Below are 72,089 nucleotides of genomic sequence, written 5' to 3'. Positions count from 1 at the left end.
ATGTATCACTTCACACTCAACAAATTGGCAAAAATAATGGAAGATGGAAAAATTCAGTGCTGGCTAGGCTGTGGAAAAACAGGCAAGTTATTCACTTATGGTAAAACTGTTGTTGGTACAACAATCTGAAATTATGCAAGAATGATTAATGAATTGTTCATAGCCTTTGGTTGAGTGATCACCCTACCCAATTTATACAAAAAGATCATTTATAGCCAGAGGAAAAAAAACTACGCAAAAATATTCATAGTAGCCTTAATTATAACAGCAAAAAATTGGAAACAAATTGTGTGCCCTATGATTATGGAATGACTGAGCAAATTATGGAATATGAGTACAATAGAATATGTTGTACTATAAGAAATGACAAACATCTAGAATTCAAAAATTATGAGAAGTTTTGTTGGAATCGATAGAGTAAAGAAAATGGAATAATATGAACAACATACACAATGACAACTATATACATGAAGACAATTCTGTCAATAAAACTATAATTAAAGCAATAGTCAGCAATAGTTTTATTAATTTATTAAAGTTAGAACACATAAACAAAATATAAGATTGTGCTTTGTTCATATTTAATTGTGATTTTTGCTAAGATGTGTGAGCTATATCAAAACAAAAATTATCAATAAAGAAATGCTTTAAAAAAGTTTTGGCTTTGGAGTCAGGAGAAACCTGAAGTCAAATCCTTACTCTGATACTTTGTAATTGTGGAACCATTTGCAAGTCGCTTACTTTCTCCAAGTCTCATCTGTAAAATGGGGATAATACCTGTAGTAATTAGCTTGCAGGGTTGTTGTGAGGTTAAAATAAGATAGTATATTTGAAGTGAATGACAATATCATAGATGATACTTTTTACCAAAAATAAATATATCAATAAAAGTCAAGCAAGAAGACATTAGCAAATATTAACCCATGTATATGGTTTCTCATCTTTATAAAAATCTTTATTAACATCCTTTTTTCTTTTTTTAATTAAATTTTATTTTCAATGCCGTCTTTATAAAATTTTTATGAAAATACAGAGTAAAAATATCCTGTATGAATGCATTTGTAAGGAACAATTTCCTATAGCAGATCACATCCTATGATCACACAACTGTAAAGAATAAAAGAACATACTATGTTGAGTTTAAATATTTGACTAAGTAGAACAAAATTGAGCTTTGAAGACTCTCCTCAGATAAGATGTCTCACACAGGCAGTTTGCTCCTTTGAAAAAGCCTATCCCTCTAATACCAATGGGAGCTAGGTGGTGCAGTAGATAGAGTGCTGGACCTAAAGACAAGAAGACTCCTCTTCCTGAGTTCAAATCTGGCCTCAGACACTTACTAGCTGTGTGGCCCTGGACAAGTCACTTAGACCTGTTTGCCCCAGTTCCTCATCTGTAAAAATGAGCTGAGGAGGAAATGGCAAACCACTCCAGTATCTTTGCCAAGAAAACCCCCAAATAGGGTCACAGAGTTGGACACGACTGAGAAACAGCTGAACAGCAAATAATACCAATATTTTCTAGTAATGTCTTAGAGAACTGAACTTCTGGAACACAGTAATTTCTGAATTAAAATTGCAGGTGAAAGGGAAAGGACCCAGAAGCTATAGAAGAAACCCTATTAACAATGCCACACTTTGTGTGTAAGAACTAACATAAAAGACATTATTGAGGATATATGGCTTGCAATCTAGCTTTTATTTCTACTGTGCTACTAAAATTGCTGTGTCTAAGGTTACCAAAGACCCTTTTAGCACTAAGGAGAACTGGATTTGGAGTCAGATAACCCAGATTTTACTGCCACTTATTGCTTATGTGATTTTGGATACATCATTTAACCTCTCTGGGTTTCAGTTTCCTCATCTATGAAATGAGATTACACTTGACGAGTTTTAAGGTCCCTTCCGGCTATAAACCTAGGATCATGCTGTTCTACCTATGTTTAAGAGCCAGTTCAAATGTCATCATCTCCTTCACACAGCCTCAAATAGCATTTTGTACTTCTCTAATGCCTTTCTTTGTGTATTATTTGTACTGTACATAATCTGAGAGGCAGGGTGGTAGTGAAGTTAGAAAGCTAATTACAAAACCTTGAAGACCTGGGGCTGAGTCCCTCCTCTATCACATCCTGTCCTTGTAACATTGGACAAGTCACTTAATCTCTCAATGCCCAAGGCATTTTCTAAGACTAAGTTGCAGAGAAGGTGCTAACCTAAAGGAAGTATTAAAGGAAGTGCCCTCACTGTTCTCTATACAAATGAGGTAAGGTCCAGTCCTTATCATTTCCCACTAGAGCAAGAGTTCTTAATTTTTATTGCATCATGGACCCCTCTGGCAATCTTGTGAAACCTATGGACCCCTTCTCAGACTAATGTTTTAAATGCATAAGAAAAAATACATAGGATTACAAAGGAAATAGTAGGTTAATAAAAAAAAAAGATGTAATTCTTCCCATCTAAATTCAATAGAGCTATTAGGCTGTAAGGTCCATGAAAGTGGGCACCATTTTTTTTAATGAAGTTTTTTATCTTTCCCAGGGCCTGACACAGTAGTCTGCACATAGTTAGTGATAACTTGTATTACTCTTTATCCCCCATTCACAACTTGGCCTTTCCTATCTCCTTGATTTTCCTCATACTACTCCCATTTCTGGAAAAAACTTCCCCTGTGTCTCCATGGTGGAGTCCCTTCCTTCCTTCAAGGCTCTTCTCAGAAGTCACTTCTTCCAAGGAGCCTTCCTTGATTATCCACCCCCTCCTCTATGCCCAAGTGAAAGAGACCTCTATGTCTCCTCACATTTCTCATAGTACTTTACTGAATTCTCCGTATTATATGCCACATTCTCCATTGTATCATCATTATATGGATGTCTTTATAACCCCTATTGATTTGAAAACTGGAGGGCAAGATCTATGAACCCTCTGCATCCAGCACTGTGGCATAATGGGCACCTGATGTATGCTTATTGACTAGAATGTAAATGGAATTAATTGAAGTGAATTTATATAAATAGACAGTAGGTGCATTAAGTAGGAGGTGAGAAACCATGGTACAGTGGAAAGAGCATTGTAACTCGAGTCAAGGGGCCTACATTTTAATTTCTTCTCTAATCATCAACTTTTTTTTTTACCTTGCACTTAATAGTATTTTATTTTTTCCAATTACATGTAAAGATACAACATTCATTTTTGTAAGATTTTGAGTTCCAAATTTTTCTCCTTCCCTTGCCTCCCCCTTCCCTAAGACGGAAAGCAATCTGATATAGGTTATACATGTACAACCATGTTAAACATATTTCCACATTAGTCATGAAAGAAGAATCAGAACAAAAAGGAAAAACCACGAGAAAGAAAAAACAAAAACAAAAAAAAGTGAAAGTAATATGCTTCAAACTGCATTCAGACTTCATAGTTCTTTCTCTGGATGTGGATAGCATCTTCCATCATGAGCCTTTTGGAATTATCTTGGTCTGATCACCAACTCTGAAGCCAACTGATGGCTTGTACCTGAGATTCCTGGAGCCCAGGATCAGAGCCTTCTATAGACACTACTCTGTTGAAGCACCTGCATGTAGGACCTCAGGAGAGAAATCTAATTGCTGGCAGCATGGACACTGATGTCTGCTGTGGAGGCTTTAGCATGAATGGAAAAGACCCTGGACAAACACTCTTGCCAGTTGGCTGTTGGGAACTTCTAGGGTTTGGGCCTTCCTGACACTGAGAGGTCAAGGCTTGATCTGAGAAGGATGGAACAGTGTGAAGAATACACAGTCAAAAAATATGAAACAATGCATTCATATTCATGGTTTTTATTAATTTCTAATAGTCTGATTATGGTCCTATGATCTTAAAGAGCTATATTCGAATACACTTGTGTATGAATTCTAAGACAAGCCCAATGGGAATAGTAGTGGAACAGGGGAGTTTATCCCAAAGTACCAGGAGGCTGAGCTATGATCTGATTGGATAATTCACACATAACCTAAGATGAAAATCTAGGACAGCAGCTACTAAAGGGTGGAGCCAAGGCATAATTAACAGCAGATACCAGAGTGCTGCGAGTAAGAAAGACCCCAAGAGCTGGCTGATGCTCCAGAGTACCCTTTGCTATAAGGTGGTGGACATGATTTACAATTTTTAAAAACCAATATAATACAAGGACTTGAGAGAGGACCAATCAGTTTGGCAACAGTGTCCCCTCTCTGTTACAAAGTGTATTATTTTTTTTTTTAAATCCTATCTCTCCTATCAGATCTTGAGTTATTGGTGGCTAGAGCACCAGACTTGCAATTATGGAGAGCTGAGTTTAAATCCTGCCTCAGATGCTTAATAGTCTATGTGTGACCCTGAGCAAGTCACTTAATTTCTCTTAGAATCAGTTTCTACATCAGTAAACACCTAAGACACATGTTTGTTGCAAGAGTTAAACAAGGTAATACATGCAAAGGGTTTTGCAAGCAATATTTGCATTACATGAATGCTAACTCTTATTATTATTAATTTATCATCCCATGGTACCTAGAACAAACACAAAAGGTACTTAACCAATATTTACGTAATACTTTACTTAGTTACTTAAAGTAATACTTTACTTAAATTGTCTTTGTCCCCAGGTGAAATTCAGGGAGTTTCTTCAACGACAAATTTACAAATCAAGTTCCCAAACAAGGACATTCATTCCCTTATTTTATCATTTTTATTTTTTATATATTTGCTCTTCTTCCCACCTTTTCCCCCATCTCTCCACCCAAAGTAAAAAATAGTCATAATAAAAAATAAAACCTTTGTAATAAGAACAGCAAAGTTGCACAGTGGATAGAGTGCCAGACCTAAAGTTAGCTTGAATTCAAATCCTGCTTCAAACATTGACTAGCCATGTGGGTAAACCATTTAATCACTGTCTTCCTCAGTTTCCTCATCTGTAAAGTAAGGATGCTAATAGCATCTACCGTGTAGGGAGGTTTTGAGCACAAAATGAGACAATGCTTCTAAAAGTGCTTTGCAAACCTCAAGGCACCATATAAATGCTAGCTATTATTACTGTGAAAGTTTCATAGTCAAAGAGCCAGGTCAGCAGGAAGCCTGAACGAAGAGGAAGGCCGACAGCCGTCTTGGACAACTTTGGCTTCCACTCCTAAGTTCAGTTTGAGAGGAAAAGTCAATAAAAGTTGTTTTGCTCATGTGCAATGCCACCAGAAATGTTTGCAAAAACAAAAAGAACAACACTTTAATAGTTTTATAAATGTATATTTAAAAAAAAAACCATTCAATAAAACAAAACAAGAAAAAAGAAAAAGTCACTGGTCCATCCTTCCCCACCCCAGGAAGTAGAGGCAGCAAAACAAAATCAGCAGTCTTTCCATCTCCTTCAGCAGAAATGGTTACTATGTTATGTGCCCGGTAAACCCTGAGACATGGTTTTGTTTTTCCTTAATGGTGGTAACTTCTTCTTTCTCTACGGCTAAGCTTGTCCTATTTTCTCAGTATTGGAAAGAGGGAAAAAGAGGAGAATATGTTGATACTGCTGTCAATATTGCTACACGTCCATTAATTTTGTTTGTAATTGTGATTTTTAAAAATGTAGTCTATGGGATTTTCCACCCTCAGTCCCCCAGTTGGGGTGGAAAGTATGGACAAATGAGGATTGAGAATAGGGGCCAGAGGTCTGGTCTCCGAAGTAAGGAAGAGTTTAAAACTAATACTTGAAACTAAGGCTTTGGGATATATACATTAGTTCATCTCCATGAAAGAGTGGAGAAAAGCTAGGGATGGGCCCATCAATAAATACAGATTCTGAATGAAATAGAAGTGTAATCTTGGAAGAAAGGTCATGTAGGGAACATTATTTGTTTGGGGAGGAGGTATCAGAGATGTCTCAGGAGGATTTTCTTTTCTGCATTTGTTTATGAAGTTTCTATGACATAGTCAATTTTTGTGACACTCTTGATCTCATTCAATATTCTCCAGAAGTCTATCACTGCGGTGGGAAATCTGCTGCCTCCAAGCCACATGTGGCCCTCTAGGAGCTCAAGTGAGGCCCTTTGACTGAATCTAAACTTCACAGAACAAATCTTAAATTTAAAGAAAAATTAAATTCATCTTATTGACATTCATGATTATGATTGCCAGCTGTGTATTTCCCTCCATTCTATTTTCTTACACTTTTCCTCCTCTTTTTTCCCCAAACCCTCTTTAAGAGTTTGCTTTGCTTCTGACTAATGCCTCCCTTAATCTACACTCCCTCTTGTTCCTCCTTTCTCCCTTAACTCTTTTCCTTCCTGTTTCTCTGTTGGGCAAGATGTATTTTTGTATCCAATTGTCTGTGTATGTGTGTGTCCTTCACTCCTTTGACCAGTTCAGATGAGAATGAGTTTCAAACATCACCCACTCTTCACACCATTGTCTCCTCCTTGTGCACTACATTTATGAGATAATTTTCCCCATTTTTCCTTTCCCTTCCCCCCAATATATTTCTCTTCCCCACCCTTTCCATCTTTTTTTAAACATCATCAAAACATAACAGAATCACTCCTAGGCCCTCTATCTAGATTTCCCCAGTGCTCCTGCTAACAATAGAGTTCTAAGGGCCTACATGTATCATCTCCCCATATGAAAATGTAAACAGTTTTATTGTTTATTATTATTATTGTTTGTATGTTAAATAATCCTATTCACTTCTGGTCTTTTCATCAGAAATGCTTGTAATAACTGTTTCATTAAAGATCCATTTTTTCCCCTGTAGGATTATAATCAGCTTTTCTGGGTAGGTTATTTTTTGTAAGCCTAGAGCCTTTGCCTTTTGGAATATTATATTCCAAGCTCTCTGCTTCTTGAAGGTACTCACTGCTAAATACTGTATGATCCTGACTGTGACTCCTCAGTACTTGAATTCTTTCTTTGTGGTTATTTGCAGTATTTTCTCCTTGATCTGGGAGTTCTAGATTTTGGCTATACTATTCCTAGTAGTCTTCATTTGGGTATTTCTTTTAGGAGGTGACTGGTAGAGTCTTTTCATTTCTACGCTCTCTGGTTCTCAGACATCTGCGGCATTTCCTATGATTTCTTGAAATATGCTGCTTGGTTATGACTTTTAGATAGGCCAGTGATTTTAAAATTTTCTCTCCTAAACCTATTCTCCTCTCTATTACCCTTGGGGCAGATCTCCACTTTTGACTGCCTTGGATTTATGACACAAAATTGGATAGTGAATGACACCATTCCCACCCTGTACACCAGTTCAGGGACCCTGGGACCTCTTCCTGCCCCAGTGCAAAGCCTTTGTCCTCTTTTGGTGACTGAGCATTGGAACACTCCTTGTAGCAGACCTCAGTGTTCCCAGACCTCTCTCTCTATCTCCTTATGCTCACCTGGGCAGGAAAAATTAGTTGGTGTAATTTTTTTTCTTGGATTTCCCAGATCAGAATTCAGTCTGGTACATTTTCTAGATCTTTGTGGAGATGGTACAATAGGAGAACTGGGCTATTCTTCATTCTTTTCTACCATCTTTACTTCACCTCAATAATAAACCTTTTTTTTTAAAAAAAAGCAAGAAGTATGAAATGGGAATTTGTGGTTTCATATATGATTCTGTTTTTGTGTTCTACTATAATAATTTTTGGTGTTTAAGCTCAAATTTTTAAAAATTATTTTTAAATTTCATTAAAAATTAAAAAAAACTTATTTGAGGCACTGCTAATGTCACTCAGGAAAAAAAATACTAAGAAGGCAGTGTGCTGCTTTCAAAAAAAATAGCGGGAGGGTTTGGGGAGAAAAAGTAACATTTTTTCATCTAGTCAGCTGGGAAATAGGAATCCAGGAAGTAGAAGGTGGTAGCAGTTAGAATCCAACTGATGAGACCAGTAAACTGGGTCAGACAATATCTCAAAGCAGATGGTACCCAAGAGATTCCTTCTCAGAGTCTTCCCTCCAAGTACTGCCCTTCCCAGAGTAATACTTCTTTCCAAGCATACCTATCTTCCAGGATGATTGTAAGGATGAAATGAGATAACGTTTGTGAAGCACTTTGTAATCCATAAAGTACTATATATGAGGCAACGTGGTGTAGTGTTTAGAGCAGAGCATCTTAAACTTTTTCCACTCACGACCCCTTCAGCATTCTTAAACTGTGGGTTGCGACCTCATATGGGGTCCAGAAATATATGGGTTCAGGTCCTGCTTTGGACACATACTGTGTGGCTGTGGGGAATTTCCTTAACCTCTCAGTGCCCCAGGCAACTCTTTAAGAATATGATTTAAGTGGATAGAGCACCGGCCCTGAAGTCAGGAGGACCCGAGTTCAAATCTGGCCTCAGACTAAACACTTGACATGTACTAGCTGTGTGACCTTGGAAAGTCACTTAACCCCTATTGCCTCACTTAAAAAAAAAAAGAATATGATTTAAACATGACTAACATTGAAATATGTTTTGCATAGCAGCACATGTATAACCTGTGTCAAATTATTTGCCTTCCCAATGAGGGGAGAGAGGAGGGAAGGAAGGAGAGAATTTGGATCTCAAAGTTTTAAGATATGAATGTTTAGGGCAGCTAGGTGGCACAGTGGATAGAACACCAGCCCTGGAGTCAGGAGGACCTGAGTTCAAATTTGGCCTCAGACGCATAACACTTACTAGCTGTGTGACCCTGGGCAAGTCACTTGACCCCATTGCCTAGACCAAAAAAATAAAAGAACGTTTAAAATTGCTTTTATGTGTAATTGGGGAAGAAATGAAATAATGAATTTAAAAAAAAATACATTAAAAAGTCAAGTCAAGCATTTATTAAGAGTACCAAAATAATCTTTTCCCTTACAGGGCCCACAGTCTACTGAGAGGGGACAATATACAAACAAATATGTACAGATGAGGGTACAGGATAAGCTGGAGATAATCAATTGAGGGAAGGCACTAGCATTAAGGAAGACTAGAAAAGGCTTCTTGCAGAAGGGAGGAATTTAGCTGAGATTTTTAGGTTACTAAGCAGTTTCACCATGCATTAGCATAGGGAGTTAGCTACACTAACCAAATTCACAGGACCACAAAAAAATGTCCTTCAAATTGGTGACTATTATTAATAATTAAGCTCAGCAAATATAGGTGATTACTTCACACTGAATTCTTTTCTTTTGATTATATGCAGTGAAAAATATTGCTCTAACACATAACAAGCCAAAAGGCACTAATAGTAATCTGAACATCTTCTTATAGATAGACCAGTGATTTTTAATATGCTAATATTTCAACAACAAAAAAGAAAGAAAGAAAGAAAAAGAAAGAAAGAAAGAAAAAAAGAAAGAAAGAAAGAGGGGGAAGCCTGAAAGAAAATCAAGATGCAAAAATACTGTTACTTTTTTTTTTTTAACATGGGGAAGTATGAAAGAAGTCTATTCTGGTAGAGTGAACATTACCATTGAAAATTCATTTAAGTCCTCCAACCCGACCCCCAGTTGTAAGTTTTCGATTATGTTTATGATAGATTAGGAGAAGCTGGCTCCAGTACATATGCTATACTGAGAGAAAAAAAACACATCTGTTCAAAATCATTTGTGGTTGGCTCAACTCTGTAGGTATAACATTTAGAAATTACAGACTACTATAAATTACCTTCTCAAAAAATTTCCGGGTACCATCACAGGCAGCAGAATCATGTGTCTTGCATTTTCCATGGCTCCACAGTAAAAATTGGCACCTTGGTCAAGAAGCCCTGAGGTTTGGGGTTACAGTTCTTTCATTTCTTTGGGAATAATTCTGCTCCCTGGGTAATTCAGCTCACTCAGAAATATTCTCAAAGAATGGGCATCTAGTGAGTACAGAGGAGAGAGATCCAGAAGCAGAGCTATTGATAAACATAGGGGAAGAAGGTCCCTTCCTACTAGAGCAACTCAATTTTGTGTGGGACTAACCCTGCTCCTCACCGTGACAGGCAGATTTCAGTAACCTCCTCTAAGGGGTAGACAAAATCCTGAGGTAGGCAAAGTTTGCCTTCAGGCTCAATCCTTTGCTGTTCTGAATATTTCTTCTTCCTCCTCCTTTCAATTCACTTTCTTCTTACCAAGTAGCCAATATTACCAAGCTTCCCCTTCCCCTCCACCAGGGAGAAAAAACTCTAAAAAATTAATTAATATACATTTTAGTGGCAACGTGTTTATCTTCCCAGGGACATCTGCTAATTTAAAAGTGCATATACTCAGCCAAGGCTGTTGCTCAGACCAAAGGAGTGTCTTTTTTAATGATGAATTTGAGAGAGGGATTCTTTTTTAGCTGACTGGGAGGGGTAGAAGTGAAGACATCTAGGACCTTTCTAGTGCCCATCAATTCAAATTCCCAAGATTAAGACCTGGCCTCACTTAGACGAAAGGCTATAGCCTTTCCTTTTCAGAGCAAAACCCTTTTCCTTTTCAGAGCAAAGCAGGCTTTTCCACCTGGGTGGCACATGCTAGACTTCGAGTCGGGAAGACCTTAATTTAAATCCTGCCTCAGAAATTTATTAGTTGTGTGACCCTGGACAAGTTACTTAACCTCCATCCACCTCATTTTCCTCATCTGTAAAATGGGAATACTAATACCTACCTCCCTGGGTTGTTACAAAGATAAAATTAAATAATATTTTAAAAACCACTCTGCAAATCTTAAAGTTTTATGTAAATGCTAGTTATCACCATCATCATTATTATTCTTTAAAATCATGGACTGCTTTTCATTTTGATTTCACACTCCCAGAACCTACTATCATGCTTTGAACATAGAAAGTGCCAACTAAATGCTTCTTTTTGTTTTTGTGTCCAAAGACCCTGAATATAGGAGACTATTAAAGAAACCATCTTGAGCTATAGAATAGGAAAATCTTAGAAAAGCCTGGAAGTAGGAGCAGCTAGGTGGTGCAGAGTAAGGCCCCAGAGTAAGGAGGACCTGAGTTCAAATTCACTCTCAGACTAGACACTTGACACTTACTAGCTGTGTGACTCTGGGCAAGTCACTTAACCCCAATTGCCTCACCAAAAAAAAAGAAAGAAAAGCCTGGAAGTGTGAAAGGAAACAGCTTCTTATTTTCGTTGCATCTTACTGCCTTCCACAAGCCACTTACCATCATCGTGCAGGCCTCTGTTTTGAAGGAAGGAGAGGATCTGAACCTCAAAGTTTTTAGAAATGAATGTTTAAAACTGTTTTTACATGTAATTGGGGAAGAAAAAAATATGTTAAAAAGTCAAGTCAAGCATTTATTAAGAGTACTAAAATACTTATTAGTTGTGTGACCCTGCACAAGTCACTTAACCCCAATTGCCTTGCCAAAAAAAAACAACAAAAACACCAAAATAGTCTTTTCCCTTATAGAGCTCACAGTCTACTGGGAGGTGACAATATACAAACAAATATGTACAAATGAGGGTACAGGATAAGCTGGAAACGATCAACTGAGGGAAGGAACTAGCATTAAGGAAAATTGGAAAAGGCTTCTTGCAGAAGGACTTCACCCTATGACAAGGATGGAGTTGATGTCAAGATGTTAGTCAGAAAAGAAGTATTTATTAAGTGGCTGTTGTAGAACCACACTGAACACCATACTGAAACAGTCTGTTCTCTCAAGGAGCTCACATTATAACAAGGAGACAACATGCAAACAGCTATATACACAGGATTAACTGGAGATAAACAGAGCAAATGTACTAGTAAGTATTGAGGCAGACCAGGAAAGGTTTCTTGCGGAAGGTGGGATTTTAGCTGAGACTTGAAGGAAGCCAAAAAAAACAAAACAAAACAAAACAAAAAAAAAACCCAGAAGTAGAGAAAAGGAGGGAGAGAATTCCAGGCATAGGGGATGGCCATTGAAAATGCCCAGGAGATAGAGTGTCGTGTGTGGGAGAAAGAGCAAGGCCAGTGTCACTGGACTGTAGAGTACATGGAGGAGAATAAGGTGTAAGACTGGAAAGGTAGGAAGGAGACAAGTTATGAAGAGCTTTAAAAGTGAGAGATTATTTTAATGTTTGATCCATACTTGGAATGCACTCCCTCTTCCCCTGTGCTTCTTAGAAACACTATCTCTTGTCAATGTTGGGCTCAAGTGCAGTTCCTATGAGGCCTTTCCTGATCCCTGCAACTACAAGAGCCCTCCCACTGCCCACCCTCACATACATGATGTATTTGGTATCTACTTTTATGTATATGTGTTGTTTCCTTTCCCCTTCCCACCCGGTTGAAGGTAAATTCAGGTGGTCAGGAACCATTTCACTGTTGCCTTTATATCACCAGTGCCTATCATAGTGTCTTGCAACAGCTGGCACTTAATGAATATTTGCTGCTTGTCTGCTTGTTTGTAACAAAGGGAGTAGATTCTTCCAGGATCCTCCAGCACTTCTATGCCTCCAGATATTTCTAGACTGAAGTATCACCTAGCACCACATAAGCACCCTGCATTATTTAAATGCAATCAAAACTTCTACTGGCTAGGCTTCTGTCAAAATTTTGATTGGAGGCTAATTCAGGAAGAATTAGGGAAAGGGTACAGGACCCTATACTTCTGAAGCAATGCAATTCAGTGAAGTTGGGGAGGGACAAGGGGCACATTTCTTACAGAAGCTATATCATTCAGCTGAATATGTCAGTACCAATGATCGCTTGACAGTTCCAGTAGATCTTTAGATGCTGGAGTCAGGTTCTACAGGAGATTGAAGCAAAAGGAGTATGAATGCCAGAAAAGGAGCAATCAGGTAGGGTTTATAAGCTACAACACACTCATCTTCTCTGTGATGATAGATATCCCTACCACTCTCATATGTGTGCCTTCATGTAGCACTATTACAACAAATGCAACATTGAAAATCCACAAGGAAATTAGAAGTGTAAAAACATAGCTGCTGCCAGAGTTTTTTGCTTGAGCTCAAGAACAAGCAAAGGAAAATATAGCCGTAACTATAAATATCTTCAGAAATTGTTCTACCTTTTATATAGAGATCTGCTGGTATATTGACTTCTGGATTTCACCTGACATGCATTGAGCTTATCAGATGTGTGGTCTAGTTGGTGTTTTTTGTTTGTTTGTTCGTTTGTTTGTTTGTTTTTTCAATTTAAACTAAAGATTTTCTTGCTCTTGGGGGTTTATTCAGTCCTATGTCTTGTCTGAAGTTCGCATTGCTTTCAAATGGTCAGTTCTGGTAGAGGTTTATGTACTGATGGGATTTTTTGAGATCTTCAGACTTCAAGAATCTGATTGAGAAGAATTGGGTTAAAAGGAGAAGAAGCAGAGAAGAGATGCTCTAAAAGTCACCTGCCACCCATTCCTGCCACCTCCACTTCAGCATCCCATTTCATTTCCCTCCAGCTCCCTTTAAACGAGTCCTTTTCCTCCCCTCCCAAACTTTTATCTTCCAACCAGATGTATATTTCAGCAATTATTGGTGATCAATTCAAAAGATGCCAATGTTTCTTAATAATTACCATAATGATAGCTAGCATTTATACAGCATCTAATATGTGCCCTGGCATACTTTACTAAGCACTGTGTAAATATTATCTTATTTGACCCACACAACCCTGAGAGTTAGGTAAAATCCCCATTTACAGATGAAGAAACTAAGGAAAAAAGGTTAAGTTACTTGCCCAAGGTCATACAGTTAGTAAGTGTCTGAGACCAAATTTTAATTCAGGTCTTTCTGATTCCAGTCCCAGAGCCCTATCCACTGTGCCACCTAGTTGGGGACCTAATCAGCTCACTGGCCCTAGGGAAACACCTGTCCAATTCCTTCATTCAGACTATATTTTTATCCATTTGGCCCATTTCCAGGACATAATCCCATCCTTCCAGGATAAGGTGGCCCCAGTGATAAATTTCCCTTCAGATCTAGCTAAAACTGGACAATAGACATCTGCTGTTCATTAAAAAGGATTGTTTTCTAAGCCCAATTCTTGATCTTACTTCAGGCCTTTTTAATTTTTTTTTAAATTTTTAAACAATAGAACATTGTCTCCTTAGGGCTGTTGATCCCAGTACTTTATCTTGATTGTGGTGGTGAAGTGTGCACTTATAGCCCCTTTGATTGAGTCTACTTAAGTCTACTCCCATCTTTGGATGGGAGGGATGAGATTTGGGTGGATTACCAAAGTGCTGAAGGTTTCCTCGTAAAAGAGGTGGCACTTGAGAACAAGAAGCAATTGGCTCTCCCCATTTTCTTTTCCCCATACATAGAAGAGTTTTGACTTCATAATATACATCAGATAGAAAACAACATGGAAAAATATCACACCCATTTTGAATTTTTTTATAAGAAGATGCATAATCAATACTTGGGAGATCTTATTAAAAAAAAAAAAACGGCTCCTCCCTACTGGCCTTATGCTCACTGACAACTTACCAGCCAGTATCATTGTTGGAAAAAAGGAGTGATCTTTTCTTCTTAGATTTTTATATGACCTATAACTCTTCCTGGGACCCCACTGTTATGAAATTCCTGCCTATGACCGCAATTCCAAATGACACTTCCTTAATGATTCTCAAGAACCGGGAAGTCAAAACATTCTCTTTTATGGGCATTTATTCTTTTTGAATGATGTTATAATGGTCAGACTCTTCCATCAAAGGGAGATTTGTTAAAACTGATAAAAGTGCTGTATAGTAAAAACCTTTATTAATCACTTGGTTAAGCTGTCTTCTGTTGGGAGAATTTTTGCATGGGAGTTCTAGCTTCTCTTGGCAGAAGCTGAGGGTCACAACCTGTTGCGTAGCAAAAACAAGGAAGTCTCACAAGACCTCTCCTTTGCTGACACGCAGCTCCCACAGTTGGCTCGGCTCTCCTCTCATTGGGAGAAAAGTCCTACTCACACCCCTGACACGAGGGCTACAGGTGTCCAGCAGACCTGGTGATTGGCTATCACGTGGAGATCATGCTTTGATCAGGTGTTACGAGGGATATAAAAGAAAGCTACTGGCACTTAATGAACAGAGCTTCTGCCATCTTGCTGTCTCCCGCCTCATCAATGCGCCTCTGGGTTAAGAGTACTGAGCTGGTCTCATGCTCACCACTGCAGCGGCCGCGTCAGTCTTCATTAAGGAACCCTATACAAAATGACAGTCTTCTATTTTGCTAAAGGATTTTTTTTTAAAGCATCAAATGGACTCTTTTCCCATTGAAATCCTTCTATTTAAGCATGTTCCTTTTTATTATGTGTCATGAGACAAAGCTCAATGGAAGAACTAAAGGGCTGTGCCATAAGGCACCTGGGGTCTGGTTCAGCATTACAGAAAATTAGGCCCAGTTGTGAGGGAGGAGAATTTGCATGACACTTTAAAAACTCTCCATAGATGCATACTGGGATGCATATTGAATGGATGCCTAGTGGTCAGAACGAGTTGCTACATTTCCCAAGACAGCCTAGCTCTCTCTCATGTTGAACAGGCAGAGGCCTAGTTCACCAAATATTCTAGTTAATCAAGTTTATTGATACTTGACATTTTTGTTCAAGTTAAGCCTGGAAAAAATTCCACGTGGGTTACTGAAGCTCTGAAGGAAGAGGTAGATATAGGCGTTGGGAGCTACTACAGTCTAAATTTTGACTGAATGGCATTCTCTAGTCAGGACATACTGAATGGCTATATATATGTCAAGATAGTGACATCCTAAAATCAAAGTTCAATGGTAAGAAAATGTTTAGAAATACTAATAATTTAGAACTATCTTCATAATACCAGTCTTAACATATACTGTTGGAAAAGTAAATGAGGAAACAATAGATTTAGAAGTATCCAAACAAAAACCTATAAAATAATAATATAACAGGGTCTAGCACGCCAAGGATTTCTCAAAAAGGTGGACAGGAATTGATAGATTTCTCAGATGTCACGAAAAATGAGTTCAAAACTTGCAGAAATACTTCTGGAATAAACAGATACTACTTCACAAAGTAATAAACAAAGCTGACAATGGGTATAAGCCACTGGATTTATTAGTTGAATAAGTTGTTTGTTTTATTTTAAATTGTGTTAATCTCTCCTTTCACTTCCCAGATTTCTATTTTGGAGTTCAGTTGGAGACAAGGGGAGGTAAGTGGTTGGTTTTCTAATTGTTTTTTAGTTGTATGCCCAATTGATTGACCTGTATTTTTTCTCTTTTATGCTAAAAGTGTTTAGATATATAAATTTTTCCTTAAGTATTATTTTGTCTGTATCCCACAAATTTTGGTGTGTTGTCTCATTGTTGTCATAATTTTTAATGAAATTGCTTATTTTTTTCTGTGATTTGTTCTTTGACCCATCCATTCTTTGGGATTCAGTTATTTAGTTTCCAAATGATTTTTAATCTATGCTTCAAAGTCTCCTTATTGAATATAATTTTCATTGCATTATGGTCAGAAAAGGATGCATTCAATAGTTCTGCCTTTCCACATTTGTTTGTGAGATTTTTATGCCCTAACACATAGTTAATTTTTGTGAAGATGCCATGCACAGCTGAGAAATATACTCCTATTACTATTCAATATTCTCCAAAATATTCAATTTGTCATATTTAACTTTTCTAATCTATCATATCTTTTCTAAAAATTTTATTCATCTCTGTAACTTCTTTCTGTTTTACTTATTATAGTATTACAGTTTTACTATCTATTTCTCCCCATAATTTATTTAATTTTTCCTTTAGGAATTTAGATACTATACTCTTTGGTGTGTATATATTCAGTATTAATACTAATTCACCATCTATGGTACCTTTTAGTGAAATGTAGTTTCCCTATTTATCTATTTTAATTAGGTCTATTTTTGCTTTTGCTTTGTCTGAGATCATGATTACCACTTTTTTACTTCAGCTGAAGCATAACAGATTCTACTCCAGTCCCTTATTTTAACTTTATGTGTGTCTTTCTATTTCAAGCAGGTTTCTTGTAAACAACAGACTGTTGGATTCTGGTTTCTAATCCATTCTGATATCTCTTCTATTTTATGAGTGAGCTTATCCCATTCTCATTCACGGTTATGAATGCTAACTGTGTTTTCCCCTGCATTCTATTCTATTATACTTATTATTTTCCGGTCCTCTCTTTGTCTGTTTTGCTTCTGACCACTGCCTCATTTAACCTACACTTCCTTTTATTCTCCTCCTCTCCTTTCTCTTAACCACTCTGCTTCCTACTTCCTTGTTGAGTAAGATGAATTTCTGTACTCAATTGTGTGTGTATGTGTATTTTTCCCTCTTTGAATCAGTTCAGATGAGAGTGAGGTTCAAGCAAATTCCACCCTTCCCTCCCCACCACTTCCCCTGACTTATATAAACTTTCTTGCATGTTCCTCTTCTTCCTCTTCCTTCCTTCATCTCCCTATGCATTTCTCTTCCCCTCTCTTTCATTTTTCTTTTGAAATCATCCAAATATAATAAAATCACACCTAGGTTCTCTGTTTAATTAGATTCCATCTAATGGTGATGATATTCTGAGGGGTTACATGTATCATGTCCCCATATAGTAAATTTAACTTTCTTTGATTACTTATGATTTCTCATTCATATCTTTTTATGCTTCTCTTGAGTCCAATGTTTGAATGTCAAATTTTCTATTTAGCTATTTCATCAGAAATAATGGAAAGTCTTCTATTTCATCAAATATCTATTTTTACTCCTCTAGGATTATACTTGGTTTTGCTGGGTAGGTTATTTTTGTTTGCAATCCTAGATCTTTGACTTCGGGAATATCATACTCCAAGCCTTCCATTTCTATAGTGCTGACTGCAAAATCTTGTGTGATTCTGACTGTAGTTCCATAGTACTTTCTCTTTGACCTAGAAGTTCTGGATCTTGCCTACAATATTCCTGGACATTTTCATTTTGGAGTTTCTTTCAGGAAATGAACAGTGAATTTTTTCAATTTCTACTTTGCCCTCTGGTTTCTTTTTTATTTTTAACAGAAAAATGTTTATTATTTTAAAAAAATAAATTTATTATTTATTTTTAACATTCTCTTTAAAATTTTGAGTTATAAATTCTCTTCCTTCCTCCTATCCCTCCTCCATCCACTGAGAAGGCAAGCAAAATGATATTAATTATAGATATGAAATCATGAAAAACATTTTAATGTCAGTCATATCACCAAAAAGAAAGCAAAAAAAAAAAAAAGAAAGAAAGCATGAAAGTTATTTTTCAATTTGCACTCAGAATTCATCAACTCTCAGGAGGTAGATAGTATTTTTCCATCACAAGTGTTTTGGAATTATCTTGGATCATTTTATTAATCAGAGTTATCAAATCTTTCACAGTTGAGCATCATTGAGACATTGCTGTTACTGTGCACAATGATCTGGTTTTCTCACTTCCCTTTCCATCAATTGATATTGGTCTTCCACGTTGTTGTTTCTCTTGAAACACCTCCCCATCATTTCTTACACACAATAGGACTCCATCACGATCACATGACACAACTTGTCCAGCCATTACCTATTTTCCTTCAACCCCTTCAGCATTTGTCATTTCTGATAGGTGTAAAGTGGTACCCTAAAGTTGTTTTAACTTGAATTTCTCTAATAAATAGTAATATAGAGCATTTTTCCATATGACTATAAATAGCTTTGATTTCTTCTTCTGAAAGCAGACTATTCATATCTTCTAACTATTTTTCAATCATAGAATGGCTCTTATTTTTATACATTTGACTCAGTTCCCTGTATATTTGAGAAGTGAGGCCATTATCAAAGAAACTTGCTATAAAATTTTCTCTTTATTTTTTTTTTAGGCAATTGAGGTTAAGTGACTTGCCCAGGGTCACACAGCTAATAAGTGTCAAGTGTTTGGTCTGAGGCCAGATTTGAACTCAGGTCCTCCTGACTTCAGGGCTGGTGCTCTATCCACTGCACCACCTAGCTGCCCCACTGTAAAAATTTTTGATACTACTTCATTGTTTATGGTTGTTTACAAACATTGTTTATGTTGCTGTTGTTCATCATATCTGATTCTTCATGGCTCTGTGGACCACACTGTCCATGGGGTTTTCTTGGCAAAGATACTGAAATATTTTGCCATTTCCTCTTCAGTGGATTAAGGCAAAGAGAGGTTAAGTGACTTGTCCAATGTCACATAGCTACTAAGTGCCTGAGGCCAACTTTGAACTCAGGTCTTCCTGACTCCAGGTCCAGAGCTCTATCAATTGAGCCACCTAGACGCCCCTCATCTATGGTACTTTTTAGCAAAATATAGTTTCCCTGATTATTTAATTAAGTCTATTTTTATTTTTGCTTTGTCTAAGATTGTGATTACTGCCCCTGCCTTTTTTACTTCAGCTGAAACATAATAGATTCTGCTCCAGTCCTTTATTTTAACTCTGTGTGTATTTTTCTGTTTTAAGTGTGTCTTTCCTAAACAATACATTATTGAATTATGGTGTCTCGTCCATTTCTCTACCCACTTTCGTTTTGTGGGTGAGCTCATTCCATTCACATTCACAGTTCTGATTACTGTGCATTTCCCTCCATCCTATTTTCTTATGTTTAACCTTCTCTCTCTATTCCGTCCCTTACCAGAAGCCTGCTTTGCTTCTGAGCTCTGCTTCTCTTAATCCACCCTCCCTTTGATCATCTCCACCATACCCTTTATCCCCTCACCCTTCCATTTTTCTATTGAGTCAGACAAATCCCTACACCCAACAGAGTGTGTCCACACATAGATGTCCTCCTCTCTTTGAACCAATTCTGATGACAGTGGAGTTCAAGCAGTGTTCACCCCCTCATTTCCCATGCCACTATAAAAGCTCTTCCTTATGCACCTGTTTTATGTGCAAAAAAACTCACTGTTCTACTTGCCCCTTCTCCCAGTGCATCCCTTTTTCTCATTCTTTCTTTTTCTTTTTTAGATAGTCCCAACATAATGAACTCACACTCATGCCCTGTCTATGTAGACTCTTCCCAGCTGCACTAATAATGATAAAGCTCTTTGAAGTTACATGTATCATCTTCCCATATAGGAACATAAGCAATTTAAACGCATGAAGTCTCTTCTGATTTCTCTTTCATGTTTGCCTTTTTATGCTTTTCTTGAGTCTTGTGTTTGAATGTCAAATTTTCTATTCAGCTCTGATTTTTTCATCAGGAATGCTTAAAAGCCCTCTATTTCACTAAATATTCATTTTTTTCTCCTGAAGGATTGCACTCAGTTTTGACACATAGGTTATTCTTTGGCATAATCCTAGCTCCTTTGCCTTCTGAAATATCATATGTCAAGCCCTCTAGTCCTTCAATGTGGAAGCTGCTAAATCTTGTGTGACCCTGACTGGAGCTCCACAGTATTTGAATTGTTTCTTCTGATTGCTCACAATATTTTCTCCTTGACCTGGAAGCTCTGAAATTTGGCTATAATATTCCTGGGAGTTTTCATTTGGGGATTTATTTCAGAAGGTGATCAATGGATTCTTTTCATTTCTATTTTACTCTCTGGATCTAAGATATTGGGGCAGTTTTCCTTGAGAATTTCTTGAAATATGATTTCTAGGCTTTTTTTTTAATCATGGCTTTCAGGTAGTGCAATAATTCTTAAATTATCTCTCCTCAATCTAATTTCCAAGTCAATTATGTTTTTCTAATGAGATATTTTACATTTTCTTCAATTTTTTCATTCTTGTGACTTTATTTTATTGTTTCTTGAGGACTCATGGAGTTATTAGCTTCCATTTGTCCAATTCTAATTTTTAGGACTCATTTTCTTCAGTGACCTTTTGTACCTCTTTTTCCATTTGGCCAATTCTGCTTTTTAAGGAGTTCTTTTACCATTAGGCCAAGTCTGTTTTTTAAGGTTTTATTTTCTTCAATAGTTTTTGTGCCTATTTTACCAAGCTGTTAATTCTCTTTTCATAATTTTCTTATATCAATCTCATTTCTTTTCTTATTTTTTCCTCTGCCACTGTTTTCTCTTTCTTTAACTTTTCCAGAAATTCTTGTTGGCCTTGTGTCTAATTAGCATTTTTTGAGGCCTTGCTTAAAGCTGTGTTCACATTGTTGTCTTTTTCTGAATTTGTGTCTTGGTCTTTCCTGCCACCTGGTAGGTTTTTGCAGTCAAGTTCTGTTTTTGCTATTTGCTCATTTTTCCAGACTGTTTTAAATTTGGAACTTTATTAAAAAGTTGGGCTCTGCTCACCAAGGGTTGGAGAGACACTCTTCCAAGCTTTAGGCTTTTTCGTGCTGCTTTTTTCAGAGCTAGTTCTGGGGGTCTGCACATTTTTGGTGCTTCCAAGGTGGCATTATGTGAGAGTGGTGTTGTCACTGCTTTCCTGGTCTGTACTCTGGTCTTTACCCAGAAAGGGCTCCTGCTCCCCTGAAGCCACAAGTGCTAACACTCCTCTTGGCCCTGGAACTGTGACCAGGTCCCCTACTCTCCCACAGATGTAAGCATTCGCTCTCCCCTCCACAGTGGAGCTGCAACCAGGGCCCCTCTTCCCCTTGTGACAGACCACAAATGCTCCACTCTACCCCGGAACTACAACCCCAAACTCCTTATGGGCAGTAGAGTCGACAATCTGAGACAGCTGCATTCAGAGCCAGCAAAAGGTCACTTGTAATCTCTTTCTGACCATTTTCCTGACCCCTTTATCTATGCTGAGAGTTCCCAAAGCTGCTGCTGTTGCTGCTACCTACCACCTCCAAAGCCTGCCACTGGCACTACCTCTGTGTGCATGCACTCCAGATAGACCTCCACCCTGGTGTCAAAGACCCCTCCTGCCTACCTTCTAAGCTGTCTCAGGTTAGAAAAATATCTCACCCTGACCTTTTGTTTGCTCTGCTGCTCCAAAATTTGATTTGAGTTTAAGTTGTTTGGAAAGAAATGTTGGGAGAGTTCAACTGGGTTGCTGCCTGTCCTCTACCAACTTGACCTCTAATCCCTGCCCTCTGATTTCTAAGACATTTGAGCCATTTCCCATGATTTCTTGAAATAAAATGTCTAGCTTCTTTTTTTATTCATGGCTTTCAGGTAGTCCAGTGATTCTTAAATTATCTCTCCTCAATGTATTTTCCATGTCAGTTATTTTTCCTGTCAAATATCTCACATTTTCTTCTATGTTTTCAGTCTTTTGGTTTCATTTTATTATTTCTTGATGTGTCACAGGATTATTAGCTTCCATTTGGCTAATTCTAATTTTCAGGGAATTTTTTTGGGGGGGCAAGGTTTTATGTCTCTTTTACTAAGCTGTTAATTCTCTTTTGTTAACTTTCCTTTCTTCCTCTACCACTCTTTTTTAGTACTTTTAAAAAACTTTTTTCTCTTTTCTATCTTTTTCTTTCACTCTTCCAGGACTTATTGTTGGGTTTTATCCAATTTGTGTTTTTCTTTGAGACTTTGCTTATTATTGATGGTTTCAAGTCACTGTCTTCTGTGTTTGTGTTTTGATCTTCCCTATCACCATAGCAGATCTTTATGGTTGAGTTCTTTTCTTGTTTGCTCATTCTTCCAGTCTATGTCTTGATTTTGGACTTTACGTTAGTATTGGGCTCTACTTACTCCTGGGGAGGATTCTGGCTTGAACTTCTGCTGCTTTCATGATCATTCTAGGAGCCTACAAGTTTTCAGTGCTGCCAAAGTGGTGTGATCTGGGAAAAGATCTGTTCACAGCCCCCTTGGCCTGAGCTCTACAAGTTCCTGATCCAGGTTTCAGTCTGTTGATGGGTGTGTAAGTGAGTTTCAGTACACTGTTGCTGGGCTCAGTCACTGTTAGCCTGCTGAGAGGTTCTGCAGGTTCAGTAACTGAGCTGCTGGCTCCCTTTTGGTCTTGTTCTTGGGCCCTCATTTTCTGCTGAAGTTTTATGTGATGGACTAAAGATTAGAACTGATTAACCACTCTGCTCCTTTGCTCAGAACCACACAGATAAGTTTCTGGAATTTGATGGGCTCAGTACTCAGGTAGGGCCCTGCACTTGGAGATGGCTATTCCTCTCTGTCCTGGATTTGTGACCTGTAACTGGGTTATCAGAAATAGAACTGCCAGATGATATTCATTTCTACTCCCAGTACTGGTTCAAGGGTCTCCTGGGATCTCTTTCCTGGCACTTCCTGACCTGGTGCTCTCTTGCCTCCCTTTCTTTCCCTGGACACTAGAATGCTCCTGGTCCTGCCACTGACACCACTACCACCAACCTGCACTCCTGGTCTACCCATGGTATAGACTTCTTTGTCTATCTTCCTACGCTACCATGAACTGGAAAAATGACTCACTGTGATTTTTTTCTTGACTTTCCCAAGCAGTATTTGGCCTGGAACTTCTTCCAGGTTGTTGTGGAGGATGTGTGTTAAAAGAGCTAGGCAAAAACTATAATTTTCACTCTGCCATATTGACTCTACCCCTCCATACCACTGAATTTATTGAATGTAACTAATATTGATTTATCTCCAAATGGAGTCTATGAAATGGATCAGATATAAAAGTACAACAAAAAGGTCTTCCTTTCATGTCATCTTCATGAATTCAAACAATGATATATTGACAAAGAAATTCTGAACAAATGGCTGAGGCATGCAGTTTCATTTACAAAAGCAAAAGTGCATATGATAGTGATTCAGGGCCTCATCACTACAACCTGAAATTACAGCAAGGTCATCCATAAGTAACTTGCACATAGTGATCAATGTACATTATGCAAGAAAATGGTAGAAAACTGAACAACATATTACTTCAAGATGCAAAAATTTACCCCTACTTAATACCTAAAAAGATATGATCAGGAGACCAGAATTATACATCAGAAGGTCTCCATGCTTCATAAAATGCCTAGACTACAAATATAAACCCAAAAATATCTTTGAAAATTCAACAAATAAATTGTACTGAAACCAGAGCATTATCAGTTAATCAATGTGCAACTGAAAAACAACTGGACAAACAATAAATATGCATTTATTAGGTAAGCATCCACCATCTGCCAAACACTGTGGTAGTCTCTGTGGATGCAAAGCTAAAAGCAAAATGGTCTGTGCTCCTTGACAAGTTTAGATTCTAATGGAGGAGGTAACATTACATATACAGCTATTACAAAATAGGTACACGGTTACCTTGGGAGAGGAAGCACTAGCAATTGGGAGTGGGAGGAGACAGGAAAGGCTTCAAGCAGAAGATGGCACTGGAACTTGGCCTTGAAGAAAATAGAAGAGATTCTAAGACAAATTGTTGCCCATAACCACCCAGATATAATACTTACCCATAAAAATTTAAGAACAAATGCTGATAATAGATATTGCCATATAAAATATCCACAAACTTCAGACTAAGTGAAATGAAAAGATTTTAAAATATAGAGACCTAGCAGAAGAAATTAAAACCATGTGAGAACAGAATGAAGTTTATTGCATGTCATTGTCTTATCTACTAGTGGAGCTATCCTGAAGATGATTTCAGTGAGCATACAAAAGATGATCTTGTATTCCAATATTTTTATTCAACTGCAAAAAGTAATCATTTTATCCACCTGGTCAATAGTCCACCAAACATTAAATATAACAAATACAGAATAGAGACTTTTCCTAAGATTTTTTTCTATCTGAAATCCACTGAATATAAGAACCAAAATAATAATAGAAATAACAAATGGCATTTACATAGTAATTTAAAGTTTGTAAGGTGCATTACATACATCATCTCATTTTTGCATCCTCATCCTCAACATCATAGCTAGAATTTATAGAGTACTTTAAGGTTTGCACAGTGCTTTACAAATATTATCTCATTTTATCTTCAAAACAACCTTGGGAGTTAGTTGCCATTATTATCCCTATTTTGCAGATGAGAAAACTGAGGAAAAGAGGTTAAGTGACTTGCCCAGGATCACACAGCTAATAAGTATCTGAGGACAGGTTTAAATTTAGGTCTTCCTGACTCTAGGTCCAACATTCCATCCACTGAACCACTTAGCTGTGAGGTATTACAGGTAATGCATTTTACAGATGAGAAAACTGAGGCTCTAAGAGGTTAAGTGACTAGTCCATGTTTACACATTGAGTAAAAAGGAGAGCAGGGATTTAAATCCATAACCTCTTGATACCTTACTCAGCAACTACCCAAGTTACTTCTTGGGAAACTAGGTTTTTATTAGAAGACTATCTGAAAGACCAGTTTCTAACACTATCTAGTTAGTAAAGTATTGAGCACTCTTTGAGTCTTCACTTTGCATCAGTTCATACAAGTATTCCCAGATTTCTCTGAAACCACTTTTTTCATCTTTTCTTTTTTTAATCTCTTTTATTTTAGACTTAAATACTAAAACTTAAATATACAATAAGAAAAGAAAAAGAAACACATTATAAATTTAAATATTAAAACAAATACAAAGTAAGGAAAGATTTTAAAAACATTCCACATACATGGCAAAATATAAGAGAGGATTCAAAATATATAGCAATAAATTTCCATTTCAAAGGGGCAGCTAGGTGGCACAGTGGATAGAGCACAGGCCCTTAAGTCAGAAGGACCTGAGATCAAATCCAGCCTCAGACCAAACACTTGACACTTACTAGCCGTGTGACCCTGGGCAAGTCACTTAACCCCAATTGCCTAAAAATAAATGAATGAATAAATAAATACAAATTTCCATTTCAAGAAAGCCTATCTCAGGGGTGGGGAACCTGTAGCATCAAGGCCACATGTGGCCCTCTAGGTCCTCAGGTGTGGCCCTTTAACTGAATCCAAACTTCACAGAACAAATCCTAATTTAATCCTAATCCTAAAATCCTAATTCTAGGGGATTTGTTCTGTGAAGTTTGGTTTCAGTCAAAGGGCCACACCTGAGGACCTAGAGGGCCACAGGTGGCCTTGATGCTACAGGTTCCCCACCCCTGGCCTATGTAATAAATACTACACACTGTATTGAGAGCTGTCCATCTTTTCTTTGCTCCCTTGTAAGTTTTCTTTTGTTCTCTGCTGTGCACTGTTTACTTTGTTCTTTTTTCTCCCTTCCTCCCCCTCCTCAGAAGGCTACAATATTAAGAATGGATATATTTATATATAAGTATAGATATATACATACACATATACATATATACACATACATATATAAACACACTTTCCCTAAGAAATTCTACTCCCGATCTTAGTTTTTATGTTTGTGCATATCTCTTATTTCCTACCCTGCCTGACTCCTCTACTTCTATCTTGCCCTCCGATTACTTAACCTACCCCTCCAAGATCCCTCCCTTTATCTCCCCATTCCCATAAATCTAAACAGTCTTCTATACCCCCTCTGACCTATTCCCTCACCCTCCCCTTTAGAGATCCCTCCTTTATGTTCTCACCTCTCCTGTCCCCTTAGCGTTCTATTTCTTCCTGAATTTATAAGATTTTTATACTCTTCTTGATATATATAGTTCCCTCTTGAACCCATTCCCGATGAAAGTAGGTTTCCAGAACCTCCCCCCCATCCAATTCCTCTGTGTCGCTTCTTCTCACAACTCATTTGTATAAGATAATTACTCTTTTAAGCTGTTCCTAAATGGTTTTACTTTTTAAATACATAACATACTCAGGTCTACCCCAATCTTTCTTACAAACTATCCAATTACTAATAACAATCTTAAACATACATTTTACATACATAAAAGGTAAACATTCTGTCCTTATTGAGTCCTTTGTAATTAGTCTTTGGCATGTACCTTATATTTCTCTTGGGTCTTGCACGTCAAATCTTCTATTAAGTTCAGGGTGTTTTTTGTTTTTGTTTTTTTAACAAAGTCCTGAAAATCTGACAATTCATTAAATGTCCATTTTTTTTTTCATTCAGGATTATGCTTAACTTTGCTGGGTATGATATTTTTGGTCGGAAGCCCAGTTCTTTTGCTCTTTGATATATAGTGTTCGAAGACCTGCAGTCTTTCAGTGTTGCCACTGCTAGGTCTTGTGTGATTCCAACTGTGGCACCACCACATTTAAATTGTTTTTTTCTTGTTGCTCGTAATGTTTTATCCTTGAGCTGGGGATTTCAGAATTTGACTATATATACTGCTTCTGCACTCACCAGGCATGTGCTGGTTCCTTCTGAGTCTGGCATTCCTTGTCAGCAGAGGTTCCCTCAATCTTCCCTAGCTCAGATGCCCAATTCCCCTCATTGTGCCAGGGGTAAAAGTTCCTATGGCTGGGGCTGAGGCAACCTCTCAACCCAGCTAAACCCAGGGCTTGCCGTTTGTTGTTTAAATGGACCCTAGCTTGGAGGTGTTTACTCTTCACAGGGACCATGCCTTGTCTTGGGGATTTTTCTTCAGATCTTCTCTGATTGTCCCAGAAGGACCCCTGTTCTGCCCCTACTCTTATTTATTTTTACCCACTCTATGTTTGCCCTAAGGTGCTATTTTCTCTTTTGTGGGGGAAAATTTTGAGAACTTAGAATCTCTTGACCTACTCTGCCATCTTCCCAGAACCCTCTCTCTTTTTCTTCTTTTCTTCTAATGTGCACCAGATTCTCTTATAGGGTGTGCCAAATATTCCTAATATGATGTCTTCATATGCAAATTTTATTATAACAGTTATGGATCATATCAGTATCATCATCAACAACACCACTAATAGGTGTTCTCTATTGCTATGACATTTCCATTATATCCTCAAACCTATTAATGGTGTAGGAGGAAAGAAGAAGATTTATTCCCTGGTCTAGTATCCTTGAGCCTTCTTGTGCTCCAGACATGTTAATTAAGTTCAGCCAGTTAGTTATACAATCTAGAGGAAAGGAAGAAAGGACATGAGTTCTTCTTTTTATATTAAATTGCAAGGTTTATTGTTGTTGTATGAACTGATGCAAAATGAAGTGAAGGAAAATGATTTACATAAGAATAACAATACTGCAAAGAAAAACAACCTTGAGAGACAAAAGAATTCTGATCAATGCGATGACTAACCATGGTTTCCAGAGAACCAGTGAGGAAATGGGCTTCTTACTGCCTGACTGAGAGGTGAGAGACTCAAGGGACAAAATGAGACATACACTTTTTGACACAGCAAATGTGTGTGTGTGTGTGTGTGTGTGTGTGTGTGTGTGTGTAGGGGGAGGGGGTGATGTTTGACAATGCACTTTTTTTTACAATGATATGCTTGTTTTCTTTCGATGGGTGTGGAGAAGTTGGGAGGGAATTAGCAATTGGGTTCAAAAATAGGGTGAGAAAGATGGTCGTTGAAAATTTTTTGTTTTCATTTTTTGAGGGTTTTATAAAGCACAGAAGTCCCAGTTAGTCTGTCTGATCTGAATTCATCTGCTTAGGCTGATGTTGTAGCACATTGGTAGAGAAGTGGAGCTTATTGGTAAGCTTCTTTTTCTGTAACCCTTGGCCTCCAAGGGCCAAATATTGGAGGACTTAAGTGCATCTGATACAAGGAGAGGAGAAAGGAAACAGAAGGAAGTTTGTAAACTTGTAAGGCATTTTTGGACTATGTTATCATAATGAACTTTCAGCCTATTACAAACAGCATTTTCATCTGTAACCTCTATGCTCTGGACTCCAAATTAAGCAGATCTGTTAGTCTAGAATTCACTAGTAAAGTTAGAAGACAGGCATTTGTGCTATTCGATCACATCTGCTCCTAATTCTTCTTGATTCACTGTGCATATATGTATATGTAGATAGACCAATTTTTTTTTGTACTGGTCAGAATACAATGTGAAAATGCAACAAATAACAAAAGGCAAAGTCAATTTGAATAGGGATTAAGAGAAGAATAATAGGGTCACTCAAATAGACTTCATCTTTTTAAATATATTTTATGTATTTCATTAAATATTTCCCAATCATATTTTTAAATTTTTAATTCTTTTTTTTCAAATTTTGAGTTCCAAATTCTCTTTTCCCCCCCATCCTTCCCCTACCCCTTGAGAAGTCAAGCAATATGATACTGATTACACATGTGAAGTCATGCAAAACATATTTCCATTATAGCCATGTTGCAAAAGAAAACATACACCAAGAAAATAAAAAGAAAGAAAAAAGTATGCTTCAATATGCACTCAGAATTTATCAGTTCTCTCTCTGAAGGTGAGTAGCATTTTTCATCCTGGGTCCTTTGGAATTGTCTTAGGTTATTGTCTTGATCAGAGTAACTAAGTCTCTCACAGTTGATCATTATTACAATACTGCTGTTACTGAGTGCAATGTTCTTTTGGTTCTGCTCATTTAACTTTGCATCAGTTCATATAACACTTCCCAGGTTTTTCTAAAACCAACCTATTCTAAATTTCTTACAGCACAAGAGTATTTCATTATAATCATATGTTACAACTTGTTCAGTCATTCACCAAATGACGGGCATTCTCAATTTCCAATTCTTTGCCAACACAAAAAGAACTGCTATAAATATCTTTGTGCAAATAGGTCCTTTTCATTTACTTTTATCTCTTTGAGAAACAAGAGTAGTAGTGATATTGTTGGGTCAAAGTGTATACATAGGTTTATAAACCTTTGGGAATAGTTCCAAATTGTTCTCTAGAATGGTTGGAACAGTTCACAACTCCACCAACAATTTGTTAGTGGGAGAGGGAGGAGATCCCACATTCCCTCTGAGTTTGTCATTTTCCTTTTCTGTCATGTTAACTAATCTGATAGGTGTGTGGTGGTATCTAAGAGTTGTTTTATTTACATTTCTCTGATCAATAGTGATTTAGAGCATTTTTGTGTGACTATCAATAGCTTTGATTTCTTCTGAAAACTGCTTGTTCATATCCTTTGACCATTTGTCAATTGGGGAATGGTTTGTATTTTTATAAATTTGGCTCAATTCCTTATATATTTGAGAAATAAACCTTTATCAGAGAAGCTTACTATAAAATTCTTTCCCAGTTTCCTGCTTTCCTTCTAATTTTGGCTGCATTAGTTTTGTTTATGCAAAACCTTTTTAATTTCATATAATCAAAATTATCCATTTTACTTCCCATGATCTTCTCTATCTCTTTTTTTTTTTGGTCATAAACTCTTCCCTTATCCATAGATCTGGCAGATAAATTTATCCATGTTCCCCTAATTTACTTATGATATCCTTTATATCTAAATCATTTATCCATTTTACTTCGTTGGCCTATACCTAGTTTCTGTCAAATAGCTTTCTAGTTTTCCTAGCAATTGTTGGCAAATGGTGAGTTCTTACCCTCAAAGCTTGGATCTTTGGGTTTCTCAAACACTAGATTACTTGGGTTATTTACTACTATGAATTGAATATGTAATCAAATAGATTTAATCTTAAGGTATTCTGTGAGCTTTTGTTGACTGCCTGACTGGAAATGATAGTTCCCTTGGCTATGCACTAGAAAAGTTTAAGCTCTCTCAACTAGAGAGATACTTACTAGATGCTATATTCCCCAGCAAATGGCAGCAGAAAGCAGCAGATGAATGAAGAGAATGAAGATCTTCAGATGATACTAGAAAGTGATCACAAGATAAGTGGAATTGAAAAGTGAAACCCACATCCAGCAGGGATGATTTAGTGCATTGTTGAAAGGGGAGGCACAATACCAGGAGAGGATAAAATCAATCAATCAACATTTATTAAGTGTCTATTATGTGCCAGGCACTGTGCTAAGTGCAGGGGATACAAAAGAGGCAAAAGATAGTCTCTGCCCTAAAGGAGATTGCAATCTAATGGGGATACAACATGCAAACAAATATATGCAAAACAAGCTATACACATGATAAGTAGGAAAATAATTATCAGAGGAAAGGCACTAGTATTAAGAGGGTTTGGAGGAGGCAACCTGTAGAAGTGGGATTTTTGTTGGTCCTTAAAGGAAGCCAGAAAGGTCAGTAGTTGGAGTGGAAGCACAGAGCATTCAAGGCAGCAAGACAATCAGAGGGAATGCCTAGAGCCAAAAGATGAAGTGTTTTGTTTCTGGAACAGCCAGGAGCTTAGTGTCACTGGATGGAAGACTGAAGAGTACATAATCCAATTCACTTGTAAGTCAAGATATCACCCTCCTGATGTCATCGGTCCGCTTCAAGAAAGTACCACAAACAATAATCTGTGAGGGAGTAAAGTGTAAGAAGACTGGAAAGGTAGGAGGGGGCTGGGTTATAAAGGGCTTTGAATGTCAAACAGCATTGATATTTCTTTCTGGAGGCAACAGGACATAATGACAACACCAGAAAACATTGGTGGCAAAATATAGGTTTGAATTATCCTGGTTACACATGCATGTGCCTGATTTTATTCTACAAATTGTTACTAAGTCTAAAGATATAATGTTTCATAGAAGAAAACATGCAAGGATAGAGAATGCAACTCTCATATATAAATTTATAACACCTTATAACCCAGTTCATCACTATAAGGAGGCTATTGGTGACAATAAGAACATATTATGAAAGTCTTAACAAGGGACTGGGATGGAGGTAAAACCAAACAGAAGAAAGTGGTGTGACTGCTTCATTTACACTAAAATGAAAGCTAGTTTAAAGATGATGTCACTCATGTCAAGACAGAGAGAAAATACAGGGGTCTGTTCTCTTTATCTCCATAAAAGGCCCAATAATTTGAAGACAGAAGTAGGACTGGTGAGTATATCCAGAAATAATTATGATGTAAAAAACAAAAAGCATCAATAAAACAAAGAAAAAAATAAGGAAATTCGAAACTCGGAATATGAAAACCAGCTAAGATAGAAAACTATTTAGATGGGGATGTGTATTAATGGAGAAATGTTTGAACAATTGTGGGATGTGAATGTAATGGAATATTCCTGCACCAGACAAAACAAATAGGAGGAAATCAGAGAAAAATGGGAAGATTTAAAGGAATGAATTCAGAGTGAAGAAAACAAAAGCAGGACAATACAGAGCATCCCAAACATCTTGTTATAGTTAAGTTAAAACTGCACTAAGACTTTTGGGACACCCTATACATGCAATGACCATGATAATATAAATGAAAACAACTCTAAAAAGCAATCAAACTTAGATTTATTGCAGCAACCAACACTGATTCCAAGATAAACAGATGATAAAACACATTTCCTTCCTTCCTATAGAGAGGTGGAAAACTCATGGGTATGAAATAGTACATAATCTATCAGATAGTTTTGTTTTACTGTTTTCTCTGTTATAAGTAAGGTTCAGCAGGGAAGGAGTTTATTACAAAATGACTGTGATGTAAAAAACAAAAGGCATCAATCAAAAAAACATTTTTGAAGAAAGGGTAAGTCAGTGTTGGAGTGGGAAATGAATATTAATACCATTTTTGTTTTGGTCCTAGAGAGACCAGACCTATGGAAGATGCTTTGCAAAGTTCTAAAATCCAATGGTTGCAAATGTGTTTGGCCACTGTGCTAATTACAAATGGTGAGTGGAGGAGAGCGACCATGGAATATGCCAATACATATGGAAATACTCCAACATATTTTCACAGTAACGTTATAAATACATTATAATCAAAGCTCAATGCAGAATTGCAAAACCCCACCATAATGCTGCTAGGCCAACAGCCACGTATAACATTGTTCTTATAAAACTTACTGTGCCATTCTGTCATTTCACCTAACCTACTGTTTTTGCGGAAACAATTCATGACATTAGGTAATGTATATGTATGTACATATATATAATTTCTATATTATGTGGAACTGTATAAATTGGCAGAGTAGTGAGATTTTAATCTCTTCATTCAAAAGTTTATTTCTCTAAAGAATTAAAATAAACAGTGAAACAATTAGGCTGTAGTGGAAGCCTACCCCACACAGGCTTTGTCTCAGACATGCACATGCCATTCTGGGCAGAGCTGCTGTTTGAAACCCTTTGTGAAATAATTGCCATTTGTGGAACAGATCCCCAGGCTAGGAGGTCCAAACACATGCTTTCCACGTGAAAGACAGTAGTCACTCCTTTTCACTAACCAATTTCTACATGCTGGTCCCCCTTTCCCCTCTTTGATACAAATATGGGTCATTAAATGGTGAAATGAAGATTCTTTTGCTACAAGAGTGACTAGCCATCAACAAGACCCTTTTGAATGACCATTTGTGTGTGTTACTATTTGGGTCAGGAGCCTGAAAATCCTGAGGCACTTGGGAGGCTAGTTTCACAAAGAAGCAGGAATGAAATCTATCCTCTGAGAAGGAAGGTAACAATTATTTTCCCCACAAATAGTATTACAAAAAGTCATTTTGACCAGGCCATTCACTTGTCTAGAGAGAACTTCATGTTCAACATTTGCAAACACTTCAAAAAATGAAACCAAAGAAATCTCAACTTTAAAGGCCTTTATTAAATTAGTTCTCTAGAGTTAGCAAGTAGATTTTGGGTTAATGTTGGCATCTCTCTTACCCTGAACATCACCCACTATAGGCACATAAACGCAAATCTATTTGCTCAAACTACAGCAGATTATTTATCCTTTTATTCCAATGTCTACTTTCCCTATTTCCTTTAGGTAACCACTTACCTGAAAACCAAGCCCTTTTTGTTGCCACTCTTGCCCTAAATAAAAGGATTATAATGGGCTACAACTGTAGATGCATAATATGAAACGTGTGTAACAGCTAAGTTTTACCTAACACTTTAAGGTTCACAAAGTAAACTTTACTATGTTACATCAATTGATGCTTACAACAACTCCATGAGACATATACTATTCCCATTTTATGTCTGAAAAAACTGAGGCTGAGAAAAGTTAAGTGATTTGGCTGAGTTGGCATAGCACAGCAGGATTTTAACTCAGACCATCATGATTCTAGTCAAGTCCAATAGTGTATCCATTATAACACTTGATAACTTCACATAACTGATTTATTTCAGTCAATCAATCAACAAGTATTTATTAAGCACTTACTATGTGCCAGTTACTATGCTAAGCATTGGGAATCTAAACACATCTGATAAGGAAGACAATATATAAAAAGAAGCTGCAAGGGGCTGGGGGTGGAGGAGAACAGCGCAGGAACATGATAGAGACATCAGAAGGGGTACAGTCTGGTGAGAAATAAAGAGAGAGCTAGTTGTGGGGAGGGGTACTCCTTAAGTGAAGGTTCTGGGAGAAGCTAACCAATCAGAGGGAAAGGCCTCAGGGGTGCTGGGTACTTCCAGTATGAATTTCAGGGCTGAAGTGATCCTCCAGGATGAAGAGATTTCTTGGACACGGTGGAGAAATTGAGAAGAGTGCAACCCAGTTGGAAATGGAGGATAAATCAGCAATTGGAAAGAGGTATGAAATCATTTAAACCAATGTCCATATAGTAAATCTAACCCCAAGAGCCATATTTATGTACCCTCATTCTGATGTTTTCTCCTTCAAAAAATAAAAAGTAATTACATGGTTTGGTCACAGAAATAATAGGTGACTAACTCATACCAGAGAGGTGAATGGATGACTAGTTTGGATGGATGAATATAAGGTGAAAGATCCTATAAGACCCAACCTACAGAAACGATGCCAACTGCGGAAGAAAGCTGAGGGAGTAGCCATGTCTACTGAACAGCAGTGTGCTATAGTGGAAAGAGCTCTAGACCTGAACTCAACAGACTAGGGTTCAAATCCTATCTCTGACAAGTCATGGGATCATAGATTTTAGAGTTGAAAAGGCCTTTAGAAGTCACCTAGTCCAACTCCTTAATTTTATAGATGAGGAAACCAAAGCACAGAGGGAGTAAGTGACTAACCTCAGGGTCACCAAGGTAGTAAATGTGTGACCTTGATTTGAGTCTATGTCTTCCTGACTCCAAATCTGGTAATACACACACACACACACACACACACATTATATATATATATATATATATATATATACACACACACACACACACACACACACACACACACGTATGTGTGTATATTTATATGCGTATATGTATATAGTATATCACGCTGCTTCTCTGACAAATTTTGCTATTAATAACTTTCAGAACGTGAGTTCCATCTAATACAAAGCCACGTGTGGCACAACATCCATCATGCCAAACTAGGATTCACTCATCACTTCTAGTGCCTTCCTTCTGTTCGTTCTCTCTAGTATATCAAGTATGTAGCCTGTTTGTAAATAGTTGTTTGAATGTTATTTCCCCCATTAGATTGTGAGTTCCTCCAGACAAGGAACTAATTTTTTCTTGTATCCTCAGCACTTAGTACAGAGTCTAGAACATAGTAGGCCTTTAAATGTTGATTGAGAAATGATGAGCAGGCAGACTTCAGAAAAACCTGGAAGGATTTATATGAACTGATGCTAAGTGAAGCAAGCAGAACCAGGAGAACATTGTACACAATAACAGCCACATTGTGAGATGACTGACTTTAATAGACTTAGCTCTTCTCAGCAATACAAGGATCTAAGACACCTCCAAAAGACTCATGATGGAAAATGTTATTCATATCCAGAGAAAGAACTATGGAGTCTGAATGCAGATCAAAGCATACTATTAGCTCTCCCTTTTTTTGTTTTGTTTTGTTTCTTCTTTCTTGGGGTTCCTCTCATTCATTCAATTCTTTTTTACAACATGACTAATGTGAAATATGTTTAATAAGAATGTATATGTAGAGCCTATATTAGATTGCATGCCATCTTGGGGAGGGGGTAGGGGAAGGAGGTGGAGAAAATTTAAAACTCAAAAGCTTATGGAAGTGAATGTTGAAAACTAAAAATAAATTAATTAATTTAAAATTTTTTGAAAAATAAATAAATAAATGTTGATTACCTTCCTAGCTGGGTGTATAGACCAATTAATCTGTGACCAATTTGATTAAGTGATTTATTCCTCATGAGAGAGCTTTGCACAGTCTCTTTCTGGGAGCATAAGGCAAGAGCAGGGAGTAGTGATACATGCCTGCCATATCTCAGAATAGGTTTGAGGTAGGAGCTAGGAAATGGCTAGGAAATGCAAACAAGCAACAAAGAAAAGGCTGCCATGCTATAAATGGCCAAATGCAGATAGTCTATGGAGTTCCAAACAACTGTTGTTCACCACAATATACAATTATGAGTTGAATCCATTCACTCACTAAAACCTAAGACTGAAATGTGTGGAGTAAGAAAAAGTATTAATACAACACAAGACAAATTATAGCTCTGTGTGAATTTGGGTCTTGATTTTTGGAGAAGAGAATATTTGTGATACTTTTCCAGCTTCAAGGATTCCCTTTCTTTCTGTCTCTTATGGGCCTGAAGAAGTAACATATTCATCCTGGCAACATCCTGGTAGCTCATAGCAGCAAACCAAAAAGTCCCTACAATCAAAATCTGTTAATTTGGAGAAGAGATGGTTGAATGAATAAATGAAAAATCATTTATTAAAAACCTACTATGTACCAAGAACTATGCTAAGCACTAGATATGTAGATATGAAAAGAGAGGCCTTGCCCTCAAGGAGCTCACATTTTAATAGAGAAAGACAACACAAACAGAGGAGTGATGGCCAGGGAAGGGATCTTTGGTCTGGGGAGTTACAAATATGGTGATTTGCTCTACAGGTCAGTCAATTGACACAACCTTTCCAGAAATAATGATATAATTAATTTGATTAGATTAGATTACTACTCCCAGAGCAAAAGAAAGAAAGTGGGGTGGGGGAGGAGGGGAGAGGAAGCCAAGAGGAAGGGAGCTCCAAAGATGAGTGGATTAATTTACCCAAGAATTTAGAAATTCCAGGGTATGGAGGTCAAGATCTGGTGTTGACAATGATAATCTGGTAGGCAAAAGCAGGGCAGTGGAGCAGGCATATTATAAGATGATCGGGGTAGACAGCAGGATGACCAAAAGGGACATTAAGGTGAAATGCAGTCTGGTGCTTATAAGGCCAGAGCTAGATATAGTGGGCTAAAGTATCCAGTTTGCACTCACTGAACCACCAATCAACTAGGCTAGGCCCTAGTGTAGGAGCACTAAATATGAGTGTATTAATTCATCTGGCTGGTCAGAATAGTATTCTTCTTAGATAAAAATTTTCAGGAAAGTAGATAGCAGACAAATGTGAGTGTTACACTCTTATACTTCAACTTTTTACTCTATGATTTCAAAAAAAATTGTCTAACTATACTATCTTTGATAAAGCCATTGTAATAATGATAAAATTTATAATATTATGACTTTCACCAAGGGTGGTGAAATAATAATTATTATTACTATGAGTTCAAAAAAATTCAAACACAACTAATTTCAGCACCATTAGTGAAATAAAATTTTTCCCTTCATCTTTACAATTAAGAAAATTGATACACACACAGAAATTGAATGACAACCTCCTTGAGCCTGTTTCCTCATCTCTAAAATGAGGGAATCTCCCTATTTAATCTCTAAAGTCCGTTCCAATACTAAGATTCTATAAATCCATGACTAGCCCCATGTTCCATTCATAAGAGGACAGGATGCAGGATTCTCATGTCCTGAATCAAAGTTCATTCTTCTAAATTGTCTCTCTGTTCCAATCTCTGAATAGCAAGAAAGTAAGTCTTAACTTAGGGAGACTATGAGATCCTTTAGAGACACCTAGGCAGCAGTTTACAGAGAATTGGTTCGAGAGTCAGTAAATCAGGTTGACATTCTATGGTAGTACAGTGGTCATCCACAGACAACAATTTCATAGAGTAAGAAAACATCTCTGGAGGGAGTACCCAAATCAGTGAAATCTCAGGTCTATTAAAATGTTAAAATATTGAAGTACAAAGTACATAATAATATTGATCCAACCATCTCATATCTATCTCCTGAATGATCAACAATAAACATTTTCAAGATAATAGGCCAGAATTTGGTATATAAAACATGGACATGGAACAGAACAAACCTGTCTGACATACTAAGAATAAAGCTATCTAATATGGCTTCATTAATGCCATGCTCTACCAAGTGAGAACCACTCATAGCTCAAATTAAGATAGCACTAAGACCTTTTCTGATCCTCCCAGTTAATAATAATAATAATAATAATAAATAGCATTTATATAGTGCTTTAAGGTTTGCAAAATACTTTATGAACATTATCTTATTTTATCCTCACAACAAACCTGTGATATAGGTGATATTATTATCCCCATTTTATAACAGAGGTTAAGTGACAGAGGCATATAGCTAGTAAACATTTGAGGTTGGATTTGAACTCAGGTCTTCCTAACTCCAATTCCACTGCTTTGTCCATTGTGCCACCAAACTGACCCTTTTTCAAATAGTTTCCCCCAAAAAAATCATCTCATACCTATTATATATAGATAGGGTGTTGTTGTTCAGTCATGTCTGACTATGGACCATATCTTATGGACCATAGCATATCAGTGCTGTCCATGGGGTTTTCTTAGCAAAGATACTGCAGTAGTTTGCCATTTCATTCTCCAGTGGATTAAGGCAAACAGAAGTTAAGTGATTTGCCCAGGGTCATATAGCTAATGAATATCTGAGGCCCAATTTGAACTCAGGTCTTCCTAGTTCCAGGTCCAGCACTCTATCCAATAAGCCACCTAGCTGCCTCTATACCTATAGATAGGTTATAGATCTTCAAATATGTACACATCTCCCCCGCTAGACTGTAAGTTTCTTGAGGGCATGGATTGTTTATACTTTCGTCTTTGTATTTCCAGCACCCAAGGCTCCTGGCACATCATAGACACTTAATAAATGCTTGTTGATTGATTAATTCATTGATTAAAGAAAACACCAAACAGAATCCACGGCCCTTGAGTTGAATCATGACATTATTTAGAGTCAAATTCTGATTTGATGCAGTCAATAATCAACTCTCCTGAAGACAACCGAGCGCATAGTCTAAATGTTAAAATCATCTTACTATTTTTTGTCACTTTGGGTTAACATTAATGATATTCTTAAAACCTGAAACCATACTTCACATTTGAGACATACATGTCCTATCAAGGATGATAATGTTGCTCTAAAAGACGAAAGTTTTCCCTGTATCTCCTGACCCATCATAATGAATTGCCCATATGTACAGGCTCTGGTATGATAACCTCCTGAAGATAAAAAAGGGGGTGAGGGGAAGGAGTAAAATTCCCATGATACCAGACTACCTGAGAGACTTTGTTCAAGACAGATTCCAGGCTATTAATTATCTTTCCAGTCTCTTTGAAAAATACAAAAAAGTGGTTTCCCTTTAGATCACTGCACAAATACTCAGTTACCCTCTGGGAAGTCCGGCCCTGGCTCATAATCTATGTCTTATGCTACAAAGAAGTTGGCATTCTTACTAGAATGTAACAATTAAGAAAGCTGCTAGGGGTTGACTCAGGAGGGGGTAGTCGAGTGTTTTCTAGGAATTTAAAAGCTGTTGGATATTTCAAAGTAATAAGAAAGACTAATTTCCCTTTCTCTGGATTTACATCTTGAAAACCAGCCAAATCAGCATTCTTTCAGAATTGAAGTTGTCATTAAAAAATGTAATCAGAAGCCCTGATAGCAAAGGTTATCAATGGCACACACTTGAATCACAATCTGCACAGCAGCTGGAAGCAAACTGTCAACTTTTGGTTCTGAGATCCTATAGTTAAGGAAAAGATAACTTCCAAGTATTCCTGAAATCTCTTGTTTTCCTTTGAAACTAAGGCTTTGCTTATTGGTTGAGCCTGGTCAATCTAGGAGAATTATAATACTGGCCAAGAATGTCCTTGAGACTTGTTTGAGTTATTATTATTAAATCTATGCGTAAAGTCCTTCTTAGTCCCCCTAATCATTACTGTTCACTCCTACTATCATGTATATATTTATCTGTTTACATGTTCTATCTCTCCAGCAGAACATAAGCTACCTGAGGGCAGGGAATTTTTTTTTCTTTTCTTTGTTACCTATCACCTAAACTCAGTGCCTTGTAGATAGTAGGTACTTAACAATTGCTTGTTAGAGAAGACTGAATCAGTGACTGCAAGAATTCTAACTCCTCAGAAAGAAGTAAATCTGTATGTTACTCAAGAATTCCTTCTAGGGAACCCCCCAGACACACCTTGGATCATGGCTACCAGTTCTCCCATGGCTTCCCTGAACCAAAGCAGTGCTCTTGGGATGGAGTTCATCTGTATCCACCATGGATAGGTTTGTGGGTATTCTTCAGGCACATTCCAACACTTGAGTAATATAATACACAAACTCCTCCTGTGGCCCCTTAATGGCTAATAATAATAAAATCTAGTGTTTATGTAAGGCATTAAAGTTTGCAAAGCAAATTATATATATTATCTGATGCTTACAACAACCTGTGAGGTAGGTGCTATTATTATGCCCATTTTATAGATGAAGAAAATGAGGTTGAGAGGTTCAGTGACATGCTTAGGTCTCACAGCTAGTATTTGAATAGGATTCAAACTCAGATTTTTCCTGACTCCAACTCCAACACTCTATCCACTGCACTACCTGTTTCATACAGCTCAATATAAGCCTACGATATGATGCAGTTGCTATAAAGATAAATATGGTCTTAGACCGCATTAATAGAACTTTAATGTTCAGAACAAGAGAGGTGATGGTCCTGTTTGTACCCTACTGGTAAGATCACATCCATACTACTGTATTCAGTTTAAGAAAAACATTGATGAGCTAAAGTTCATCTAGGAGCAGCAAGTAGCATAGCAAGGGGATAAAAAAAATCTTGCTATATAAGAGGATGAGGAAATGTTTAACTTGGAGAAGAGAAGCCTTGGAGAAATCTTGGTTGCTGTCTCTAAATATTAAAGGGCTGTCATGGAATAAAGATTAGATTTATTTCATGTGGTTCCAGAAGGCAGAATTAGGGTAAAAATAACATGGGGAGGGGCAGATATCAATTCACTATAATGACAAATTTCCTAGCAATTAGAACTGGCCTAAAATAGAATAGATTATACTCTGAGATCATAAAATACCTTCAACTGGAGGAAGCAATGTTTTTTGAGTAAGAATTGAAAAAGTGACCTCTGAGGTCTCTTCCAACTTTAGAATTCTATGATTTACATCCCCAAATTGAAGGTCTGAACCTTGGGAGACCATTAGTGGACCAATAACTCCCTTCTTGGTCCAAGGGGATGGCCAGACTGGAGATGCAATTCTAGGGACCTCTGGGCCCCAGAAAGTTCCATAGGAGCCTAGTTTTATCCAGATCCCTAATGACCCTGCTGAAACTAACTTACTGTTTCCCTTTCTCAAGCAACCAATCCCACAGTGTTCAAGAGAAAATCATCTATCTTAATTCACAGCACATGAGTCCCCATCTCCACCTAATAACCCTAACCAAGTCAGAATAGAACCTATGACATCAAAGAAAAGGAAAGAACATTAACTTAAAACAGAAAGCAAGCTAAATAACAGGGTTTAAAACCAAGTGTCCAGCATTCACACTACCCATTTCCCAAAAATACAATCTCCTTCACAAGTTTGAGGCTGTAATTCTGCTCATCTCTACTCCCCATACTGATCCTCAACATAGTATTATAGGTGTAATGGGTATAATATATGCTGTGGACTACTCTCCCAACCTTTTTTTGCACTAGGAGCCTAGGGCCCCAAATCAAGGCTGCTGCATCACCTCTAAGAGCTTCAAGAGCAGCCCTGAGAAGTTTCATGGTATTTCTTGAATGCTGTAGCTCACAAGCCCTGACTTGTGTGTTTCCTCTATAATTATTGGTTGATTTTGAGTAAAGATTACTATACTTAATTAGCTTTTAAAAGGGGGTAGTTACTAAGGTGATATGGTAAGAATAGTTGATATAAAATATCCCTCCAAAAGTCTGTGACACTCTCCCATGGGAACATATTGAGTTTTGGGGAAAATGGGCTCAAGCTTAGAAAGCCCAAGTGGCAAAAGGGAACCTTACTACTTCTAAATGCACAAAGTCCTTTTCTCCCCTTAATGGGCTCATCACAAAATTACCCTTAGGTTTATTGTGGCTTTCTGATAGATTCTTTGTAGGTCTTAAACATGTCTCTCCTCATTTTGTCTAGTTTATCCTAGGTTTATGCTACAGATGCTGCTTGTTGTTCCAAGAATGCTGCTAAGACTCTAATGGGTGGTACAAATGGGCACCAATGGGCAGTACAAAAATCTTCAACCCTCTAAGTTCACAAAGTTCTTGTCCAGTAAAAAGGGGAGAGGGTTCCAAGGCCACAGTTCTTCTCCTCTTCTTCCCTTAATTACTTATCAGGGGTTTGCCTGGAAGTTTTCTACCTAAGCTACCAGAAGCTCAAACCTTTCAGGGCATGACCAAGTCACAAACAGATTTCCTGAAACACCTAATTGAAATATCTCAGATGGATTGATTCGATGCATTGAATCCAATGCTGTTCTTGTTCATACCTAGTTCACATCTCAGACTGATTAATTCATTGAGATGTATTCTCATCCAACCACGTATCCCAAGTAGTTTTTGTCAGTTACTTTAAGGGAAGTAAGTTGATTTTGTTGATTGATTCAACAGATCCCTATTACAGAGGGAACTGGAAGGGGTGTTTGAGGTCTTCCTATTGGACAAACAGTGACTTCTTGATGCCAGAAAGGTACCACAAATGCTGGAGCCTCAATTCCTGGAAGGTACTTTTCAGCACACAAGTGGTAAAGCCTCTATACCTGGAAGGTATTTCTTATTAAAAGACTTATTCCTTCCTCTTGGGACCTGGGGGGATAGAAATGCCTTTTGCTATCCCTTCTACCAGCTGGTACTGGCAATAGCTAAACATAGCTGAGGGAAAATGTTTCCTACCACTAGTAAGCAGCAGCATAAACTAAATGTATCTAAGGAGAAATGTTTCACACTGCTAGCCCTGGCATGAATTAGACACAGCTTGCATTTCCTTCTGCTCTCTCTCTCTGTACCTCTGTTGACCTGGCCTCCAGGCTGTCTCACCCCACTGAGATTCCCTTCTTCCTTTCAAACTGGGCACACTGAAAGCTGCTGAGTTAACCTGCAGGCTTTTGGTAAATGTGGTTCAGATGCTCATGTACCCTTTTATGGTAGTAATACCAGAAGCACTGGCATCTTCAAATACAAATATGAAGTCGAGGTTGAAGGGGAATTAGACCACAATATAGAAACCAATAGAACATATAGAACAGTATAGAGGCATTAATCCTATGATCTTAGACAAATTTTTGATTCTTTATTTCCATTTATGTAAAATGGAGAGGGGAAGGATTTCAATTTGATGATTTTAATGAGTCTTTCAGTTTAGCATTCTATGATTATAGACATTATTGCTTATATTCTAAAATTCAGTTCTTTGGAAACACTAATAGGTAAATAATTTTATATCAAGAACTAGGTGTATGGGTAAATAAGAATTTTGAATAATTTTCTACAAAATAGCAATAGATGTTATTTTTGGCTACTCTCTCTCTAAGACTGTGAGTTGCAGAAAAGGTAGCAGTCTGCATTAAAAGAGTTAATTCTTCCCTAGGAACTCTACACTATTGAAAATTACAGGCCCATAACAAAAAAAATTAAACTAAACAACAAGTGTAAATTTTAAGAGATATGGTTTATGTTTTGTTTATTCAATAATCTTTTTTGATTCAACAGTTCTAAATCAACTTCTATAACCCAAAAGCTAAGCCCTAGTATATCACATTATTTATGGGCTGTTGGAGGACGAGAGTGATCAACCTTTCACCATACAAACTGTCAAGCAATCACTTGAAAACAAGTCCATGGGGTCAGAAAGAGCTCTTCATCATCACGCTAATGCAGAACGACATACAAAGCATGACCCAGATATCAAACAGAGGCTAGTACTTTTAGCAGATGCCCCTTGTCGTTGAACTAAAAGACGCTGCTATCTGAAAGGCATGTTTAACAAAGAAAATGATGAAGGGTTTTTGGGTGCTGGAATAAGCAACAGTATGTTGGGGAAAAGTCAAGATATGACCAGAGGGGAAAAATAACCCTGGAACTCTTGGGAGCAGAAAATGAGTTTAAAAAAAAAAAGTGGTCTGAATGACTTCTGCAAAAAGACCAGTTATTTTAAATACACACACACACACACACACACACACACACACATCACTCTCCTTAGTTAGCTCGACTGTCTACCCCCACATAACTTGTAACTAATTCAAGAATTAATATCATTTAGATCCACACTAACCAACATAGTATTACATTGCTAAATATATCTTTTCAGTGAGGTTCAGAATGATCATAATGTTGAAGAGAAGGGACAGGTCTATTCATCTCCATATACCCCCTTAATGCTTTATTTAAAGTAGACATTTAATAAATATTTGTTAAAATAATGTTTGCTGAGTTCCCTACGGCATGGCTTTTAGAGCATCAGTTCCATTAATAGCTATAACAAAAGGTACACGGGGGAATACTATATCCAGTCTTTAGAATACTAAGATCAGAAAGCCAATGAAGTCTCAGAAATTTTTCCAAACAATTTAATTTTTTAAAATCCTTAAGAGGGGAAGCTAGCTTAAGCATAGGACTGGCACCCATATCAGCATAAGACTGACTTCCTAAATGATACCTTCTTCTTGAAGGAATGATATTTCAGTTTGGAAATTTCTAATATCTAATCTCTGCAAAAGTATTAAAACATGTAATTAGAAGAATAAAAGAAAGAACCTAAGGAAGAAAGACAGGCCCAAGAGAGTATTTATCCTACAAAACAAGCTAAAAATTGGATTCAAGCTTGAGGGAGGGGAATGAAAGGGAAAAAAAGGATGATAAGGAGATAGCTTTAAAAAAAAAAAAAACAACCAACTCTTCTGCCATTGAATTGCTTTGGATTTATTAGCAAATTCCACTCAACCCACACAGGAATTTGTGTGCTGTCCAACCTGAAGACAGGGAAATGGATCAATCAACAAATATTTATTGAGGAATTACTTTATAGTAGGAGCTATGAGGGCACTAAATGGCGTCTCAAATGTGCTTTCCAACTCTAGAATTCTGTAATCTTGTGTGATCAAAGCTGATGATTTAAAGGCTTATCCAGTGCTGACTTCCAAAAAAGGAAGCTTTCACTGCTTTCCATTCACAAGGAAGGTAGAAAGAAGTGGAAATTGGGTCAAGTAATACTGTGGATGGAAAGTTTAACCTCGGTCAACAGTGGCTGTCCCTGTTTTCATCCCTTAAAAGCAAAACATTTCTTTTTTCACTGAAATATTAAAAATTAAGCATGTCATTAAAATCTTAAAGGAAGCATGAATATTCATACTACCCACGTGTATGATTACTGTTTGTTTTTAAGAATTATCATAGGTAGAGTAACTGCTTCAGAGAAATCAACATTTAAGGCAACAAGGGCTTCTCACTGGCACCATAAGACCATGTTAAGTGGCATGCTAAGGAAAAGTGGTGTGACAAGGCAGCACTTTCCCCCTACTCTTGCACAAAAATTTTCTTGAGTATTTCACGGACAAGCTTTGGTCAGTTTAAGACTCAGTTTAGGGTCAGTGCTGGAAACCCACTGAAATGAAAATCTATTTTTGTCTTAGTTTTTTCATTTTTTTTTTTTAGGAGTAGTTTGCCATGCAAATACTGTCCTCTAGTGGTATGAAAAAAAATACTGTCATGCAATTATTTGACTTATTTTGCAGAAGGCTACAAATCTATAGTATTTAAGCAAACAAATTTGTTGATACTAACGTGAATGGGAGAAAGCAAAATCAATTAAATCCCCACATTTTATGGTAGGATATTTAATAGTTTTCTCATCCATAAAATTCATTTTCCTTGATAATCATCATACCTTTTAATTTCCTTTGTCTTCATTAAATTTAAACTTTCTGCTTCATCCTCATCCTTTTCAACTGCTATCCCTAATCCCTCCAACTAAGCACATGCTTGATCTTTTTTTCTTGATCCTTTTTTTCAAAATCACTTTAATTTATTTTATAATACCACTATGCATGTGGGAAGTCCTCCCTGTGGTTACTAGAAAAAGCTATCTTTTCCATTATGAAACCACAGACTTTTAAAGCTCAAAGAGACATTAGAGAAAATTGTGACCAATCCTCTCCTTTTGCAGATGGAAAAATTGAGACCCACAGTAACCAAGTTCTCATTGCTAGTTACTGGCATGGCCAAGACTAGAGCCAAAGTTCAATTCCAGGCCAATGATCTTTCTACTTCATCTGATGGCCTCCAACATCTTCTTAAAATACATAATATTTCTTCTCAGAACTCTTCTCTGAGCCAATACAGAACCATCAAAAAATGCTGAAAGAGGAACAGCTAGGTGTCATAGTGGATAGAGCACCAGCCATGGATTCAGGAGGACCTGAGTTCAAATCCAGCTTCAAACACATAACACTTACTAACTGTGTGACTCTGGGCAAGTCACTTAACCCCATTGCCTAGCGAAAAAAGAAAAAAAATGCTGAAAGAATACAAACAAAAATTGAAATTATTTTCTCTGGATCCTTGATCCTCCAGCTGCTAATACATTTTCCTCCAAGGTTACCTTATATTTGTTTTTGTTGGCACATGGATAAACCTCATCAGCTTAGTTGACTGGTGCAAGTTCTCCACATGAAGGAGGCTAAGGAATTTGCTTCTAAAGTCTTGATAAGATGGAATGGAAGTGTCCCTAAGGGATGTAGAGCATACGTGGGTATTCTGGAACTGATTCCCATCAGCTAACCATGTGGTGGAGAAGAGGTTCTTTGGCTGTCTTCAGAAATAGTCAAAATGGTTTATCAACACCTCTTTTGCCCCACTCGTTCTTGGGAGACTCAGTAACTCTTTTCCTCATGGTGTCCAGTGACAGAACATGTGGTAACAGAGATCTTCTCTCCTCTGAAACCATATGGTCCTGAGAAATATGCCTCAGTTTTCGGCCTTTTTGTTTGTTCTTTATGTTCCAGGTGAAAGAAATGTCATCTCTTACCTTAGGAACTTCTGTGGTGGGGAAAGTGACCCACAGAAATCCAGGAGTCACAATTCAGGCTATATTTTGCTGCCAGCAAATCATCAATACCCTAAGGATGAAGAAGGCATCTCAGAACTTCAACCCAGTAGAAGGATTCACCCAGCAGTCATGATGCATCTAAACCAGAGATTGGTGGAACCAATACTATGTAGAATCTGAGCTAAGTTGAGGCTAATCAAGAATTAACCTCCAAAAACTGACAAGATATAAGGAAGATTAAGTCCTCTAGGTGTTGGGGAAAATGTTTACACTAGTTTTTTTTTAACTATACCTTCAAAGTAAATTCTCTTTATAAAGAGTAATCAATGGTTAAGTGGTAAAAAAAAAAAAAAAAGGAACTGGGATTCTAGTTAAAAGCCCTCAAAAATTGGGGGGGCAAGAAGGAAATTATAGTCAGTGGGAGTTTGAGCCAATGGCAATAGAGAAGACATATCTTAAACCCTCAGGGTAAATCCCTGAAATTCTGAGGGCAGATGTAACAGTTAAGCTCTGGGAAAAAAGGCCAGAGCATCTCAGTGCATTTTATAGTAAGTAGCTGCTTCAACAAGCTTAAAACTTCACTAGGACTTTTGGGGTACTCTGTATGTATCTATGTCTTACCCTCATTCATTGAATATAAAGTCCCTGAGGGCAGGAAATATTTTTCTGTGTATCCTCATGCTTACCATAAATTCCAACACATATTAAGCTCTTAATAAATGTTTTTGATTGAATGAACTAATGGATGAAAAATCATTTATTAAGTGTTGTGTGCCAATCACTGTGCTAAGCAGGAGGCTAAAAATATAAAAAGTGATATGACTCAAGGGGTTTACATTATAATAAGAGAACACAATACATCTAGGGGAGTGGTAACTAAATAAAAGTGTTTTGGTCTGGGATATTACAAGGATGGTCAGTGGAGTCAAAGGCCAATTGTCTGATATACTCTTTCCAATAGTGGTAGTACTGATTTATTTACTGTTCTGAGAGCAAAAAGATGACAAAAGGATGACAGAAACACTTCAGTATGTCAGGAAGATGGCATGAGTACAGCATGGAGAATCTGAGGCCTGCTAGACTTGGTGAATATTTATCAATCAAGAGAGCATGGAGAAGATGGCAGAGCACAGACAGCAACTCTGCTGAATTCTCCCAACATTCCCCTCCAAATAACTTGAAAATAATTCCTCAACTCAAGTTTTGGAGCAACAGAGCTAAGAAAAGCTCAGAATGAGACATTTTTTCTAGCCTAAGACAACTTAGGAGGTCAGTAGAATTGGTCTGTGACACCAGGTTAGCTCTCAGCCCACAGTCAATAAAGAGGTAAGACAACTGGTCAGAAAGAGAGTATAGGTGACCATTTGCTGGTACTGCCTGGCAACTCCATTGTTCATAAGCAGTTCTAGATTGCAGTTCCAGGGAAGAGAGGAGCACTTCTTGTTGGTCACAAGAAGCAGGGGACCTAGTCACAGTTCCAGAGCCAAGAGTAGCACTAGCACTTGTGGCTATAAGGGACCATGGGCCCCCACTGGGTAAAGACCAGAGTGAAGACCAGGAAAACAGTGATCACACCTCTCCCCAATCACATCGCATTAGAAGCACCATAACCTTGCAGATCCCAGAACTAACTCTGAAAAAAGCAACTGAAGCTTAGGACATTGCCTCCCCACCTCCAGCTAAACAGAGCCCAACTTTAACTTAAAGTTCAAAGTCAAGAAATAGGCTGGAGATATGAGCAAACGACAAAAAAAGGACTGGACCATAAAAAGATACTATGGTGTCAGGGAAGATGAAGATATAAACTCAGAAGAAGACGACAATGTGAAAACAACTACAAACAAAGTCTCAGAGAAGAATGCTAATTGGACCCAAGCCCAACAAAAATTCTAGAAAGAATTAAAGAAAAAAATACGAGTAGTAGAGAAAAAAATTGGGAAAAGAAATGAGAGTGATGCAAAAAAATTATGAAAAGAGAATTAACAGCTTGGTAAAAGAGTCACAAAAAATACTGAAGAAAATAATACCTTAAAAACTAGAATTGACCTAATGGTAAAAGAGGCACAAAAATTCACTGAAGATAAGAACTCCTTAAAAAGCAGAATTGGTCAAATGGAAAAGGAGGTGCAAAAGCTCACTGAAGAAAAAATAATTCCTTAAAAATTAGGATTGGACAAGTGGAAGATAATGACTTTATGAAACATCAAGAAAAAATAAAGAAATTAAAAGAATTAAAAATAGAAGAAAATATGAAATATTTCAACAGAAAATGACTGCCTGGAAAATAGATAGAGGACAGATAATTTGAGAATTATAAGACTAGCTATGAAAGCTATGATCAAAAAAAGAGCTTAGACATCATATTTCAAAAAATTATGAAAGAAAATTGCCTTGCTATCTTAGATCCATAAGGTAAAATAGAAAATGAAAGAATCCATTGATCACCTCCTGAAAGAGATCCCAAAATGAAAACTCCCAGGAATATCATAGCCAAATTCCAGAGCTCCCAAGTCAAGGAGTAAATATTGCAAGCAACCAGAAAGAAAAAATTCAAATATTGTGGAACCACAGTCAGGATCACACAAGATTTAGCAGCTTCCACATTAAAGGAGCAGAGGGCTTGGAATACAACATCCAGAAGGCAAAGGAGCTAGGACTACAACCAAGAGTAACCTACCCAGCAAAACTACACACAATCCTTAAGGGGAATGATATTTAATGAAATAGAGGACTGCCAAGTACTCCTAATGAAAAGATCAGAGCTGAATAGAAAATCTGACATTCAAACATAAGACTCGAGAAGCTTAAATAGGTAAACATGAAAGAGTAATCATAAGAGGTTCAATAAAGTTAAACTGTTTATATTCCTATGTGGGAAGATGATACATGTAACTCCTAAGAAAATCATCATTATTACGGCAGGTAGAAAGAGTCTACATAGTCAGAGAGAATAAATCTAAGTCAATTATGTTGGGGTGATCTCCAAAAAAATTACTGGATGAGAAAGAGGGACGCATTGGGAGAAGGGGGAAGGGAGAGGTAGGATGTGGAAATTTTTCTCACATAAAAGAGGCTTATAAGGAAGAACTTTTATACTGTAGGGGTGAATGGGGCAAGGGTGATGTTTGAGCCTCACTCTAATTAGAATTGGTTCAAAGATCAGTTGGGTATAGAAATCCATCTGACTCAATAGAAAAATAAGAGAAAGGGATAAGAGAAATAAAGTGAAATAATAAAAGGTAGGGCAGATTAAGGGAGGCAGTGGTCAGAAACAAAATAGACTTTTGAGGAGGTATATGATAGAGAGAAAGAGAAGGATAAAGAGAAGAAAATAGAATGGGGGGAAATACATAGTAAGTAATCATAACTGTGAATGTGAATGGAATGAGCTTATTTATAAAACAGAAGTGGATAGCAGAATAGATTAGAAACTTATGCTGTTTACAAGAGACACTTGAAAAAGAAAGCCACACATAGAGCTAAAATAAAGGGCTGAAGGAGAATCTATTATGCTTCCAAGAAAGTAAAAAAGCAGGGGTAGCAATCATTGAGCTCAGACAAAGCAAAAACAAAAATATACCTAATCAAAAGGGATAATCAGGCAAACTACATTTTGCTAAGAAGTATCATAGACAATGGAGTAACACAAAAAATTTTACAGCAAGTTTCTCTGATAAAGGTCTCATTTCTCAAATATATAGAGAACTGAGTCAAATTTATTAAAAAAAAAAGAGCCATTCCCAAATTGATAAATGGTCAAAGGATATGAATAGGCAGTTTTCAGACAAAGAAATCAAAGCTATTTGTAGTCGTATAAAAAAATGCTCTAAATCACTATTGATTATAGAAATGCAAGTTAAAACAACTCTGAGGCACCATCTCATACCTATCAGAATGCCCAATATGACAAAAAAGGAAAATGATAAATGCTGGAGAAGATATGGGAAAACTAATGCATTGTTGGTAGAGTTGTGAACTGATTCAACCATTCTGGAGAGCAATTTATAACTATGCCCAAAGGTCTATAAAACTGTGTATACCCTTTGACCCAGCAATACCACTTCTAGGTCTGTATCCCAAAGAGATCATAAAAATGGGGAAAAGACCCACAAAAATATTTATAGTAACCCTTTCTGTGGTGGCAAAATATTGGAAACTGAGGAGATGCCCATCAGTTGGGGAATGAGCTAAACAAGCTGTGATATATGAACGTAATGGAATACTATTGTGCAATAAGAAATAGCGATCAGGCAGATTTCAGAAAAACGTGGGAAGACGTGTACAAACTGATGCGAAGTGAAATGAGAAGAACCAGGAAAACATTGTATCAGAAACATTGTATGATGATCTCTATGAATGATTCACCTCTTCTCAGCAACACAATGATCCAAGGCAAGCCCTTTGTACAAAAATATTTATTGCAGCTCTTTTTGTGGTGGCAAAAAATTGGAAATTGAGGGGATTCTCATACATTGGGGTATGGCATATGATTTTGATGGAGTACTACTGTGCTATAAGAAAAAATATAGGGAGATGGTTTCAGAAAAAAAAACAAACAAACATCAAGACCTAAATGAACTGATGCAAAGTGAAGAGAGAATAACTGGGAGATCACTGCACACAGTAACAGCAATGTTATAATGATGATCAACTGTGAAAAACTTGGCTACTCTTATCAAAACAATGATCTGAGATAATTCCAAATGATTCATGATGAAAAACTGCTATCCCACACCATTAATGAACTCTAAGAATAAATTGAAATATAATTTTCTCACTTTCTTTTTTTTCTATATGACTGATATGAAAACATATTTTGCATGATTTCACATGTATAATTAATTGATATCATTTTACTTGGTTTCTCAGTAAGTGGGAGAGGGGTTGGAGTAAGGGAGAGAATTTAGAACTCAAAATTTAAAAGGAAAGAATGTTAAATAATTTTTTAAAAAGAGAACAAGAACCAGGGCTATAGCTAGAGGCCTGGGTTGAAGGAGATAGCACAGCAACAATACAATTGGCTCAATTGTTCTAGCAAACAATTTTGAGTCAAAGGCTTGGCTGGAAAGTTCTCTCCTCTCTATTATCAGACACTCAAATATAAATTCTACATATCTACACTCAGATTTCCCAGTCCCAAAATGCTTTGATAAAACAATGTGCCAGTTTGACCCATAAGATATAAGCAAATTTCTTCAGCCTACCTGAAGATATTTCCTATGCAACATCATTCCAGTTAATCAAGGACTTAAAAAAAAAAAACAGTAGAAAGCTGATGATTAATTAATTCAACAGAGAAGTATTATCACCTGACTAAAGTGTATGGGCTTAATATATTGATAATTACCTAAATAGGGTGGAGGGTTTGAGTGATTTATTTAATAGATTCCCCCCACACCGTTAACAATAAAGAAAAACACAAATCAGCCCTCATTCCTGTGCTGCTTCTGCAACCAGTGGCAAAATGGAGGAAAGAGTAGCAAAGATGCTAAGAATTAGAAAAATTTTGGTCCATCTACAAAAATGTGTTACTCTAAATAGGAGATTCTTGACCAATGACCAATGAGTTGAAATACACTGAAAAAAACTGAATCATATCAATTTTTACAGTCTTGCTATATGGGAAACCAGAAGACAAAAGAAAGTTGTGGCTTAAAGAAAGGATTCTTCTTGGAGAGACACTCAAACGAGTTAGCTAAATTAGTTTTATTGTGTATCCAAAGACAATAAGAAACATCATTTCACGGGACATTTGGTCATTATCTATTATAGTATTCATGGTAAGTATTTGCAAGAAGACCACCTTGAAAATAATTGCAGTTTATGAACCACCTGTCACAGAGGATGAAAAGGTAAAGAAATGGTGCTGATAGTGATATGGACCAAACAATATCACAAAAAATGAAGTTAATTGTATGTCAACAGATAGGAAATGACTATTAATGTAGTCATCAATCCTGAATCAACTATGTACAGTTACACCACTCATTTGTTAAGGCAAAGACGAAAATTAGTACAAAACCAGAAGAAGAATAAAAATGAAGGGGTAAATGCCATGTAATTAAAAGAATTCTAACTTGACATTTAAACAAATTATTGACGCTAAAAATGAGAAATGGTTGGGATAAAGGACATAAATACTGATTATGACAATCTCCTATGGAAGTATAAGCAACATAAATTAATTGCCATAACAAGGAGAACAAAAGAGCCTTACCAAATAAATAAATAAATAAAAAACAACAAAAAGGCAGAGAACCTTCACTCCACTGAATCAACTCTTAGTTTTCTTGATGCATATGCTTGTTGAGTATTCTTCCTCTACTTTGACTACTTTGACTAGGACTGGAATATTGGAGTATTTATAACTATTGATTCAGCAAAAGTTCAGTTAACTGTGGTATAATTATTAAGCCACAGTATCAAAAAAGAAATTAATCACAGAGATACTCAACTTCATTGTCATATTTATACTTCATTTGTACAATTGAAAACATAAAGGAAAAGATTATGAATAATCCAAGGATCCATTTCTTTGGATCACATAAAAGTGATCATTTTATGTATGACATAGACTTCTCCATGTGACTATTTTTATTGGGCTCTTAAGTCCAGGAAGACAATGAAACAATGTGTTAATTAGCCAGTCATTGACTTTAATTAGTTACAATATTTGAATTACCCAACAGATGGCACCTTACTTAAACAACTAGCCAAGGCCACCTAGGCCCTCTCCGGAACATGATCACAGCAGAAGTCTTTTTTCCCTTTTTAGTATACTGTAGCATCACCCCTTGGCCACTAGAGAGTAGTAAAGGCTGAAAATAATGTAGTTGCTCTCGGGAAGCTTTGGTTAAAGTCTCACTGGCCTGGTTCCAAATTTGTTAGAGAATGAAATCTAAGTGTTCAAAATACTAAGATGTATAATTTACTGTCTTTATCTGACTGAACCTGTGAAATATTTCATTTTCTTGAGTCCCTTTTTGATGCATTCATAGATTAAGGCCATTAAGCTGCCTGTTATTATACAGATTATCAAAAACTAGAAAGAAAATTAAACAAGGAACTCCTATGTGAAGGCCGTCATTACCAACTACCTCCCTATCCTAAGATTCCCTCCATCTCTCTTCCAAATCTCTAGGAACAGACAGGAGGAATACTAGCTGCATACACTGGCAGCCAATGGAAAGAAATGGAGTTAAAGGAGGCATTTACTTCTTACTTTATCTCATGGTCAAAAAGAGAAATGAGTTTATCCAAGATACTTAACCAAAACCAAGCAACTCTGGATCTTTTTCCTCCTCACAGCCCCTGGTCACCATCTCTGTTCCAAGACTGGAAGCTCTCCCAGTTTATCTTCCTCATCCCACTCCCCTTCCTCTGATCCTTATGGTACCTATAGGAACACTGGAGTCATGGTAGCTGCTGGACCTAGACTGCTTCTAGCCAGCACTGACCCTGTATCTACACTTCTTGTCCATGCATGTCCCTAATCACACAATCACCACTGCCTCTCTGCTACAAGTCCAAATGATAAGGTAAGATGAAGAAAGCTAGTAAGTGGAAAAGGGATCCACAAAAAACAGATTGTTGTTGTTTAGTAGTTTTTCAATCATGTCCAACTCTTGGTAACCCCATTTGGAGTTTTCTTGGCAAAGATACTGCAGTGGTTTGCCATTTTCTTCTCCAGTTCATTTTACCGATGAGGAACTGAGGCAAATAGGGTTATTTGACTTGTCCAGGATCACACAGATAGTAAGTGTCTGAGGACAGGTTTGAACTCATGTCTTCAGGCCTGGCACTCTATACTTTGTCACATAGCTGCCCCAAAATACAGATATCATCCTTTTATTCTAATGTGACTCTGCCCCTTTCACAAGGTGAAGACTCATCCCAAACCTAGAGTGGGAATGGTTAATCAACTTATAGTTATAGAGTATCACTGGGAGAATACCGGTGTTGAAAAGACAGGTTTTGTGTGTCTGAGCAGCTTGGAATTTCACAAAAGTAATCTGTGTGTAATTTCACAAATGCATTATGTCTTAATCTCCTTTCAATTCTGGGCTTAGTTTATTGTCCATCTGTAGTACTGCTGAGGTTTAGGGGAGTTGGGACCCCAAAATCACAATACCCGGGTCATGCCCGAAAGAATTCAACCCAAGCCTTCTTTCAGCCAAAGACAAGGTTCATTAGAACATCCATCATGTTGAGCAGACTCTTAAGGAGTCTGAACATTAGTGAGCTATTGGCTAGATTTTAAGAATCTGAGCATCTTAATGGAGACAAGATAGATCCTATATACAGAAAGCCTACGGGAGGGATCTAGGAGTGGCCAAGTAGTCTATGAGGTAATAGAACTCCAGAGACCTGGACCATGTGGCCAAGGGAGAATGGAGCCTAGATAGGATTAAGTGTGGGAAGTGGCTAGGGCCATAGGGAGGTAGGGCTAGGCTAGGTTAAGGGTAACAGAGAATTGAGAGATTGGGTACAGGCGAATGCCAATTTGGCCACGTGGGAAAGTCCAGGGTTTTTCCTTTTTGGGGTCTAGATCCCATCCTTATCAGTACCTATCCAAGACAGATTTACTTCTAGCAATGGTGTGGTGGTATGTTGTGAGCCTAGGCAAGTTAGTCATTCCTTCTCACTAGCCTCCACCCTTAGGTAGGTCAGGTTACTCCTTTCTAGCCACTTCCTTATCTCCTCCCCTCTAGGGAAGTATTCTTCCTTTCAAACTAGCTTCTGGAAAACAATGGGAGGGGAAGTGGCCAATATCCTGCTGGCATCTCAAAGCCAGCTAGCTCAGCACAGCTTACCTCAGCCAAAACTTGACTCATTTGGAAAATGGATCAATAATTGTTCTTTTGTTCACCCCAAGTTCTCAAGCATAAACTGCCCAGGAAAACATATAATGCAGTTGTAAAAATCTATTTCTCTCCTTCGTTGGTGCCTTCCTCTTTTGTCACTCTCGGCTACATTTGAGTATGAAGCACATGGCTGCGTAATGCAATAATTAACTATATTTATCTTTGAACCAGCCTTAAAGAGAAAGTAAAAAGGAAGGTAAATAAATTTAAAGAAGCTGAAATGTTTTGTTTTTGTTTTTTGTTTTTTTGTTAGGAGGTACACACTCTATCAAGACAAGTGGAGGGAATGAGGAGGAGAGTGAGGAATCGCCATTTTGGAGTTCTGTCCTGCTAGATGAGTTAAGCAAAACTAGATCCATTCAGACACACTTCCTGACTCCAAAGTTCAGTGCTGGCAATCTCATTACTGTAGTTCTCCTGCTTCAAGGGATTGCTTTCCCAAGCTTCTTCTCTGCTGTTTGTGGGAGATGTTCCAGGGCACTCCCTCTTCAGCCCACATGCACTGGTACGAGCTCAATTTCCCCTCTTGAAGGCTTCCACCCTCTCCCTCCCTTAGAATCAAAGGGGCTAGCTTGTCAACCAATGTCCAACTGATCAGTCATGGGATCAGTGCAACTCACTGCAAAATGCTAAGAGAGCTTTGTACTCTTGAAGGATGGTTGACCCATCCAATTGTATTTAATTCTTTCTTTAAGTCCATACATATTTCATTAGTATAGGGAACTCTCCCTATACCATCTTCATTTATGCTTAGATGAAATTCCTTCTACTGAAGCAGATTGGCAAACCTTTGGTTAACAGTCTTAGTGTAGTCTGGATACTGAGAAGTTAAGTAACTTGCTGAACTCAAGTTGTCCTAATTTTAAGGCCAGCTGCATATCCACTATCTAATAAATTCTTCATTCATTTGTTTGTTGGTTGTTTTTTTCATGTCTAGATTTCACCTTCAGAAGATGGCAGAGTAAAAGCAGTGACTTGCTTAAGTTCTCCCCCAAACCCTTCCAAATACCTGTAAAATATGGCTCTAAACAAATTCTAAAGTAGATTTTTACTTCAATCTCTCAAGTGGTCACAGAGCTCATTAAGTAGGCTCTGCAATGGTGGAGCTTAATACAGTTAACACAATATCTCCCATCAACTGGAGCACCTGGGAAACTTCTCTTTATACCAGGATCACTTGCATTTGGACTCTGAGCATTCTCAATGACCATGTTAAACACATTTGACAGACACATGACCTTGTTTTATGTCAGACTTATCTCTGCTGCATTGAACAAGAAACCTGGTATGATCCTGATATATGCTAGGGAGACACCCTGTTGAAGGAGAATCTTTCAAGCTATAATTTGCTCTACCAAATCAAATGTTTTTTTAAAAAATTAATAATTGGGGCAGCTAGGTGGCTTAGTGCATAGAGCACTGGCCCTGGAGTCAGAGGAACCCAGTTCAAACCTGGCCTCAGACACTTACTAGCTGTGTGAGCCTGGGCAAGTCAGTTAACCCCAACTGCCTCCAAAATAAATTTTTTTTTAAAAAGTTAATAAGAGACAAAGTCAGATCTTATATTTTCTATCCTACTCATTCAAACGTACGACTGTGAAGATGCTATCTGTTATATAAAATTGTCTGTAAACATCTGTTAAAAATATTAATAGCAGCGTTCTTTGTAATAGCAAAAACAAACAAAAGAGCCCCAAGGGTGAAACCCGTGTGTCTAATGGAAAAGGAAATGACTAGACAGATCTTGATATGTGAACATAAGAGAATATTATTTTACCAAAATGATAAAGGATACAAATGTATATACATATACATGATTAGTACATATTTGATTACAGTATACACCCAGGGAATTTTTTAAAGCTATTTATTAAATGCCAAATGATAAAGGATAGTTTTTTTATTCATCAAGTAAACTAAAGAAATAAAAACTTAAAACTAAACTCTAAAAATACTAACTTTCAAAATTAGATGCAAAATATCATATTTTTTAAATTAGAATATGCCTGGGTACATGTAGCACATACTACACATATGCCTATGTACAAATGGGAAGACATGAAGTACTTGAAAAGGAAGATATATTTCAAGAGGAAAACAAAGAGGAAAAAGGACATAAAAGGGGAATGAACACCAATGTTTGGGGTGTTAGAGGGTAGAAGAGTATATAGAGAAGGAAAGACCACAGATCGTCCTTCCTTTTGGAAGAAGACCAATGACATCACAGGGTGAGGTCTCAACTCACAAGTGAATTGGATTTAAGTTAGACCAAGATGCACAAAGCTGTCAGCCTCACTCTCTCTTTCACAGTCAGCTAAGTCAAGCGGCAAGACAAAAGTCAAGAGGACTTGCGATGGCCCAGAATGCATCTTAAATATTTAACCAAGCTCTAAGCATTCCACAGCACCTGCTCCAGTCACCATCACGGCCATTGGAACAAATTGTTCTCATCTGCCCCTTCTGCTGAGGGAAGTCTTCACATGAGTGGAGTAGACATCCCTCTAACTGACCAACAGGTTTGAGGCCTGTCAGTTACCCTCAACCTGGTTAAAACCATTGTGATGGAATGCTACTGTGCTATAAGAAATGACAAGCAGGTTGATTTAAGGAAAATATAGAAAGACTTGCATGAAATAATTAGTGAGATGAGTAGAGAATGTTGTATACAGTAGCAGCAAAATGTTATACCAACAATAAGTGAATGACTAAGTTATTCTGAGTAATATGAATATTCAAATCAACTACAAAGTACCTATGAAGGAAGATGCTATCCAACTCCAGAGAAAGAACTAATATATGGAAGTATATATTTTACGGTTTCCACATATATAAATATATATATATCTGTGTCAAATGTTGGCCTTCTCTAGTGCGGGTTTGGGAGGGAGAAAGGAAATCGCTCACAACTCAAAATGTAACCAAAAAAAATTTTTAAAGGAAGGGGAAAAAAGAAAATATAGCAAAAACAAAAGTACAAAATCCCACCTCCAGCACCTCAGAGGCACACTCACTCCATTACTACTTTGGTCTTGGTAGAGAGTGGGCTTAGATTTAGCTCAATCACTACACAGCATTAGTCTCAGGTCCAAAGGCAGCATAGCTGCTAAATGAGTTTTTGTCTCAGCTATCAATGGGGTGCATCCTGAGGGTCACTCCTGAAAGTCACTTCTTGTTCACTAGGCTATATATGGAAAGATTCACTATAAAACCCAGCATCAATTCCTAGAATCCTATACCACAGTCTGGACTACTGGAGACTTATTCTCCTGACCTTTGGAAACTCACAAAGTTAGAGCCTCCAAATTAATCTCCTTTACCTAAACAAAAGAAGAGGAAGTACCAAGGCCTCCCCACCCTGAATCTCACCACGTAACACTTTCTTTTACCTGACACTATTAATGAAGGAGTCAAAGGAGGAGCAGAGATCCATAAGAAAGCAACTGAAGGAGGCAGCTAGGTGGCACAGTGGATACAGCATCGGCCCTGGAGTCAGGAGGACCTAAGTTCAAATCTCAGACCAGACACTTGACATTTCCTAGCTGTGTGACCCTGGGCAAGTCACTTAACCCCAAATGCCTTTTAAAAAAAAAAGCAGCTGAAGAGAATGACTAAAGTTCTGGTCTGTGAGTGCCTTTTCAAGGCACTCCCAATTCTAGTCAGAAAAATCTCCTATCGACATGGTTGTCAGACTGCAACCAATTACAAAATGTCTACGTATGTTATGTTCTAGTCTTTCTCTGGCACCTCCATTGCCCATCATTACCCTCCCAGAAGCAGGGTCCCCAGCCTCTTCTACATGGAGAGTAACATTAGAGAGTAATGTAAGTGCCCGTTTCCTGTTACACAGACATTTATGTTTCTGGTATGCTTTTGCCAATGCAGCTCTTTTGTAAGCTATGGAGGTTCCTCCATGGCTGCAGATGCCAGATTTTGGACTCCATGCAGTGGCAGCCTAATTGCCCTGTGAAACCTGTCTTTCCATGCCTGGAACAGGAGCTGCAGATTTCTGATGACTCAGTATCCCTGAAGCAAGCAGCAAAGGCTTGCAGACACTAAGGCTGCACAGTTTCTGCAGCAACGGGCAAGCCTCTACTACCATGTCCAATGTCCTTGATTAAGCAAACAAGTTGAAAGGAGAAGTGCAGGGCTAGGACTGTGGTTGGACTTGCAACCTTCTGCCCTATATGTTGGAGGTGGGGTGGATGGTTTGGGGAAATAGGAATTGAGTAGTTGCTATGGATGCTTCTTTCTGCTATTTTCCATGCTTTTCTGTATTAAGTAAATTGTCCCTTTTTGCACCATCATGAGATGTAGAACTGATTATTGACTGGTTATGGGAAAGAAATTCAGAGGGAATATGAGTTCATGACATTAATCTGAATAGAAACAAACCTGAATCCAGTTTAGACACTTGGAAATAACATAAGGGATCTCTCTGCAGAATTTGACACTGTTGATACCCTCTCCTCCAGGATAGTCTTCTCTCTGGGTTTCCCCAATGCTGTTTTCTCTGCCTTTTCCTCTCACCTGTCCAACTACCCACTCTCAGTCTCCTTTGCTAGATCACCATCCATATGCTACCCCCTAACTATATGGCATTCTGGACCCACTTCTCTTCTCTCTCAGTACCCTCCATCAGCTCCATAGGTTTAAATATCTGTACAAATGACTCCCATGTCTGTCCGTCTGTGTCTGTCTGTCTGTATCTATCTATCTCTAGTCTCCTCAATTCTAGTTTTAAATTACCAACTACCTACAGGACATTTTAAACTATCTTGTAGGCATCTCAAATTCAACATGTCCAAAACAGAACTCATCTTCTTCACACACACACACACACACACACACACACACACACACACACCCTTCACCCTTCTTCTGAGCTTTCCTATATCTGTCCCTGGCCTAGGTTCATCTGAGGTAACACCCTTTCAATGACTATGGGTTAGGTAAGAATTGAGACAAAAGATGGCCTAATTTACTATCACAAAAATATCAATCCTCTTCAAGAACAAAGAATGAATGATAACATCATTTCTGTCCCAGGCACCACTATACCTTTCAATTACCCAGATTCACAACCATGGAGTCATCCTCCTCACTTTACTCTCCTTCACCCCACAGTTGCTAAATCTTGATTTTTCTACCTCCACAAAATCTTTCATGTATGACCCCTTCTCTTTACTCCCATCTACCACCCTCATTTAGGCCCTCATCACCTCTTGCCTAGGCTATTGTAATAGCCTCTTTGCCTCATCTCTCCCCTTTCCCACCCATCCTCCACACAGCTGCCAAAGTGATTTCCTAAAGCACAAGTCTGTCCAGGTCACCTTACTGCTTGATAAACTTCACAGTTCCTTATCACATCTAGCATTAAGCACAAACACCTGTTTAGCATGTAAGCCCCTTCACAACCATGCTCCATCCTACCTTTCCAGAACTATTATACATTATTCCCTTTCATGAATTCTATGGACCCACCAGACTGGATTTTGATACTTCATATTCTATATCTGTGCCTTCGTTGAGGCTCTATGCCTACAATTCATTCTTAACAACTGCCTTTCTCCCTTAGTGCCCTTCAAAGTTCAGCTCAAGTGTCACCTTTTTCATGAGGTCTTATCCCCCAGCTAAAAGTGCCTTCCCCCCATATCTGAAACAGGAAGGTAGCACAGTGGAAAGAGTACTAGGCCTGGAGTCAGGAAGAACTGAGTTCAAGTCCAGCCTCAGAAACTTACTAATTTTGTGACACTGGGCAAGTCACTTGATCCCTCTGTTTGTCTCAGTTTCCTTGATGGGAATAATAATAGCACTTACCTAGCTAGGTAGTTGTGAGAATCAAATGAGATAACATCTGTAAAATGCTTAGCAGAGTGCCTGGCACACAGTAGGTGCTCACATAAATGCTTATTTCCTTCTTTGCCCTCCATTTATGTATAACCGGGCTTATCCAGGCATGTCTAGTTTGCCTAACATGGAGGTTACCTTGAGTAGCCTTTGAAACATGTCTAGATTGCCTAACATAAAGGCCTCCATTCCCTACCATGTGGGTCGGGATAGCCTCCTTTGATTGGCTGTCTGTACCTTTAAACCTGGCAAGACTGAGGTGTTCGCTCTCCACTGCTGTTTTCAGTCACTCTTATCGAGAGGATAAAAATCACAGTTCACCCACAGCATGGGTGCCATGAACTGAATCAGTGAAAGGAGGCTTTTCCTTCTCCTTCTCCTTCTCTTTTATCCCGTCTCAGGAAACAGACCTGGGGGCATTTGTTTCTATTCTGTGTCATTTGTTCTCAGTTTCAAATGCTGGAGGCAATTCCCAAAGGACCAAAGAGTTGGAGGCTTGGAGACCCTGAAACCAGGATTGCCAGTAGAGTGGTACAGCTAGCCAGCCTGGCATGGAAGCTGCAAGAAGCCAGGATGCTTGGGATTCAAGCCCAAGAAAGGTTTTGGACTTGGAGCTGAGACAGTACTCTATGAGAACCGAGCTAAAGCTATGAACCTAAACCCTTTCCCCTCCCTAGAGACTGAGACAGTACCAAGTGGAGGGGAGGGGTCATCCAAAGCATAAAGAGAGTAAGTTTGTATATTTGACACTATAATTGGAAGTAAATATTTCTTCATAAAAGCTAATCTATCACTGGCTAAATGGAACAGGGGTGCAGGGGTCCACTTGAGGGAACATTGGTTGGGGCTAGAGCCATTTGCAGAGAGCCTAGACACCCCCAAATCCCTTTGAGGGTACTAGAGAACCCTGTAAGGTGAAATGTACCCTCACTGGCCTTCAGGCAGCAGGGGCCAGGGTGGTATATGTTATATACATATTTATTGTGCATGTGTATATTCTTATATATGTTCATATCCATACATAATTGCCATATTATCTCCCCTGATAAAATGTAAGCTATTTCAGGACAGAGACTATTCCCCCCCTTTTTTTTGGCAGCTAGATGACCAAATTGAGTGCCAGGACTAGAGTGAGGAAGATCTGAATTCAAATTTGGCCTTAGACACTAGCTATGTGATCTTAGGCATACCACTTAACTACCGTTTGCTTCAGTTCCCTCAATTGTAAAATGGGGATAATAATAGCCCCTACTTCCCAGGGCTGTTGTGAAAATCAGATGGAATGATATCTATAAAGTGCTTAGCACATTGCCTGTTACACAGTAGGCACTCTCTAAATGGTAGCTATTACTAGATACTAGCATTTTTTTGTTTCTGTATCCTCTGCAGCATCTAGCACAAAATACATACCTAGTAAATGTTTGTTGATTGATTGATTATATATTATAAATATGTACTCATGTAAAGAAGTCTAGGAACCTTAGGTGAGAAACATGGTCAAGAGTATTTGGAACGGGCAGCTAGGTGGCGCAGTGGATAGAGCACCAGCCCTGAAGTCAGGAGGTCCTAAGTTCAAATGCGGCCTCAGACCAAACACTTGACACTTAGTAACTGTGTGGCCCTGGGCAAGTCACTTAACCCCAATTGCCTAAATTAAAAAAAAAAAAAAAGAGTATTTGGAAGAGGATCTATGGAGGGGAAACCAAAAGTAATATTGTTGTAGGATGACTACGACATAAGAAGAATCAGATAAGGAATTTTCAAAATATCACAAACCTGGCAAAGAAACATGATATTGTTGTAATGGAGAATTTGTACTATCCAGACATCTGCTGAAACTCTCTCCTAAAAGCAAAGCAAATAATGAAATCTGCACTTACCTTAATGATACTCACTTCAGTCAATCAACAAATAGTTTAAGAGGTACAAGAAATGTTGCTGAAGTAAAAGAATGAACCTTAAAGGCAAGGGACTGTCCCATCTTAGAGTTTATCACAGTGAAGGTAAAGGAAACCATGCAATATGATTTGCATTTTATGACTTAGACTTTGGGACAGCAAATTTCAAAAGGTTCAAAGAAAAAACAAGTAAGATTAGTGTTCAATGGCCTAATATTTTTGCAGGGGAAGTTTTCCCATGAAGAATAGGAAGCTCTCCAAAACGAAATTCTGAAAAAGAAGCAAAAATGAATGAATGCCATAAGGCAGGGAAATATAAGCATTCTGAAGAAACTGATGTGGACATAAATGGAATTAACTCATTACTGAACTCAGAAATTAAAAAGATAAATACAGAAAATAGAAGCAAAGGCAAGTAAGTGAAGATTAAACACATAAATAATGTGTCAGGAGTAGCTAAAGTTCAGAACAAATGGGGAACCAACGCTAAAGAAACTAAATTCTTAAACAAGGCCTCTAGTATTTCAGGTGGACTCCCTATAGAGAATTTAAGATAGATGGGCTGATTTAAACTTATAACAGAAGGAAAGAATTGTTAATTATCTTATATTTTTCTTCAGTTCTAACAAGGAGAATGGCTTTTGGACTGGAAAGGTCAGAACACCAACCATTAGCAGAACAGGGAAACCCAAAATGAGATGATCAGGCAGTATCTAGTAACCCACAATGAGTTCAAGCCACCAGCCCAGAAGAACAGCCCTAGAGAATTGAAAGAATTGGCAAATATGATTGCTGAACAGCATGAGGAAGTAGTTACTAGAAACAGGCAGTAATTGCCAGTGTGGTAGCCAAGCAATCTTTACAGGTGATGACTGTCCCTACATCAACAAGCTCCACTTCTTATAGTAACCATTATTGAAATCTACCCATTTGCCACTAAAGGCAGACAAAAACCTTGGTCTTATTTAGCAGCACTGGCTAGGCCTTTAGGATGCAACTCCATAACTTTGCTATAGATTAGGCATGGAATGGATAACCTTTATCGTTAGATAACTAAGGGAACTTATACTTGATTAGGTGGTACAATTAATGCAAGAGGAAAGGTCGTTATTGGAGAATTATCTGTGATTCAAACTTAGTTTTTGACAGTTTGAGGAGTTTGAGGACAGATGCATCAATGATGATATTGGAATTAAAGCAAGAGAATTGGTCAGCATAGTACTATAAAAGAAAGAGTGCTAAACTTGGAACTGGGAGAGACTTTAGCTAGAATCCTGCCAAAAAACCCTTACTATAAAATTAATTTTAAGGAAAGGGAAAAGTTAAAGAAGTGAATAAATTTTTTTTAAGTTCCAATACAATGAATAAGCAATGTAGAACAACAACAACAACAACAAAAAGCCAAAGAGAAGATACCAGAAAATGATAGTTTCATCCTTGAAAAGGTGAAATATAACTTCATCCAAGGCTCTAGAAACAAAACTGGATCTATCATAAGGCACTAGAACTAAAGGAAGTTCTAATATCAAAGGCTGAATTTAAATTAATAAAAGAAAGGAAGTAAGTTTTTAAGAAGAGTGACAATTAACACAACTTCAATCAGTGAAGAATATTAATAAAATAACAGACTTGACTTTAATGTACACCTGAGGGTGCTGTGTGTAATATATTGTATACTACAGCATTTTACATTTTTAAAGTTGAGTTTCAATAAATTACAATATTTTGCCCCCCCAAAATAAAATAAAAATAACAGAATTGTTGAAAAAATATACGTGGAGTAAAAATGACAGAACAAACAATAAAAAAACAGAAATAAATACAACTGATAGAATAATTGTGAACTCTATAAGTAAAGGTAATAGAACTAGAAAACAGAACTCAGGGAGATAACCTGAGAACTACTGAAATACCTGAAAAAATATGAAGAGAATCTAAATGGTATATTTCAAGAAATCATGAGAAAGTCAAGGTATAGAAATCAAGATACAGGGTCCAGATTGACAGATCTAGAGACGATGGCACAATAATACATAGAAGAATCCCATATTTAACTCACCCAGATATATCATCAAATTTCAAGAATAGAGTAATAGATATTATTTTACAAGCAGCCAAGAAGAAATATCACATATCAAAAAACATCAATGAGAATCATGCAGAATTTTTTTTTAATCCAGGATGAGAAATGGGAGAGCTGGAATATAACGTGCTGTAAACCAAGGTAAATTGGGCTTTGTTAAATAACAATTACCGATAAAACAAAACCGAGAATCTTTTATCTTCCCTTTTCGATGCATTTTATTTTAACAAAATACAAAAATATTTTCATCCTTCTGCCTCCCCCATCCCCCTCCAGCCCCATCAAAGTACATTCAATGAATGTACATGACATAGTTCTTTTTTTGGTTAAATGTTAAAAGAAGGAATTGATACCTTAATAGCTTTGTACAAATACTGTTAGTATGACTTCAGAGGTTTTTGTCTTTAATGTTGTCTTTATTTACATTGTCATTGTGTATAGTTTTTGGGGGACTCTTTTCTTCATACTGCATCACTTCACATAAATCTTTCTAGGTTTCCTGGAATTCTTTATATTATTTTTATGGTATAATATTAAATTATATTCCCAAATCACAGTTTGTTTAGTCATCCCTTGATTGATAAAATATTTTGTCTCTAGTTTTTTGCTAATATAAATAATACTGCTACAAAAAATTTTGTATGTATGGTTTTTTTCTTGCTGACATTAACCTCTTGGGTTGTCAGTACCCTAATCTGAAGCCTTTGGTCTAATCTAAATAAAAACTTGATTAGTCTTTAACTATGAATTTTGAAGTAGTCACATACTAAAATTTTTTATTTTATTATTCTTATCAAAAGTCTAACCAGTTCCTAACCCATCCCTGGGCCTATCTGATTATCCCAGGACTCCTCTTTCAAATGATTAGGATAATGATCAAATTAAGAGAAGTCTTAATGGAAGTATCTTATGAGCCCACCTTTGCCTCTTTGAAACAAGAATCCTTTAAGGGAATACAGACAATTCTGGATTTACCCAGATACGTGCTGCCTCCCAACCACCCACCAAAAAACAAACAAAAAAACAGCCCTCCAAATGAAAGCAGATGTTTGAAGAGAACGTCACTGAAGCTGGACCAGTTGCTTGACTTGAGACCTCCTGCACTAAGAGGGGACCTTTGCCCACTTTGCCCACCCACCTGTCCTCTCCAGCATCTTGTCTTCCATCCCTCCCATTTGGATCCCCTCGACTCTGTCTTCTCCTGTCTGTGCCCATGTCTGGTCCCCACACATCTACCTTCCCTGCCCACAAACCTGTTCTTCCTCCAGGGTTCCAGTCAGGCTCCACTGAGGCTGGCCCTGTGCATTCTTCCTCCTGCTCTCCCTTCTCTGTCCTTGGCCCCCCACATCCGTGAACTACGTGCTGGCCCCCTCACTCCCTAGGTTGTGTGGCCCCCCTCTTGCCTCCCTCTCATCTACTGGCAAATTCACATTAAGTTGCTTTATCAAGGGGTCTGTGGACTGGTCTACCAGACTGCTTGTAGTCAAAAAGGAATTGAATGATTTTAGGAAAATCATTCTTTAAGGTACGCCAAAAATTAAGTGACTATTATTTGCTGGAGACTATTATCTAAACTCTGAACCCTTCTTCAATCTTGACTGTAAAAGTTTGTTGTTTGAAACTATAAATTGTAACTCCAAAATGGCCTGTGTTCAAGGGATTTCCAAGGATATGAGGAGTTTGGATTTTTGTCTAAGGCGAAAAATGCCTAACTAATCTAAATTAACAAAAATTGTTTTTAGTAGGTTTGTAACTAAAATGAAGGGTATAAAGTTTTCTTCTACATTACAAATTAATCATGGATATTGCCTTTGATACGCAAACCCACCAACAAAAAGAGCTTTATCAAGGTAAAGCAACTTCAAAACTATGAATGTGTTGACTCAAAGTACCTTCAACTTATTTTGAAGAATTTAGGGAAAAGATTGTTTAATTTCCCTTATTTCAAGAGAGAAAACAAAGAAATAATGGCCATTAATTAACAATTAACCCCAAAAAGATAAAAGGAATATTTTGATTGAAGATTTTTTAAAAGGGGGGGGAGTGGAAGGAGAAAGGGAAAATTGGACAAACTCTAAGTAACTCTGCTTTCTGAACCTTGGAAAAGGGTGCTGAAGTTGAAAAAGTTTGAATATTTCATATTCGTAATAGGAGAAACTTAGAAACTATGCTTATAGTAAGGTGTATGTCAGTTCAAAGACTAGAATTAGGTTGACACTAGTGAAATAATGTTGACTGCATTTTGTGCTGACAAATAATAGGCTATGTTTGAGTACAAACCAAACAATAATAATCTTTAATATAAATGGATTCAATTCCCCTACAAAAAGGATTTAAAAAGTAAGACCCCATAGTATGTTGCCTATAGAAAACATACCTAAAGCATAAGGTCAAATACAGACTTAGGATGAGAGGTTGCAATAAAATTTACAATTCTTCAGCAAATGCCGGAAAATCAGGAGTGGCTGTCAGGATTTGAGACAAAGTTGAATTCAAAGGAGAAAGTAATGGGAAAGACAAAGAAGGTATATAATACTTAAGGTACCTCAAACAATGAAACAATATCATTTAATTTCCTAATGTGAGATGATTCTTTTTAAAACAATTTTTATTATGAAATTAACAACTATTAACAACAACAAAACCCCATGTAAAACAAGTGACCAAATCTTAATCAAACTCCTTAGCCTTTTTAATGATGCCTTTTTACACATTCATTTCCAAATATATTCCCTCTCTCCACTCTCCTACTCAGTGAGATCTCCCTGCAATCAATCTACCAATCACTTTGTATTAAGAGTTTACTGTGTAACTAGCACCTCTGGTGTGAGGGCTTGTTGAGCCCTTTTCAGGGCTGCTTATCTGCCTTTTGTGTACACATTTCATCCAACTCTCACCTGTGGCTCTGAAAAGCTGTAGCATGGTACAGTGCCCACACTCCTTTTAGTAAAACTGTCTCACCAGATGGACAAAACCAGATTGAGGGTAACCAAAAGGCCTCAGATTTGTTGGTGAGTTAGGAGGATGTCTACTCCAAGCATGTGAAGACTTCCATTGGCAGAATGGGTAGATGAGAACAATTTATTCCAACGGCCATGAAGTTGGCTAGAGTAGGTGCTGTGGAGGGCTTAGAGTTTAGTCAGGCACTGAAGATGCCAAGATCAATCACTGAATCTCAAGCCATTGCCAGTTGTCTTGACTTTTGTTTTGCCACTTGACGATGACTTCGGAAGAAAGAGTGAGGATGATGACTTTGTGCAACTCTGCCTCACTTTAATCTAATTCACTCAAACAAGTCATCACCCCATGATGTCACTGGCCCTCTCTGAAAATGAAGGATTAACAACAACTCTGTGTGGGGCACCATCTTAAGCCCTGCAGATTCAAAAAGAAGCAAAAGACAATCAAAGAGACAAAAGACCATGGGAGAGCCAATACACAAACAAATATATACCAAGCAATCTATATATGAGATAAACAGGAAATAAGTAACAAAGTGAAGGCACTGGAATTAAGAGTGGTTGGAGAGGGCTCCCTGGAGTGGGATTTTAGTTGAAACTTAAAAAGAAGTCAGGGAGGTTGGTAGGTGGAGATGAGGAGGGAGCGCATTCCAGGCATGGGGGATAGCCAGAGAGAATGTCTGGAGCCAAGAGATGGAGCATCTTGTTCATCGGAACAACCAGGAGGCCAGTGTTGCTGGATCAAAGAATACATGCAGGGGAGTGTGGTATAAGAAGACTGGAAAGGGAGAAGGGGGCTAGGTTATGAAAGGCTTTGAATGCCAAACAGAGCATTTTGTATTTGCTCCTGGAGGCAATAGGGAGTCACTGGAATTTATTGAATAGAGAAGTGACATGATCAGGCCTGTATTTTAGAAAAATCACTTCAGTAACAAATAGAGAATGAATTGAAGTGGGGAGAGACATTAGGCAGACAGACCCACCAGCAGGCTATTGCAATAATCAAGGTGTGAGGTGATTAGCACCTGAAGTAGAGTAGTAACAATGTCAGAGGAGAGAAGGGGGGTGTATTTGAGAGATGTTGCAAAAGTGAAATCAATAGGCCTTGGCAATAGATTTGATATGGGGGGGGGAGGTGAAATAAGCGACAGGAATACAAGATTACTCCTAGGTTGCAAAGCCTGAGGGACTTAGTAGTGTTAGCCTCTACGACAATAGGGAAAGTGGGGAATTTTTGTCCTGGACATACTGAGTTTAAGATGCCTATTGGACATCCGGTTCAAGATGTCTGAAAGGCAGTTGGAAACAGGAGATTGGAGAATCATCAGCATTGAGATGATGACTAAATCCTTGGGAGCTGATGAGATCATCAACCAAAGTAGTACAGACGAAAAAGAGGGCCCAGGACAGAACCCTGAGGGATGTTCACAGTTAGAGGGCATGATCTGGAGGAAGACCCAGATAGATAGAAGGGGAACCAGGAGAGTAGTATCCTGAAAACCTAGAGACAAGAGAGTATCAAGGAGGAGAGAGTGATCAACTGTGTCAAAGGCTGCAGAGAGGTCATGGAGAATGAAGATCAAGAAAAGGTCATTGGATTTGGCAAATAAAGAGATTATTAGTAACTTTGGAGAGAGTAGTTTCAGTGTAATGATAATATCAGATATCAGATAGTAAGGGATTAAAGAGAGCAGTGAAAGCAGAGGCACCTTTTCTAGGAATTTAGCCACAAGTGGGGAAGACAGGTAGGATGGTAATTATCAGTGAGGGTTTTTTCAGGATAGGGCAGACAGGCATGTTTGTAGGCAGAAGAAAATGAGCCAGTAGAGAAGACATTGAAAATAAGTAAAAGTGTGGAAATGACAGAGGCAGCAATTTGTTGGAGACAATGGAATGGGATATCTTGAACAAGTAAGAGGTTAGGTTTGGTAAGGAGTAAGGCCACTTCATTATGTGAGACAGGGGTGAAGGAGGGCGTGGCAGAAAGCACCTCAGAGATAGGAACTGAGGAAGAAGGGAGAAGAGGGAGTTAAAGGCAACAAATGCTTTAATTTTCTTTTCTGTAATATATGAGGTAAGGTTCTCAGCTGAGAGTGGGGGAGGAGGAGCAGCCATGGGAGGCTTGAAGAGGGACAAAACGCTTTGGAAGAAAAATTTTAAAAAGCAGTTCAGCAAATTCTTTTTTTTTTTTTAGTTCAGCAAATTCTTCCTTTTTTTTTTTCTTTTTGGTGAAGCAATGGGAGTTAAGTGACTTGGCCAGGGCCACACAGGTAGTAAATGTCAAGTTCAGCAAATTTTTAAAGGAAAAATCAACTGCTGTTTTAAAGATTGATAGAAAAACAATAGTAGGGGACTAGATATAATACACAAACAGATTATGATAAATGCAACTTAAAGACTTCAATATAAGAATCCACACCCTCCTCAATTCTCAATCCTTATCTTCACAATTCTGCTATGGCACCTGTAACCTCTTTTGTAAATCCTTCCAGCAATTCATTTGCCAGAATGGAAATTAAATGTGCTTTCGGTCAAGATACTACATTGGATGGCCTTGCTCTCTTTGCTTAACTTTTTTTTTTAAGGGATGGCACTATGGGGTGAGGAGGAAGGGGACCTGCTTACCGGGATGTAACTGAGACATAAAACACATCAATATGTTGGTTTAAAAAAAAAATCACTCAAATAGAAATATTCATCCACAGACACATTCCCACGGCTCCCCCTCCCCCCACTCTCAGCTGAGAATCTTACCTATTACAGAAAAAAAATTAAAGCTATTTGTTGCCTTGAACCACAGACTTGTCGAATGACTGCGAACAAAATACGCCCCTATCCTTTTTCCTGTTGACTCAAACCGCTCACCCTTGGTCTCCTGAAGCACCAGGAGAGAGAGAATTTAAGGAAAAAAAACAACAACATAGGTCCATTTTACCACCCCACGTGCCAAACAGTGCAGCAATACCTCCAAAGAGGTATGACCTCATCTGGGCTGGTGCTCCACCCCGGCAGGTTCCAACCACGCTGGGTCTTGGACGGATCGTCTCTGGGCGGTCAGCCTTCTCGTGACAAGGCTCCGCTTTAATGAATGGTCACTTTTCCCAGCTCGTAAGCGCCCACCGGGGTTTGTGCGTTAGTGACAACCTTCGAAAACCCGGGGTCACTTCTATACCCTCGGGAGGACTCAGGATGGACCCTGAGCAATAATTCGCCACGCTAAGCGGCTCAATGGAGAAAGGGGCAGCGGGGGCTGGCGGAGAACCCGCAGGGTCGCCCCTTCAGGAAGCAGGAAAAGGGTGGGCTGGAGGGGGGATTCGCGGACATTTGCTCCGGCCCAGCCCGCGTCCGAGCTCGCCCGGCGGCGGCCTGGGCTCTGGAGGGCGAGGGGGCGGGCCTCGGGCTAGAGGCATCATCGAGGTGCCAACGCGAGAGGGAGACACCTTTCCGGGACTTGGCGAGGCCCCCCCGAACCCCCACCGAATCCCGCTCGCTACCAACGGTCAAGCCGCAGGCAAACACCAGATGTTCCGGTAGGAGCTGAGTCCTCGCACCACCACCGTTGGCAAAACACGAAATCACATGGCACCTTCTGCGGCCACAACCGCGGCAGCCTCACCCGCCCTGTAATCAAAGCTCCGCCCCCTCCACCGACTGCGCATGTACCCTACGCGCCTGCTCCGGGGCCGCTCAAGCCGCGCAAAGGAGCGAGCTGTGTGTCTCAGACCCTGCGTCAT

Source organism: Vombatus ursinus, unplaced genomic scaffold (genome assembly GCF_900497805.2).
Source record: "Vombatus ursinus unplaced genomic scaffold, bare-nosed wombat genome assembly UNPS02015255.1, whole genome shotgun sequence".
NCBI lineage: Eukaryota > Metazoa > Chordata > Mammalia > Diprotodontia > Vombatidae > Vombatus > Vombatus ursinus.
This window is presented reverse-complemented; position numbering follows the sequence as displayed.